The sequence below is a fragment of the Hyaloscypha bicolor genome (assembly GCF_002865645.1).
Source record: "Hyaloscypha bicolor E unplaced genomic scaffold K444scaffold_53, whole genome shotgun sequence".
Lineage (NCBI taxonomy): Eukaryota > Fungi > Ascomycota > Leotiomycetes > Helotiales > Hyaloscyphaceae > Hyaloscypha > Hyaloscypha bicolor.
The window spans coordinates 500,038-571,360 of NW_020194555.1; the positions used below are offsets into that span (position 1 = coordinate 500,038).

Genomic DNA, 71,323 nt, shown 5'->3' on the forward strand with positions numbered 1-71,323 from the left:
AAGTCGATCTCAAATCGCTGAAAGATGCGGTGGCGCCAGTCTAGAGAATGAGAGTAAAGATTCAGGCAGAGAGCAGTGTGAACGGAATCGGGGTGAAATGGAGAGCTTAGCGCTTCCGGCTACTATGGGAATATGTAAAACGATAACCCCCCGGGTGTCGATTGGAGGTGTCGATTACTAGGATTAGGGGTGTCGATTGGGGTCTAGATTAGCCACTAACCCAAAGTAGGGGCGCTCGGATAGAAATACTGAAACTCTAGCCTTTTCTTTAATTTAATTTAATTTTATATAGAATTAATAGAATTTAATAGTTATTTTATTTCCTTATAGCGCTAATTAAGGGCTATTTAAATATAAACTCTTTATAAAATTTGAATTAGTAATAGCTCTTTAAATTAAAGAAATTAAAAATTTCATAATTTATAGCCTAAAAGTAAGCTTAAGAAAGCCTGAAAATTTAGTGAATAAGTCCCTAAAACCAGATATAAGAGCCTTATAAGCCTATAATTTATAGGGCCTTATAGGATTCAAAAACTAGAACTTAATTAATTAATCTATATACTTTCTTAAATCAAAATACTATTTTAAAGAATCTTTTTATTATAGATTAGAAAGCACGCGATTATAATACAAGAGTTATAATATAGTAACTTATACTTATATTAAAAATCTAACTGAAGATTTTTATAGAGCTTGGATAGCTAATTACAAGTTATTAATACCCCTACCCCGATCGATACCCCCAATTAATACCTGGAGGGGGGGGGGGGGGGGTGTCGTTTTACATATTCCCGCTACTATGAGCGGGATTAAGAGAAGCGAAGGGCCGCCTTTATTTTGGTAGGCTGGGGAAGCACCTCTGGCCCAGGACTATTCAGGTTAGTAGTATTGGAGGCACAGTTCGGTATTGGGCCGAATGGTATATTAACTCCTATACTGGATTACTTCAAGGGACCGAGTATATCTTTTAGAGCCTATAGGGCTTCACTGATTAATAAGCGAATTTGGACGATATACTTTCTATCTACTACTAAAAAATTGTTCTATTTTATTATAATTAATATAAAAATTCAAGATTTTTAATATTTGAGGTCTATTTAAAATATAATTATTTATATATTAATTCGACTAATTTTAATACTAATTTTAATAATATTATAATTAGTAAAGTAATCTAATATACTACTTCTACTAGCCTCAATAAAAATAATTTCTTTAAAAATAAAAAGCTATTAAAACAAGAAAGATATAAGAGATTAATAAACCTTTAATAGCTTAATATATAAGTAATTAAGATAAATATATTATAAAGTAATATTTATAAGTATAATTAATTTTCAAGAATTAATTAATATCTCTTTTTAAAGCTATAAGTATTTCCCTATATATTTTTTAATATTTAGCCAAATATATAAAGTTCTTTATTTAATTAAGAAATATAATTTTATATAATTAATATAATTTTAATATAAGTATTATTTAAAATAAGAAATCAGATTTATAATATTTAATATTTATTTATTTATTATTATATATATTTATTATATTAATTTCTTTTTTAGGCTCTTATTTTTAAGAAGCTTTAGAAAACTATAAATAGCTTTATATATATTTGTTGAAACTTTTCTAATTATTTACTTTCTTTTAATAACCTTTTATATATATTTTATTATTATATTAAATAATAAATCTAGAAATATAATTTATTAAATTTATTTATTTAATTTATAAATTACAAAAATAATATAAATATAATATATATTATTAGTTATAAAGTTTATTCGATTTTCTAATTAATTTATAAATTAATTATTATTTTATTTATTAAAAAGCTTAAAGAAATTAAATTAATTTTCTAATTTATTTATAAATTTATTCTTTTTACTTTTTCGGGCTTTTCTAATATAAAGCTAAGTTCGAATTTATAATTATTATTTAAAGAAAAAATATTATAAAAAGGCCTTTTCTTTCTTATTAATTAAATTTCTTTCCCTTAATTATAATATTATATTTAGCTTTTTTTAAGCCTTATTTTTCTTTTTTAAGCCTTATTTTTCTTTTTAGCCTTATTTTTCTTTTTTAAATATTATTTAAAAAAATTTAAAGCTTTTTTTAAGCTTTTTTAAGTTTTCTTTATATCTTTTTTAATATTTTCTTTTATTTCTTTATTTATTAAAATAAATATATTTATTAGTTCTTATAAGATTATTATTTCTTATTTAGTTAATATTTTTATAATATTAATTTGCTTTTATTATTTTTAATATTTCAAGAATATTATTAATTATTTTATATAATAATTATTATTTTAAAAATAGAAAATATAATTTTATAAATTATAATTTCTTTTTTTATTTCTTATTTTAATATTATTTAAGGTTTTTTAAATATATATAATATATTTAAATTTCTTTTTTTAAGCTATATTTATAATTAAGTATTTTTTTAATAATTTATTTAATTAGAAAAAGCTATTTTCTTTTTATATATATATTAAGCTTTATATATTTCTTATATTAATATTATTATTTAAAATATATAAATTTCTTTAATAATTTAAAATATAAATTAAGTAATTCTTACTAGCTTATTATAAATATAAAGTACTTTTAAAAATATAATAAATATTTTTAGTATTAAATAAACTTATTTCTTTTTTATTTATTACTAATTACTAATAGTTTTCTAAACTAATTTATTATTATTTCTCGAAATAGTTCTAATAATACTAATAAAAATAAGAATAATAAAAATAAGAATAAAAAAAGACTAATATAAAAATAAAATATTTATAAAATATAGAGATTAGAATTTTTAATACTTTTTATATAGTTTTTTTAAGAATAAATATATAGCTTTTTTAATAGTTTTCTAATAAAAAAATAATTTTTTTATATTTTTATTTTATTAATAATATTATAATATTACTATTAGTTTACTAGTAATATATAATACTATTATATAGGTATAGAAATACTAGTTATATTAAGTTAGTAAAGATATTATTATTTAGAAATAGAAATTATAGATTATAATATTAATATATAATTCCTAAATTTACTAAACCTAATAGAATCTAGTTTACTAGTCGAGTTACTTATAAAATATAAGGTTATATAACTATATCCCGTATCCCATATCTTATTACCTATATCTCGTATCTCGTATCTCGTAACTATATATATAACTCCTAAAAAAACAGCTATACTAATACTAGAACTTTTCTAAAAAAATATAAAAAATAATATTCTTTTCTAATTATATACAAATTCCCTAATCTGGCCTAGTATTAGATTTCCTAAATATTTTATATATCTATATTACTCTTGAGGTTTTAGTTATATATTAAAGGCTATAGCCTTTTATATATAACTTCTTTTCCTATAATATTCTTCTATTTTATATATCTATTTCCCGCCCTATTTATATTTAATTTATTTCTTTATATTTAATTATATTATATTTATATTAATTAGATAATTAAGAATATTTATTAGCTTTAATTTTATTATAGAATTAGCAGAATTCAATTCTTCTTTAATCTATTTGATTTTTGTAATCTCTTATTATTTATATATCTAATAAAGATATATTATATTAATTATTAGGTATTTCTCTCGAATAGTACCTAATTTAATAAATCCTTTATATAATAACTTTAAATTCATATAAATAACTAGTAATAGTTCTATTTCTAGTATTTTATTAATTATAAATTTAATTAAAGTACTTATATTAAAGCTATAAGCTATACTATAGAATTTTAAAGCTAGAATACTTCTAGTAACTCTCTTATATTTAGTAGAGAACTAATAAATAATATTAGTATATCTAGTTTTATTTATTAGAACTAGAATATATCCGATTTAGGAAAAGAGATCTCTATTATTTATAAACGAAATATTTATAAAAATAATTAAATATAAGAATTTCTTTACCAGTTTTATAAATCTCAGTTCTTTAATAGTATTTTTAATTTACTATTAAATATATTTATTAAATGCCTTTATATTAGTTTCCGAGAGTTTAATAGCTTAAATAGTAATTAATAAATTATATAAAGCTTCTGGTTAATAAACTAATATAATATATATTTCTCTAGTATATTAGATAATATATTAGTCCTTAATAAAGAGATTTTAATAAATAGTACCTCTATTACTTATAATAGTAATATTCTTTATAGAAATAATTTAGAGGTTTTTATACTAGTATTTTTATATAAAAGTAATTCTAGTAGTATTTATATAGATAATACCTCTATTAAATTTGAGATTATAATTAAAAGTAAGGCATTTATATTATTTAGCTAAAAACTTAATTTTTTAAAGTTTTAATTATTTTATTTTTATAAAATTATTAGTTCTAATAAATAAGGTATTATTAGTTTAAAAACTAATAATTTTAAAGAGTTATTTATTATAAAGGAAGCAAGAGTTATAAGTTAACTATTTTACAGAAAGCTTATTAATATAATAAGAATAGTAAGTCTTAAACTAGTAATTCCCAGCTTCTAGTATATTATATAATAGTTTTATAACTTTTAAAATAGAATTATTCTTTAGATTTAGCTTTTTAATAAATTTGCAAAATGAATTAATATAAAAATTATAATTAAATAAGATTATTAATTAGATATAAGCTTATAAGATATTATATAAATATAATTTTATAATATTTATTATTATAATAATAATATTAAGAATAATTTTCTGGCTAATATATTAATATTATATATTTCTTATTATTATTATAAGCTTAAATAACTAGTCTCGATTTCTTAAACTTTCTTTTTATATTCTTATTCTTAATCTTATTAATAAACCGGGAATTAAAAATATATATTTTCTTTAGTATTTAAGATCTAAGAATAACCTCAAATATATTCTTTTCTAAAAGGCTAGTAATTTTAATTTAATAGGAGTCCTTATACAAATTATTATTCTATAGGAATACTATAATATCTGGAGTCTTATAAGGGTATTCTCTATTATATTTTAGTAGAATAACAGAAATAGTAAAAGGAATTATACTTGTATTACTTTTGGTTTTATTATAGAATTCGGAAACAGATTCAGGTTCGAGACTATTAGTAATAACCTCGATATCTCCTATATAAAAGGACTTTATAGAGGTTAAACGGAAAGTAGTATTACTATATAGTAGAGCTAGTATATAATTCTCTCTATTAATAGCTATTAGCTTATATAGTCTATTTTAATTACTAGATTAACTAGTATTTCTTTTATATTATATAAGAATATTCGAATTTAAAAGAAGTTTATAGATATTAGTAATACTAGAACTATTTCGGGTATTTAGGATATTTATAATCTAATATCTAGCTTAAAGCTTCTAAATTTCTACTATTACTTTCTTAAGTATTATTAATTATTATAATATAATTAATAATAAGATATTATATTTAATTATTCGAGATAAAATACTATAAATTAAAAGAGTTAAAATAATATTATTAGGTTTTATAAAATTATTAATAGCCTTAAAAGCTATTTGAAATATAATATTCTTATTAATTCTATTAATTTTAGCTATAATAATAAGATAAGTATATTAAATCGGGCTATAGTAGTATTTTATAATTCTAATAGAATTATAAGCTTTTATAAAAACGATTTTAATCTTAGTTCCTATAATATTTGTAAATTAAGTAAACTTTTTACTAGTAAACTACTTTCTGGTATTAACTATAATCTAATTAGAAGGGCCTAAATAAATATTAATTTAATACTATTTTAGGATATTTCAAATATATAATATACTAATATTTTAAAGCTATTAGCCGGCTTAATATTAAGTACTTTTATTAATAATATAGAAAATATTAATAATAATAGAATAATTAAAACTAATATTATTTTTTAGGTTAAACTTGAATTATTTTAGTAATTATTCGAATTTCTAGTATTATTTATAATACTTTATAAAATACTTAAGGGCTTTTATATTAATATTATAGCCTGCTTATTCTAGTATATTTCGGAGCTTACTAATAAATAAATAACTAAAATAATAATATAGATATTATAATTCGATTTTTATAAGAAAATAGAAATTATAAATAAAGAATTCAGAAATAAAGCTTTATAGTATAATATTCTAAAATAGAAAAAAGTATTTAAAATAGATTTCTAGTTTATCTATATTAGCTAAGCTAAATAGAAATAAAGTTTTTATAAATATAATATAGAATTATACTTGCCTAATTAGTATTCTTATTATTATAGATCTAATAGAGGATATAGATCCGATATTAAACTAGATATTAATTTGATCTTTAATAGTTCTATTAAGTTTAATACTATTATTAGTTTACTATAAAGCTTAGAATTAATTAGAACTAGTAATTAAGAATCTGGAAGCTCTGGTATTAATTATAATTCCGTAAAAGTAATAAGTATTATATTTTAATATATTATTAATTATAAATATCTTCTATTTATTTAATAGATTTCAAGATATAGTTTTCGTCTATTATCTAATATATAAGAGAAAAGGAAATAAAGTTATCTATAAGAGTATTAGTTATAGAAATAATAAGAATAGAAATAATAGAAGTAGCTAGGAAATTCTTAATAGAAATAAAATAGAAATCTAAATAATATTTCTTTCCTTTATCTATTTCTATTAGTAAAGCTTTAAAAGCATTATTCTCTAGTTTGTTTTTATTACTTTTATTACTCTCTTTCTTTTTAATTTCGGTAATATACTATATATAGGTACTATTAAAGCATTTATTAAAGTTATAAGCATTTCGAGATCTAAATTAATAAATATTTTTATTTTTAAATCGAGTTTTTTTAATCTTTTATTTTTTTAGTATATATTTCTATAAGCAGTATTCGGGTTTCTTATATATAAAATACGACTTTAAAATATAATTATTATAATTATAGGACTTGGAATAGTTATTATAGGTTCCAAAATTATAGCTAGATTTATATTAATAATTTCTAGACAAATAATAATTTAAAGAATTTTAAAAATAGTATTATTAATTTATTATTTCTTTTTATAAGTAATAATAGATAATTAGAGCTTATTAATAAGCTAGTCGAGTTTATTAAAAGAGTTCGAAATTATATATTAATATACTAATAAGCCTTAATAAAAGATAATAATTTTATTATATATAGAAATTCAATATTTTATAAGGCAGAAATAAGGCTATATTATAATTTATATAAGTTATTAATTAGTATTTAGGCAAGCTCGAATATTATCTTTTTAGGGTCTTTTATTATTATAATTACTAAGGTAATAGTATTTTATTTATTTAAATTTCAATAATAGAAACCGAGTCCTTTAAAGAAACTATAAATATTTATATAAGCTTTTTTATATATATAACTTGAGAGCTAGTTATTATAAAAGTAGTTTTATACTAGTTCCTTTAATATAATAAGAAAAGCTTTTACTAGTACCTTTTCTAGAAGCTTTATATATTAGTAAATATTAAGGAAAATAGTAAATTTATAATTAAAACTACTATTAATTCTATTATATTTCTATATTTCGAAATATATTTTTATTACTTTTTTAATAAGCTTTCTAATAATAATAATAAATATTAATTAATAGAAGTTCGGGTTCGGTAATAATATTAGTAATAATAAAAATAAAAGTAATAAATAGTCTTAATTTAAAAGAAATAAATAAATAGTTTAATTTCTCGATTAAGAATATTTAGTTCTTTTATATTTAGTTTTATCTAAAATAAAATAAACTAATATAATAGATCCCTAAAGAAAATCGGTTTTAATTAGATTATTATTAATAATATTAGCTTTATTTTATATGCTTTTTGTTTTTTTTAGATAATATTAATAAAGAATTATATAATAGTAAAGTTCTTATAGTTTTATTTAATATAGATACTATTATACCGAAATTAGATTTAAAGATTTTATAAGAATATATAATTAATTAGACTATATATTATAGTATTAAAGTTCTTAAAATTATTCTGGAATAAATCCTATAGATTATTATTACTTTTTTTATATAAAATATACTAATATATTTTAGTAGTTAGATATTCCTAAAAATTATTCTTTATTATAGTTATTAAATTAATACTATTTTCTTATTTCTTAATTAGTTTCTTTCCTTTATTAATATTTATATTAAACCGAATTTAGGTTCTTTTTAATATATATATATAATTTGTAATAGAAGGGGTTTAAAGATAAGATAGTTTATAATAGGTTTATAAAAAGAGTTTAATAGTAAAGATATTTAGATATTTAGATATCTAGTTTAAATATCTAATTTAGATACTAGATATCTAATTCAAATACTAGATATTTAGATATCTAATAAGAGTATTAAAATAAATATTTTGCCCTTAAATATTTCGTTTATAATAAGAAATTTAGAAAATGAAATATTATAATTCCGGAAATATTTAAAGCTTAAAAGGCTCGATTTAATAATAAAATCGAAGTTATAATTAAAGAGCTTTAAGAATATATATAGGATATATATTCCAAAGAGAGAGTTTTATAAATACGGGTATTATATAAATAGAAAAGATAGTTTCCAAAAAAGTAGTTTTAGGGCTAAAAGAAATTAGTTTTAAAAGATAATAGAAATTAAATAAATAGATAGTTAATATTACGGGTACGGTATTTAGGGCTTAGAAAGCAAGGTAAAAGGTCCCTTATAAAGACGATTCAAAGCTAAGGAAGGGAAAACTAGAATATAGGAGGCTGCGAAGAAGTATATGTACCCTATAGTATACTAGTCCTAAAGGGGCTAGCCTTCTAAATATCTCTAGTATATTCCAAGTATATTTCCCTAGTAAGGCGGCCGCATTATATATGCCTAGGAGACATCTAGTATCTAGCGAGGTATCTCAGATACCGGGTATCTGGGAATCGTGATATTATTCCCCCCTTTTATAATAAGCTCGTCCCCGAGCTTCGTACAAGCTATTAATTTATCTAATTTCATACTATATTCCTTCCTAAAGTGAAACTAGTATCTCGGATATAGATATTACATATGAAAGGCCGGTGCCTTTATTATATGACCTAGGAGGATTTATTATTATTTCTGTATAATTCTGGACTAGTATTGTTTTTTATATAGTCTAGCTAGTATTATAGGTTTTATAAAGGTTCTAGTACATTAATATTATTATTATGGAAACTCTATAAAACCAGAGGGCTATTACTTAGTACTAAAGCTAGATATTATACTAGATCTTTATCCTAACTAACCTACTAAATTTTATACTTTAGCCTATTTCTTACTAGCTTAACTATAATAACCCGTTTAATGCCATACTCTTATTTGCTATCCTCTAGTATTAATAGGGGCAGTTCCGGATTTACTTAACCTAATAGAGAATTCTGGGGGTCTTTTTATAGCTTCTTTATATAGAAAACTGGATATATCTTTATGATTTCTGGTAGTTTTAGGAGAAATAAGTAATTATACTATTCTAGAATCTCAAATGGGCCCTTTATTTAGTTCTCTAGCTTTTGGTTCAGATAATCGGATTTCTAGTACTTTATAGTAACCTATACTTTATCTCCTATTTTGAAATTAATTAGACGGTAGTATTTATTAGCTTATATTATATATTATTCCTATATTTACTTTATATAGCCTTAGGCAAGTTACTATAATTCATATAATTAATTTACTAATACTTTAGCTTTATTCCTATTTAGCTTCTCTTTAGGTAAGTTAGCTTTAATAGGAGAGTTCTAGTTCAGAGAGATATAAGGCTTATAGCCCTTTTTAGTTATAAATAGGAACTAGCTAATAGTTTTATACTAAAGAGAGGCTTATTAATAATTAATTATAGTAATTTATTTATTCTAGTTATCCTAGTAATAGTTAATATACGAGTATAATCTCTAATTAAAGTACTAATTAATAATCTCTATTTATCTGTCCGTTTAGGGATAATTAGTTATAAAGAGCTTGAGCTTTATACTAATTCTTATATAGAATTCGCTCTAAAAATCAGATATAAATTAGGGTTTCTAATCTAATATAATTATTTCTGGAATACCTACTTAGTATATTATATAAAGTAAAAATAGAAATACTAGCTACTTGGCTATTATTATGGTTATTATAATATATGGTACTAGTAGGGATTAGACTAGAGCTAGAGAGGTATCTAGTATCTAAATAAGGTATCTATAGTTACCTGATTATTATATGTGACCCCGAGCTTAAGCTAGTATATAGGCCTATATATAGCTTGTAATTATTTAGATCCGAGGCTTTTTCGGGATTCTTTTCTCTCTTTAGCTTTGAATTATTGAAATAGAGATAGTCTAACTATACCTTCCAGGCTCTAGATCTTATATTTATAATATAATTTAAAGCTTACCTATTTCTTAATCCTATAGAGGATTTAAATAATACTTACCTAATTAGTTTTTAATAAGTATAGATATAATATACTATAACTATTCCCGAACCGGTTAACTAATATTAGAATAAAAGAAAGCCCTAGAATAACTAGGCAAGAAAGCCCTAGACTGGCCAGGTAAGCAGATAGGCTAGTAACCTTATTACTAAATAAAGATCTATAAGAAAGCAAGTTCCGGAATAACTAGGCAAGTTAGAAAGAGCTATAGTACGAGATACTACTAGTATATTACTAGAAGATAGACCAGAGCCTCTTATTAAGTCTCCTGAGAAATCCGAGTATCCCGTTAATATTTATAGTAGAAGAGATATTTTCTTCTAGAAAGTAGAGGAAGAAAAGGAACCTGCCTTATTAAAAGTAAAGTTCTAAGAGTTATTTCGGAATTCAGAGGCTTTATATAAAGAGATTATTAAGCTAATTCTAAAGACATATAATATCCTTGCCTATAGCAAGAATTATTATAATTAGCTAAGAGAAACTAAGCAAGCCCTATAAAAGAATAAAGCTATTATTAAAAAGCTTATTATATAGCCTGCCGGAATAACTAGTTTTCTTATTCTAGAAAATAGATACTTAGTTAAATTTCCTAACTTTCTCATTTTTAAAGATATAACCAAGAATAGTATTACCTTTAATAATTAGTTAGTTCAGATTAAGAATAAGCTCTGTAATAACTCTAATACCTATTAGATAAAGAACCTCAAGATTATTTATATATCTGGCTATATAAATAGCTATACTTTTATACTAATCTCTTCTTACCTAAACTAGGATAATTAATATATATACGAGATTATTAGGGAACTATATACCTATCTAGAGAAGCTATATAGTAACCCGAATAAGGAGTATAATATTCGGTAAGTGTTTTATTAAATCCGAATAAACCTAGAATTAGAAAAACTTATAATATTCTATATAAGATATAGGGCCTATAAGTATAAGGTCCTTTAAGAAGGCCTAACTAATAGCCCTGCTATATATTAGAGATATATAAATAATATCTTCTTTAATTATCTTAATATCTTTTATATAGCTTACTTAAATAATATCCTAATTTACTTAAATAATTCCCTAAAATATAAAAACCATATATAAAAGGTCCTTTAGTAATTGCGAGATACTAGCCTCTAGGCAAATATTAAGAAATTAGAGTTTAAGATTACTTATATAAAGTATTTAGGCTTTATTATCTTTACTAGAGATATTAAAATAGACCCAGATAAGATAGTAGTTATTAAGAACTAGTAATTACTAAAAATAATTAAAGGAATATAAGGCTTTCTGGGTTTTTATAACTTTTATTAGTATTTTATTACGGAATATAGCCATATAGTAAAGTTCCTAATAGCTCTAATATATAAAAGAGTTCTATTTAAGTAAACAAATTAGTATTAAGAAAATTTCACTAAGCTAAAGCAAGCTATATTCTTAGTACTAATTCTATATTACTATAACCCGAATTTCCCTATTATAATTAAAACAAATATATTAAATAAAGTTATAGCCGGTATTTTCTTATAATAAGACCCCTAGATAGGACTCTGGTACCCGGTAGTATTTTTCTCTAAGACTATATAGTTAGTAGAGCTAAACTATAATATTTATAATAAAGAAATACTTACTATTATTCTTTCTTTAACTAAATAGCAAGCAAAGCTAGAAGGCTTATAAGAGGTACCTTTTATAATTTACTTAGACTACTAAGCCCTTAAGTATTTTATAACTATAAAGAAGCTCTTAGTAAGACAAGCTTACTAGATAAAGTATTTTTCCTACTACTATTTCAAGCTTATATATTAGGCAAGTAAGTTAAATAAATAAGTAAATGCCCTAAATAGGAAATACGAGAATATAATTACCTAAGATAAGATAATAATAGCCTACCGAACCCAAATTCTCCTCTTATAATAAAAGATTAATAATAATATTATACGGGATCTCTAGTTAGCTCTAATTAAGGCCTTTATAAGCCTGGCTTAGGAAGAAACCTAGTATAATAGTATCTAGCTAGTAAATAAGCTATTAAGTAAGAACCGAGAGTTACCGGAGCTAGAAGAACTACGGGATAAGGCAAGAAATAAGAAGAAAGGTACTTAGATACTATAAGACGGCCTTCTCTTATAATATAGCAAATTATTTATATCTAATAATATAATAATACCCGAGATATCCTTATATATTGCCCTTATTTAGGAGGTATATATATAGCCTCTAATAAGATATCTAGGACGAGCTAAGCTTTAATAGCTTCTTTAGGCCCGCTATTACTAGCTAGGCTAAAATATAGATATTAATTAGTATAGAAATAACTACTATATCTACTAATAATCCTATATTCTTAGAAATAAGAAGCTAGGGCTCTTATATCCGTTACTAGTCCCTAACTGCCTCTAGTAATATATATTAGTGGATTTTAAGAAGTATTCAGAAAGTAGAAATAAGTATAATATAGTAATAATCTTTATTAATTACCTAGGCAAGTATCCTATTATAATTCCTGTCCGAGATATAATAATAGCTAAAGAATTAGTACCCCTATTTCTTACTTATATAGTTTACTAAGTTAGTATCCTAGAGACTATAGTATCTAATTAAGGCCCCTAGTTTATATCGGATTTCTAGAGCGAGTTCTATAAGTATATTAGTATAAAGCTTAAGTTATTAACTACTAACTATCCCTAAACTAATAGCTAGATAGAGATTATTAACTAGTACTTTAATTAATAGCTGTATTCCTATATAAATTACTACTAGGATAATTAGAACAAATAGGTAGTAATAATTAATTACTAGTAAGTAGCTCTGGTTTATAAGACTATAGGCTAATTCCCGTTCCTTATAGAAAAGAGCTATAAACTATAAATATTATTTAACTAGGAAACCTAAGTATAATCGGGTACCCTAAAGGAAAAGCTAAATAGATAGGAAATAAAGGCCCTAGTAATATGGCTTTATAAATTATAATAAAAGATATAGAAGAATATAATATAAGTATAAGAATATTATATTACTTAAGCTAATAAATACTACTAACTAGTAGACTTTGGAATAGGAGACAAGGTATAAATTACTACTAAGTATTAAAAGAATAATTATTTGAGCTACAAGCTAGCTTACTAAATAAAAGAACTATATAAAATCCTGGAATAAGTAGGATATTTCTTTAGGCTTAAGCTTCCGGAATTAATAAGAATATATCCGGTATTTTATATAGAGAAGCTATATAAAGATCCAGGTAACCTCTTTCCCGAATAAGCAAATCCGGAGCCTCTATTATTAGAACTATAAGACAGGGAAACAGAATATAAAGTTTAAGAAATATAAGTAATAAAACTACTTTATAGGAAGCTAAAGTACTAAGTCTAGTAAAAAGAATAGGACCTAAATCCGGAATAGTATTTTGTTTCCTTATTAAGTAATAGTACCCTAGCTTTTTAGAGCTTCTATAATAAGAACCCCGAATAGCTAGGACTATCCCAGAATCTCTTCTATTAGTTAGACTATACCAAGAATAATATACTACCGGAACTATATAATACGAACGGAAATCCTTTAAAGTTATATATAAAAGGCCCTGGCCTTTAATATATAACCTATAACTTGGAAATTTAATAGGGACTTTCGAAGCTCGGGAATAAGCTTATTTTAAGGGAAGAAGTAATATTATAGTTATTATAATATATAGTACTAGTAGGAGTTAGACTAGAGCTAGAAAAATATCTGGTATCTAAGTAAGGTATTTATAATTACTTAATTATTATATATAACCCCGAGCTTAAACTAGTATATGGGCCCGTATATAGCTTATAATTATTTAGATCCGAGGCTTCTTTGGGATTCTCTTCTTTCTTTAGCTTTGAATTATTGAAATAGAGATAGTCTAATTATACTTTCTAGGCCCTAGATCTTATACTCGTAATAGCTATAATTATATCTTATATAGGAATTATAATTAGGTACTTAGATAAGTAATTTACGAATATAGTAATTATATTATAGCCTAATTTATTTTCTAAATAGCTCTTAAAATCTATAATAATATATTACTAGAAGTAATTAGGAACTAGAAGGAAATAAAATAAACTAGGCTTCTTATTTCTAGATATATATAATCTCTTATAAGTATAGTAATTATTATAGTATTAATTAATATTCTTGCCTATAAATAGCTAGTAATATTACTTCTTTAATAGCTATTAGAGCTTTATATATCTAGGATATCCAGAAAGGGATTTATTATATACTTTATAGATTAGGGTAATTTATAAAAATAGTCCGGAGGTTATTTTATTCTCTATAATATAAAGTTTTTTATAATATAAAAGGAGGCTATTTTATAGTATCCAGATATTATTTTTGGCTTAGGCTATTATATATAGTTTTTCTAGATTCGGTAATATATAATTATCCTATAGGATCTTATTTATAAGTTATAAACTACTATACTTGGCAGAAGCCTCTAATAGTATTTCTATAAAAGCCATTATAGTAAAGTCTATTAGTAAAGCTTCTAAGAGAATATTTTTTTCTAGAAAGATTATATCTCTAATAAGAATATTTTCCTTCGGAAAATCTTTAGTATATACTTAGTTTTTAGGGCCAAATTCCGGATTAAGTAAGCTAATTTTATAAAGTATTATTATAAGCTATAAGTTATAAATAATTTCCGGATTAATCTTATTTTTAGGGAGAAGTATTTGAGTTTATAGCTTTTCCTTAATCTGGCCCTAAATATTTATTTTATCTTATTTTTATAATAAAGTATTTACTTACTTATTTAATTTTCTAAAATAATATATAAGCTTAAAGTAATAGCGGAATAAAAGCTTAGCCTATCTAGCTTATTAAGAAGAGAGCTTCTTAGTAATTATAAAGTACTTTAAGGTATAATAATTAGAATAGACCTTAAAGGAAATATTCTAAAGGCCCTCTAGCTTAGCTCTCTATTTTTCTAATACTCGAATTATAATAAGTATTTTCTTATTATATATATTATAATTAAGTTTTATTAGGAGTATAGTTTTGGAAAAATAAGCTACTAGATACTAAAGGCCTGTTTCTGGGTCTTATTAAGAAAGTAGGCTAGTAACTACTTCTTTAAATATTTTTATTTTTATTATTATAGGCAGATCTGAATTATAGTATTATAAAACTAGAATAGAAATTATAGCTTTCTTTAAATAAGTAAAAGCCTTTTAGTATTACTTGGACTACTTAAAAGAAATATTCTTTTTTATAAATAAGGTAAGAGGTCTAGTAATCTATTTGTACTTTTTAATAAAGTATTTATAAAAGTTATAGAAGCCGAGGAAGAATTATATATCCTTAATTATTTTTAGGAATTACTAGTTATATATTATTTTAATTTTATTAGAATCTATTTTAATATTAGATATAAAGATAATAAAGCCTAAGTACTTTATATATATAACTTTAAATTCCAATTTCTTAATATTTACTTAAAGGCTAGTAAGGTATAAGTAGTCTAGTACTTTTCATATATACTATTTATATTTTACTAGGTTTTCTAAATAAATAAGAATATTATTAAGGTATATTATATAAAAGTTATCTAGATACTTAAAGAATATATTATTTATATAGTATTAATATATAGCCGGGCCATTTATAAGGCTTTCCTAGAGGATATTATATTTATATACTCTATAGCAGGTATAAAATATTATTAGCTCCTAAAAGTTCGGGTCTATAGCTATATAATAGAAAGCTTAGTAAATATCTAATTTAATATAGATTTTAGCCTTAGATAATTAATTTAAAGTCTTATTAATAAGAGAAAGGAAATATTAATTCTTCCGGGTAATATTATTTAGGTAGCGGAAATTAATATAGAAGTATAAACCTTTATTTGCTTTCTTTATAAAAAGAACTAGTAAAGTAAAGGGAACCTAACTAGCTTTAATAAAGCCCTTAGCTAGATTATCTTATAAGAAATACTTGATTTTTAGAAGCTCTTAAGTAAATTATTATTAGAGGAATTAATATCTAATATTCTTGGCTTTTTTTAGGCCTTTAATCTAAATCTTATAATTATATAATTTATAAAGAGGAAAGGTATTAGATTTCTTCTTAGAGAAAATAGAAGTATATTTCTTAAATTCCGGGAGTAATATTTTTTATAGCTACTAAAGCTCTATTTTTCCTAGTTATTAATTCTCTAGGCCAGGGATAGCTTCTTTTTTCCGAGCTTTAAGCTCCTTATTAATCTTATAGATAGAGATTTAACTAATAATATTATTTTTTCTCTTAGCTATATAGTTAAATATTATAGAAATAAGAATAGCTAGATCTAATATTTACTCTTTATTAAGAACCTTTTCCTATTTCTTTAGCTTTTATTTAGGTATTATATCTTAATTAGGCTATAGAAACTTCTTTTCTATAGTCTTATATAATTCTCTCTAATTAGTTCAAAAAGAGAAAGACTATTCCAGAATAGAAGGTTCTAGAAATAGCTTATAATAGAATCTTATTAATTAGTATTTTTTTAATATTTCTTATTAGGTTACTTCTCTAGCTATTATTATAAAATACTAATAATATAACCGAATTATATAGATTTAGGCTTATTTTTTTTTAGCTATATAAGCCTATATTTTCTATAGTTAACTAGAATATTAATATATATTACCTATTTCTTACTAAGAATAATATTATAATTTCTAAGGTTTAGGATAATTATAAATATATTAATACTTTATCTATTAATTAGAAATAAGACTTCTATATATTTTTTAATACACTTAGCTAGCTTTTTATTAAAACCGCATATAGTATAGGGTAAAAGAAGAAGTTATAATTCTATTCCTAAGAATTACTCTATAAGCTAAGTAAGCTTTATATTAATAAAAGTATAACTATTAGCTCTAGTATTAATAAGGAAGAAAGACTTAATTCCTAATTTATTTATACTAATAGTATAGGGTATTATAAGAGTATTTCCTTTTATTAGACGAATTAAGTTAATCTCTACTAAATCTATATTATAAGCCCCTAAAATAGAGACTTTCTTTAGGGGTATTTATTTCCCGGTTTTATATTAGAATTAGAGCTCAAATTCTCTAAATACTTTATTTAAATAATATATTCTAGTAAAATAAGAACTAAGCCTAGCTTAATTCTAGAGAGAGCTACCTTGGTTTCCTTACTATATAGAAGCAGATAATATCTGGTATAGTAGCCGAACTCGTTATAGTTATAGTATTTAATAGTTAAGAGATCCTCGGTTTTTATAGGATATTACTTATACTTATAAGGGAATATATACTTAATAAGAGTAATTAATATAGGCTTCTTAGGCTTCTTTTTAGGAATATATTTCTTAGAAATATACGGGAATATAATACTAGAAATAAACTTAGCTAGAATAGCTCTTGCTTTCTTATACTTCTTAGTCTTTTTATATATAGCCTTAATCTACTAATTATTAGTAATATAGTATTAAGTAAAGCAAATAGTATTAATAGATAAATTATTATAATATATATATATACTAATTCCTAAAGCTTTAGTAAGAGCTTCTTATTTAGTTTATACTTAATATCTTAAAGACTAATATTACCTTTTATAAATAATTATAAAAAGAGAATATAAAACTCCTGAAATACTTAACTAAAATATATTTAAAGTTTACTAAAGTTATAGCAAGTATTCTATATCTTATTAGAATTAGAATATAGCTTCTTTAAATAAGAGTAGAACTCTAAAAGCTAATAGTATTAATTTGGACTATCTTTATTTATATAAGAATTAGTTAGGGCAAGAGTATTACTAGTAAGTTTACTAGAAATATAAATAATCTTAAGATTCTCTAAGAAATATAAATTAGTATTTCCTTATAACTTATTCTTAATCTAAACTAGCCAGTTATTAAAGATAATATAATCTCTAGTAAAGAGAATTAAATCTAGAAGCTTAGTAATTCTAGTATCTCTAAAGAAAATATAAGATATAGGGAATCCTAAATAGGAATAAGTAAGAGATAGTTCGGAATTCTTTTAAGAGAAATTTGAAATAATTAGAATAAGTAAAACAGAAGTAATTAGAGCTATTATAAGCCGATTTACTATAGCCATATAGTATTTGACTTTATTCTTGAGCTTAGTATTATAGAGCTTAGTATTCTTGAGAATAGCTTTATTATAACTATAGGTATTTTTATATAAAATAGCTCTTTAGATATTTTCCCGGTAGCTTTTTATAATAATATTAATATTTGAAAATAAGATATTAGGTTCCTTGGCCTATTCATATAACTCTCTAGTAGTAATATAGTTATTAGTCTCTAGAAGCTTTATAATAAAAGCAGAGGATTCTATTTTTATAGACTTATCTATAAATTCTCCAGGAATACTAACGGGATATTCGGTTCGGGAAAGGCTACTAACGGGATAATCTGAACTAGTAGGAGCTTTACCAGAAGCCTTAGCAGAAGTTAATATAGTTCCTGATTACGTAATATCCTGGGAAATTAACCTATTATACTTTTCCTCTACTATATTCTCCCTAGTAATCTTATTACCGGTATATATATAGGGCCTATAAGATTATAGGATAGGGCTTGGGGATAATAGTCAGGTTACTGGCCTATAGATGCCTATTACTCTAGGACTTAATTAAAGAGTAGCCTTTATTCGAGGTTCTTTGATTTTTCGGGTTTTCGGGAGGGTTTCTAATATACTACTAGTATATATTTATAAAAATATAAATACCTAATTTCTCTAAGAATTCTAAAGCTTTTCGCTTTTATTATTCTAGAGTCTATTACTCGAGTTTCTAAGATTCCGTTATCTTGGTAGTACCTATATTTCTAATAATTCTGAATTAGTTTATTTAAAATCCTCTATAGGATTAAAGGAAGTGAGCTTTAAATACTATTACGGGTATGGTATTCAGGGCTTGAAAAGCAAGGTAGAAGGTCCCTTATAAAGATGATTTAAAGCTAAGGAAGGGAAAACTAGAATACAGGAGGCTGCGAGGGAGTATATATACCCTATAATATACTAGTTCTAAAGGGGCTAGCCTTCTAAATATCTCTAGTATATTCCAAACATATTTCCCTAGTAAGGCGGCCGCATTATATATGCCTAGGAGGCATCTGATATCTGGCGAGGTATCTCAGATACCGGGTATCTAGGAATTATAATAGTTAAATAGCTAACTGCTTATTAATTAGTAAAAGCTAAATATCTTTTCTATAGGCTATTAAATACTTTTATAAAGTTAATAAATAATTTCTCTTTTTAATATAAAATAAACTAGATTTATTTTAGGCTATTAAATACTTTTAGGACTAATCTAAAATCTTTTCTAATTTATATATATAAACTAATTAGTATTAGTTTACTAGTAATATATAATACTATTATATAAATATAAAAATACTAATTATATTAAATTAGTAAAGTTATTATTATTTAAAAATAGAAATTATAGATTATAATATTAATATATAATTCCTAAATCTACTAAGCCTAATAGAATCTAATTTACTAGTCGAGTTATTTATAGAATATAAGATTATATAACTATATCTCGTATCTTATATTCTATTACTTATATCCCGTATTTCATATCTTATAACTATATATATAATTCTTAAAAAAAATAGCTATATTAATAATTACTTTTATTTAAGTATTTTTATAATTTTTAAATTATATTTTTTAGATTATTTACTAGTAAATAGCTTTTTGAGAAATAAGATCTTTTTTTTTATAAATTATAATATTAAAAGAAAAATATAAAAAATATTATAAATTTAATATAATAATAATAATTTTAAATAATATATTTATTTATATTTTTTAATAATTTTTAAATTTTTAAAGAAATTGAAATATTTATTTATTAGCTATTATAAATATAAGATTTAGGACTTAAAAGATATAATTAGATTATTTCTATTTTAATAATTTAAAGCTAAAAAAAAGAAAAAAATCTCAAAGAAGCCTTGGATCTAAATAATTACAAGCTATATATAGGCCTATATATTAGCTTAAATAAAGTCGTAATATATAATCTCGACTTATATTTCCCGATTTTAATTTTATATATTTAGCTAGTTCTAGTCTAATTTCTACTAGTACTATATATTATAATAACTATAATATTAGCTTTATATTAAAATAAAACTATTAAATATTATTTATATAAAATATAACTTTATTACTTATATTATAGTTATTATAGTATATATTACTTGTTATAGTTATTATAATATATATTACTAATAGAGGTTAGACTAGAACTAGCTAGGTATTCGAAGTCGGGAAGTATAAGTCGAGGTCACGTATTATAACCCTGCTTAGCTAGTATGTGAGCTCGTATATAGCTTGTAATTATTTAGATCCGAGACTCTTTTAAAATCCTTTTTTCTTTTTTAGCTTTAAATTATCGGAATAGAAATAGTCTAACTATATCTTTTAGGCCCTAGATCTTATACTCGTAATAACTTATTTCAAATTTTATATTAATATATTTTTTATTATAATACTTTTTTTATATATTTATTATTTTAAATTATTACTTTTTTAATATCTTTTATTTTATTTAAATTCTTTAAATTTTTTCTTATATTATTAATATTTCTTTTTCTAAAATATTATTTTTAATATATAATATATAAAATAAAAATATTTTTATTATTAAATATATTAAATTATTTTTATAAACTTTATAAAAGCTAGTTTTATTATCTCATTAATTTATTAATAATTAATATAATATTTTAAATATTATTTTAAAATTTAATTTAGGTTTTTTATTTATTTATTTATTAATTAATTAATAAAATATTATATTTAGCTATTATTAGATTTTTAAACAAAAATAAATTCTTTATTAAAAATTATATTTATAAATATATTAAAATCTTTAATAATATAATATATAAATAACTTTATTAGTTTAAAAGCCAAGATTTTCTTAATAATTAAAATATATTATATTATTTTTATATATTATTTTAATTTTAGCTATTTATATAACTAGAATTTATAATATATATTATTTATAACTAGCTATATTAGTAATAAGTTCAAATAATAATAACTTTAATATTATTTTATTATAAAAATAATATAGTATTTTATTATTATTATTTATAAGGCTCTTTATTTTATATTTTATAACTTATTATAAAATATAAATAATAAAATGTTTTTATTTATATTTATTATAAAATTTGGTTTTCTTAATAATATATTAATAGAATTCTTATATCTTATATAATATTTTAAAATAAAATTAAAAGCAACTAGCTTTTTTATTTATCTTATTTATTAATTATTTAATTTTCTTTTAATAATAAAATATTTCAAGTTATTATAATTTATTTTAATAATAATAATATATTAAATAATATTATTTAATATAAAATAACTAAAAGCTTAAAATTATATACTTTATATTTACTTTTAATTATAATTATTTTCTTTAAATAAAAGATAATAAGATATTATTAGACTTTTATATTCTTATTAATAATCTAAAAAATTATATTTATAATTATAAATTTAAAGATATTTATTTTTAATATTATTATAAATACAACTTTTAGCTTTTTAAAAGCTTTAGTTACTTTTATTATTTAGCTAAAATAATATTATAATATCTTATTAGTTTTTAATAAATTCATTAATTTCTTTATTATTTTAAAGTAATTATAAATAAATCTTTAATAAAAGTTAATAAAGCCTAGATATTATAGTTATTATAATATATAATACTAGTAAGAATTAGATTAGAACTAGCTAGATATATAAAATTAAAGTCGGGAAGTATAAATCGAGGTTATATATTACGACTTTATTTAAGCTAGTATATGAGCCCGTATATAGCTTGTAATTATTTAGATCCGAGATTTCTTTAAGATTCTCTTCTTTTCTTTAGCTTTAAATTATTAAAATAGAAATAGTCTAATTATATTTTTCAGGCCCTAGATCTTATACTTATAATACTAGAAATACTTGAATCTCTTTAATATTTTTTAAGGCTAATTATTTTTAATAGCTATAATTCGGCTAGCTTTTATTTTTATATTATTTAAACTAATTATAAATTTTAAGAACTTTATTTTCTTTATATTAAACTTATATTTTATTAAGTTTATAAAAAGCTAATATTATTATAATTACTCGAATATATATTAAATTATTATTATATATTATTTAAATAAATTATATAAATAATATTTATAAAGCTTATTAATATATAATTAATAAGTAATAATAATATTCGATTTTTAATAATAATTTTATTTGAATTCTAGTAATTAATATATAAATATAAGCTATTTTCTTTTTTTAAAATAAATATAATTAGAGTTTTAGCTAAGCTAATAAAATAATAAAATGTTTTATTTTTTTAATCTAATATTAAAATATTTTTAAAGAATTTCAAGTTTCTTTTTTAATAAAATATATATAAAATTATATAATAATTAAACAATATATTTATAACTTATATAAAAAATACTTGAAAAAAGTTCTAATATTCTTTTTTAAAAAAAATCTTATTTATTATAAGATAAGTAATTAATAAAAAAACATATATCTTATATTTTATTACTTTAATAAACTTTCTAATATTTAGAACTTTAATTTTTTTTTAATTAAATCTAGTATTTTTATATTACTTTTTTAAAGGAAATTAAGAAATTAATTTAATAAAATTATAGAAATTAAAATATTATATTAATATAATTAAAATTAAAATTATATAATATAAAATATATATTAATTTCTTTTTAGTTTTCTAGTATATTTTTAATAATAATCTCAAGAATATAATCTTTATATAAATAGATTTTTTTTAATAAAGCTAAGTAAATTAATTTTAATATTAATAAAACATTTATATTTAAAGCTAGTTTTCTTTTTATATAATTGGCTTTTATACTCGAATTAATTAAAATTTTAACTTTATATTTCTTTTTTCTTATTTTAATAATAACTTTGATTATTATTTATATTTTCAGGCTTTGCTTTTTATAATATAAATAAATATATTTATTTCCCGGTTTTTTTAGTTTTAAGTATTTATATATTTTATAACTAGATTTATTATAATTATAATAAGTTAATTTCTTTTAATTTAATTAAATAAAGTAAATTCTATTTAATTTTCTAAATCTTAATATAAATATTATATTAAATCTTATAATAAAAATATATTTCTTTTTTATTTTCTTTTATTATTATTATTATTATTATTATTATTATTATTATTATTATTATTATTATTATTATTATTATTTAATATTCTTAAATTTAGTAAGTATTATTATTATAATTTTTTAAATTTAAAATAAAAGATTTTTAATTTATAATATTAATATTTAATATTTATTTCTTATATTTTTAAATATTATAATAATAATAAAAAGCTTAAATTGAGCTAAAGGCTATATATTTGGCTAAAAGTACTAATTACAAGCTAAGTCACGTGCAGTAATACCACGTGACTGGTATTACATAATATTAAAACAAGAAGTATAATATATAACCTTTATTATATTTATAATTTAAATTATCTTATTATTTTTATATTATTTTAGCTTTATTTAATAAAAAAAGTTTTAAGTTTTCTTAATATTTTTTTTTATAAATATAATATATATAGAATTATATATAATTATATTATATATAATAAACCTCGAGTATTAATTAGAGAAATTAGTAATTCTTTTATATTATTATTTTATTACTAATTATATTATAGGCTTTAGGTCTATAGTTCTCTAATTATATATATATTATTAGAGCTCTCTATATAATAAAGGCTTTTTTAGATCTTATAAAAGAAATAGAGATTAGTTTTATACTAAATTTAATACTATAGTTTTATAATTCACTAATTTATTCTATTATTTTATTACTTACTAATAAATACCTTATAATAAATTAGTAATTCTCGGGTTTTTAAAGCCTTATAAATTAAAGATATTATTAAGAATATAATAAAATATATATTAAATATTCGAATATTTTTAAAATAATAAATTTAAGCTTTTAGTTTTTATAATATATATAAGGTCGCACGTGACTTAAGGGCATGTAATAAATCTCGGATATTACAAGTATTAATTAGAGAGATTAATAGCCCTTTAATATTATAACTAATTACTATTTATATTATAAGTATTAAGCTTATAAATTACTAATTATATATATATTATTAGGGCCTCCTATTTAGAGAAGGCTTCTCTAGACTTTATAAGAGAAACAGAAATTAGTTTTATACTAAATTTAATATTATAGTTTTATAACTTACTAATTTATTCTATTATCTTATTACCTACTAATAAATATCTTATAATTTCTTTAAATCTTTTCTTTATTATATTTTTATTTTTAATTTAATAATTTAATAATAAATTTTTATTAGCTTCTTTATTTAAGTTATTTTTCTAGCTAGTTTTAATAATATTTAAGTTTTTCTTTCTTTTCTTAATTAAGTAATACTAAAAGTACTTAGTTAGATACTTTTCTAGATATTTAATTAAATAATTTTAATAATAATAAAAGTATTTCTTCTAGTTAATATTACGAGTATAAGATCTAGGGCCTAGAAGACATAGTTAGACTATCTCTATTTCGATAATTCAAAGCTAAAGAGAGAAGAGGATCTTAAAGAAGCCTCGGATCTAAATAATTATAAGCTATATACGGGCCTATATACTAGTTTAAGCTCGGGGTTATATATAACTATTAGGTAACTATAGATATTATATTTAGATACCAGATGCTTTATTAGCTCTAGTCTAACTTCTACTAGTATTATATATTATAATAATTATAATATTACTTCTTTTCTTAAAGTAAGCTTATTTCCGAACTTTGAAAGTTCTTATTAAATTTTCAAGTTATAGGTTATATATTAAAGGCCAGGGCCTTTTATATATAATTTGCAAGAATTTCCGTTTATATTATATAATTCTAATAATATATTATTCTTGGTATAGTCTAATTAATAGAGAAGGTTCTAGAGTAGTCCTAGCTATTCGGGATTCGTATTATAAAAGCTCTAAAGAGTTATAGTACTATTATTTAATAAGAATACAGGATATTATTCCGGATCTGGATCCTATTCTTTTTATTAGACTTAGTACTTGAGCTTCTTCTAAAGTAGCTTTATTACTAGTATTTCTTAAACTTTATATTCCGTTTTCCTGTTTTATAGTTCTAATAGTAAAAGCTCCGGATTTGCTTATCCGGGAAGGGAGTTACCTGGATCTTTATATAGTTTCTCTATATAGAATACCGGATATATTCTTATTAATTCCGGAAGCTTAAGCCTAAAGAAATATCCTACTTATTTTAGGATCTCATATAGTTCTTCTATTTAGTAGGCTAGCTTGTAGCTCGAATAATTATATTTCTAGTACTTAGTAGTAATTTATATCTTATTTCTTACTCTAAAGTTTACTAGTTAGTAGTACTTATTAGCTTAAGTAATATAATATTCTTATACTCGTATTATATTCTCTTATATCTTTTACTATAATTTATAAAGCTATATTACTAGGGCCTTTACTTCTTACCTATTTAGTTCTTTCTTTAGAATATCTAATTATACTTGGGTTTCCTAATTAAATAATATCTACGGTTTATAGTCTTTTTCTATAAGAAATAGAAATTAGCCTATAGTTTTATAAACTAGAGCTATTTACTAGTAGTTAATTATTATTATTTATTTGTCTTAATTATTCTAGTAGTAGTTTATATAGGAATATAGCTATTAGTTAAAGTACTAGTTAATAATCTCTATCTGGCTATTAGTTTAGAGATAATTAGTAATTAATAGCTTAAGCTTTATATTAATATACTTATAGAACTCGCTCTAGAAATCTAATATAAACTAGGGGCCTTAATTAGATATTATAGTCTCTAGGATACTAACTTGGCGAATTATATAAGTAAGAAATAGGAGTACTAATTCTTTAGCTATTACTATATCTCGGACAGGAATTATAATAGAGTACTTGTCTAGGTAATTAATAAAGATTACTATTATATTATACTTATTCCTACTTTTAGGGCACTTCTTGAAATTTACTAATATATACTACTAGAAGTAGTTAGGGACTAGTAATAAGTATAAGAGCCCTGGCTTCTTATTTCTGGAAATATAAGATTATTAGTAAGTATAGTAATTATTCCTATACTAATTAATATCTATATCTTGGCCTGGCTAGTAATAATAGGCCTAAAGAAGCTATTAAAGCTTGGCTTATTCTGGGTATTCTATTAGGGGTTATATATATATCTCCTAAATAAGAGTAATATATAAGGATATCTCGGGTATTATTATATTATTAGATATAAATAGTTTATTATATTATAAAAAGAGGCTATTTTATAATATCTAAGTATCTTTCTTTTTATTTCTTGCCTTATCCCGTAGCTTTTCTAGCTTCGGTAATTTTTAGTTCTTACTTAATAGCTTATTTACTAGCTAGATATTATTATACTAGGTTTCTTTCTAAGCCGGGCTTATATAGGCCTTAATTAGGGCTAACTAAAGATCCCGTATAATATTATTATTAATCTTCTATTATTAAAAGAAGAATTTGGGTTTAGTAAGCTATTATTATTTTATTCTAGGTAGTTATATTCTCGTATTTCTTATTTAGGATATCTGCTTATTTATTTAATTTACTTATCTAATATATAAGCTTAAAATAGTAATAGGAAAAATATTTTACCTAGTAAGCTTATTTTACTAAGAGCTTCTTTATAATTATAAAATACTTGAAAGCTTAATAGTCTAAATAAATTATAAAGGGTATTTCCTATAGGCCTTCTAGCTCTACTTACTATTTAGTTAAGGAAAGAATAATAATAAGTATTTCTTTATTATAAATATTATAGTTTAGCTCTACTAGCTATATAGTCTTGGAAAAGAATATTACTGGATACTAGAGTTCTATCTAGGGGTCTTATTATAAGAAAATACTAGCTATAACTCTATTTAATATATTTGTTTTAATTATAATAGGGAAGTTCGAGTTATAGTAATATAAAATTAGTACTAAGAATATAGCTTACTTTAGCTTAGTAAAACCTTTTTAATATTAATCTATTTACTTAAACGGAACTTCCTTATATATTAGAGTTATTAGAGGCTTTATTATATAGTTATATTTTATAATAAAATACTAATAAAAGTCATAAAAACTCAGGAAGCCTTATATTTCCTTAACTATTTTTAGCAGTTATTAGTCTTTAATAACTACTATCTTATCTAGATCTATTTTAATATTTCTAGTAAAAATAATAAAGCCTAGATATTTTATATAAGTAATTTTAAACTCTAATTTCTTAATATTTATTTAGAAGTTAATATCCTATAGCTACTAAAAAATCTTTTATATATGCTTTTTATATTTTAGGGAATTATCTAAATAAATTAGGATATTATTTAAGTAAGCTATATAAAAAATATTAAGGTAATTAAAAAGAATATTATTTATATATCTCTAATATATAATAGGACTATTAGTTAGGCCTTCTAAAAGAACTTTATATTTATAGGCCCTATATCTTATATAAAATATTATAAGTTTTTCTAATTCTAGATCTATTTGAATTTAATAAAATATTTACTAGATATTTAATTTTATATAAATCTTGGCTTAAGCTAGTTATATAAGAGGCTTATAAATAAGGGAAAGAAAATAATAATTCTTTAGTATTAAGTTATTTAGCTTATAATAATTAATATAGAATTAGAGAGCTTTATTAGTCTTTTTTATAAAAAGAATTAGGAATATAAAAGGAAACTAGCTTGGCTTAATAAAGCCTTATTAGAGATTCTTTTTAAGGAAATACTTAATTTTCTATAGCTTATAAATTAATTATTAATAAAATAGGAAATATCCTAAGCTTTCCGGGTCTTTAGAATTATTAATCTAAATCTTATAATTATATAATTAATATAGGAATAAAATATTTAAGGCTTTTTTTAAGAAAATATTTATAAAATCCTTAAACTTTTTTAGTAAGACTTTTATTAGCTATTATAGCTCTATTTCTTCTGGCTATTACTTGCCTAAAATAAACTTGTTTTCTTATTATAATTCTAGCTTTTTATTAATTTTAAAAAATAATATTATAAAGAAAAGGTTTTCTTTCTTTTATAGATTTATCTAGAAAGCGGCTAGTAAGATACCTATAATATTAATTATAGGCCTTAACTAGATCTTATAGCTTTTCTTTAAATAATATAATTTTAATATTTCTATTTCTGGCTTAAGAAAAACTTTTATATTTCCTAAAACTACTTGTATTTCTTTATAATATTAAGCTTAATTCTTTTATTATATATGGCTTTCTGGGCCCGGCTTAAAAAAAGAATAAGGAAGTTTCCTTTTTATAAGCTAAGGTTTCTAGAACTTATCTATAATTATAGCTTTATTCTTTTTATTTATGTTTTCTTAGTACTAGTTACTTTTTTCAGGTTCTAAGTTTTTATATATAATAGTTAGGACCTTATTCTAATTCTTTTTTCTAGGCTAATTATCTAGCTAAATTAATTTTCTATTCTTATAATTAATTAAGATATTAGTATTTATAAACTATTATTATTCTAAAATTATATTATATTTACCTAGCCTTATAACTAATATAGGTACTAGAATCTTTTATTTATTAATTAAGAATATAAGCTTAATATAGTAAGTAATAGATATAGCTTATTTATTATTAAATTCTCTTATATTATAGGGTAATATTAATTAAATAGGCTTAATATCTAGAAATTATTTAATTATTCTTATATAAGTTTATAAGTGAAATTAATAAAAGTATATTTATTTATTCCGGTATTAATAAAAGAAAAAGTCTTAATACCTAATCTATTATTACTAATTATATAAGGAAATATAAATGCTTTATTTCCTAGTAACTAGCTTAAATTAACTTTTATTATATTTATATAATATAGCCCTAAAAAGAAAACTTCTTTTAGAAATTCTTATTTCCCTATTTTATATTTTTAAATAGCTTACTTATAGTAAGTACTACTAGCTTAGTTATTAAGACTTGCTTTATATATTTTATCTTAGGCTCTAGATAGTTTCTAGATATATAATTAAATCTATTATAATTATAATACTTGAGATCTAAAAATTCGGGCTTTAAAGTAATAGGCTTATCTATTACTAGCGTTTTAGGAACAAGCTTTATATAAGAGGCGCCTCTTGAGCTTAGCTTATTTATATTTTTATTAGCTTTTTTAAATATCTAGTTTTTCTTTTTATAATAAGTTTAGATTTACTAGTTATTTATAATATAATATTATATAAACTCTATAATATAAATAGCCGGGTTATTATAGTATATAGCTATAGTCTTTTAAAGCTTCTAAATAAGCTTATTATTTAAGTTATTCTTAAGGTCTTATAAGTTAATATTTTTATTTATTATATATCTTAGAAATAAGATATAGAATTCCTAAAAAGTTTAGTTCTTTTTTATAAATAGCTTCTTAAAAACTTATTAAATATTATATTTCTTATTCGGGTTATTATATAGCTTCTTTAAATAAATATATAGTTCTCTAATAGTCTTATATATATATTAATTATCCTAGTTTAGGTAAGAAGAGATTAGTATAAGAATATAATTACTTATATAGCTAGAGATATAAATAATCTTAAAGTTCTTTATCTAATAAGTATTAGAGTTATTATAGAGCTTATTCTTAATCTAAACTAACTAATTATTAAAGGTAATACTATTCTTAGTTATATCTTTAAAAATAAGAGAATTAAGAAGTTTAATTAAGTATTTATTTTCTAAAATAAAGGAACTAGTTATTTCTATAAGCTATATAATAAGCTTCTTAATAATAGCTTAATTTTTTTATAGAACTTATTTAGTTTCTCTTAGCTAATTATAATAATTCTTATTATAGGTAAGAATATTATATATCTTTAGAATTAGTTTAATAATCTCCTTATATAAAGCTTCTGGATTCCGGAATAATTCTTAAAAGTTTGCCTTTAATAGGGCAGGTTCTTTTTCTTTTTTGGCTTTTTAAAAAAAAGTATTTTTCTTATTATAAATATTAATAGGATATTTAGATCTTTTAGAAGACTTAATAAGAGGCTCTGGTCTATTTTCTAGTAATATACTAGTAGTATCTTATACTATAGCTTCTTTTAACTTATCTAGTTATTCCGGGACTTGCTTTTTTATAGATCTTTATTTAGTAATAAGGTTACTAGCCTATTTACTTATCTGGCTAGTCTAGGGCTTTCTTGCCTAGTTATTCTAGGGCTTTCTTTTATTCTAATATTAGTTAACTAGTATAGAAATAGCTATAATATATTATATTTATACTTATTAAAAACTAATTAGATAGGTATTATTTAAATCCTTTATAGAATTAAGAAATGAGAAAGCTTTAAATTATATTATAAATATAAGATCTAGGGCCTAGAAGATATAATTAAACTATTTCTATTTTAATAATTTAAAGCTAAAAAGAAAAGAGGATCTCGAAAAAGCCTCGGATTTAAATAATTATAAGCTATATACGGGCCTATATACTAGTTTAAGCTCGGGGTTATATATAATTATTAAATAACTATAGATATTATACTCAGATACCAGATATCTTACTAGCTCTAGTTTAATTCCTACTAGTACTATATATTATAATAATCGTAATAGTTAATATTTTAATTATTAGTAATTTTATTTATTAATAGCTTAATTATCTCGTAATAAATTGCTTTTTAAAGATTAAATTAATTAGAATATAAGATATATAATAGTAAGATAATATATAAATAATTAAGGCAAGTATATTATAAAATAATATTTATAAATATAATTAATTTATAAAAATTAATTTTAATAAAAAACTAATTAATACTTTTAATTAAAGCTATAAGTATCTTCTTATATATTTTCTAGTACTTGCCCAAGCATATAAAGCCCTTTATTTAATTAAAAAATATAATTCCGTATAATTCATATAATTTTAATATAAGTATTACCTAAAATAGGAAATCAGATTTATAATATCTAATATTTACTTATATATTATTACATATACTTATTATACTTAATTCCGGTAATAATATTAATCTTTTAAGTATTATATATATTATATAAAAGTCTGTTTTTGGGAGGGGTTTATAGCTTTGTTTTTTGGTTGCAATTCGATTTTATATTAGCTATCCTAAAAAGAGCCTAGTTTGCGTGATTTGATGCCTGAGGATTGGCGCCGCATCTATTTTTGGCGCTAGAGCAGTCGCTTCCGGTAGAATCGCGCAATTACGCTCGGTCCCCTGGAGTAACCTAGTCTAGGAGTTAAGGTCGGCCCCAACAGGGCTGGCTTTCGCTTGCGTAACAAGAAACCTCAGTACGCCCGACTGTAGTGAGGTTCGGTAACGTTTGCCACGTCATACATCGGTAGGTAGGGCTACATGACTGTCTTGGCCGATGATGAGCATCCAAGGGGTTGGTGCCCCCGTAAGGTTACACCACTTTCGTGCCAGTGTCTGCTTGCCACGCACATCGCACACCCAGCCACTCGCGGCCTTGCTTCTTCTCCCCGAGTTTCATCTGGGACCGCTGGGAGCGAATCAACGACTGGAAAGACGGGTCGTGGTGCTGCCAAGGAGCTCTCTCTCTTCACCTCACCGGAATGAATGGCGCGCAGAGATGGAAGATGGTCGCCAGACACACCATGCGGAGGCGGCTGTAGCCGCAGACGGATGTGTCTTGCCGGTCCCACGACTTATATAGGACCCGCACTAGCAGTGCTCTGTACTCGGTGGTTTGCACTACCAAACATCCGCATGCTGGGAATGTACCTGAAGTGGGGCTTCCGGTATCGCATGGAGTATTCACGCCAGCCCCTGCTTCAGAATATGGACGATGGATCTCAAGTCCCGTCCGTCCTCTAATGGTCGTTCTTTTCTGTCTTCCACGCGGAGTTGGCTCCCTGGTGGAGGCGAAAGCCCCTCCCCGGAGGACAAGCTCGGTCCGTTGGGACTGAATACCTTGTCCGCCCCAGCAGACGGCTTCGCAAACGCCGATCTGATTTTCGTCCACGGTCTTGGGGGAGGATCACGAAAGACATGGACCAAATCAGGTGACCCGTCACTCTACTGGCCGAAGGAGTGGCTGCCGGACGACGAAGCTTTGCAAGATGTCAGAATCCATAGTTTCGGCTACGACTCGGATTGGGGCAAAAAGAGCATTCTGAGCATTCACGACTTCGCAAATGGCCTGCTCAATTCGATTCTCGATTGCCCATTCATCCCTCGTGACACAAAGGCACGTTCTTTTTCCTTTCGTATGATCAATTCCAGTATCGCATTTTCCTACAGTAACTTCCGCTTCCAGGTGCTCGAGCCCAAGAAGATCCCGATTTTCAAGAACTGATGTCCTAGACTCAGTGCGAGAGTCATGGCATTTCTGTCGTTTACAGTGGCTTATATCTTAGAGATCAACTACTCATTCTTAATTAGGCTCCTCTTGTGTTGGTCGGTCACAGTATGGGCGGTCTTGTTATAAAACGAGCATATCTCTTGGCGGCAGCAAAGCAGGGCTATGCGTCGCTAGCATCCCGAATTCAGGGCATACTCTTCCTGGCTACACCCCATCGAGGATCCGATTGTGCTCAGGTTCTTTCAAAACTTCTCAGCTTGACGGGCGGACAGCGGCCTTTTGTCACCGATCTCAATCGCAATTCCGAAGCTCTCCAGTCCATTAACGAAGAGTTTCCTGACTGTTGCCACAAGCTTCTGCTGTATTCGTTCTATGAGACAATTCCTACAAATTTCGCTATCAGAAAGAGCTTTGTTGTGGAGAGAGATCTGGCAACAATGGGATACGCAAACGAACGCAGAGCATACCTGAATGCGGACCATCGCGGCATTTGCAAGTACATTTCTCGAAGCGACCCCAACTACCTCATATTCAAGAACGCACTTGTTTCAGTCTTGGCTATCTTGCGAGACCGCTTTACATCATCTAGACGAGAGGTTAGCAAAGACCGACGGCGGCAGCTCGCTATTTTGTTAGGAGTATCCGAAGCACCTGAGGATGATTTCATGAGTGCGGATAGTCACCGTATGGATGGGTCTCTCGAGTGGTTGATCCGCAAGGAAAATTTTCAAGAATGGGTTCACTATGCCAACTCGCCGATTTATTCTATCACGGCAAAACCGGCAACAGGCAAAACTATCTTGAGTGGAAAAGTTATCGCACACCTCAGAAAACTCGAAAAACGATGCAGTTTCTACTTCTTCCGGTATGACACAAAAGAGAAGGCGACCGTCACCTCGTTTCTACTGTCTATAGCGTGGCAGATGGCTGACTCTAACGAGAGGATTCTGAACACTTGTCTCCAAATTCTTGAGAGAGACGGCCATTTAAAGAACGACTACCGTACTATCTGGCGCAAATTATTTCTTGACGGTATTTTCAAGACCCCCTGCGAACACGTTCACTATTGGGTGATTGATGCTTTGGACGAATGCAAGAACGAGGTAGAAGTCATTGCTTTGCTTATGAAGGCGGCCGAGGTATCTTCCGTACACATCTTTGTAACTTCTCGGAATCAATTCGAATCTCGTCAAAAATTAGGCGAGTCCAAAGTCAGAGTGCTCTCTGAAGGCATTCTTGAGCAAGATAGCAAGTCCGACATCACGATGTATCTCCATGCAAATATGGATGCTCTCCCTTCCGTTGATGGAGATGGCCGGCAATCTATTGTCCGCCAGATCCTCGAGAAGTCGAGGGGATGCTTCCTGTGGGTGAGCATAGTTGTTCAGGAGCTCCGGAATGTACACACGTCTACGGACAAACAAAGAATTCTGGACGAGGTTCCTACAGACATGAATGAGTTGTATGCTCGGATTTTGGACATCATGTCAAAAGCCTCTTACGGGAAAGAGCTTGCGAAAGCCATTCTTACATGGACAGTGTGCTCTACCCGCCCATTAAAAGTTCAGGAGCTTCACGAGGCTCTTCAACTGGACCTCAAGGTATCAATCGACGGCCTCGAAAATTCAATACGGTCCTGTTGTGGGCAACTAGTCGACATAGATGCAAACGGCCAGGTACAAATGACTCATCTGTCTGCTCGACAATTTCTTCTCAATGCCGGCACAAATTCGGAGTTTTCAATCAACGAGAGAGACGGCCATCGTCGCCTATTGTTGACTGGTTTACGATACCTCAATAGTAACCCAATGAAAGGCCCAAAGCGCAGGAGATCCAGTGCTAATAGCATATCTGGAGAAGAGTCTGCTTTCGTCAGTTACGCCTCCAATTCCTTGTGTGAACATATATCACATGCAACGTCGACTGATCGAGACGTTTTACTCAGTTTGGCGGGATTTTTCAGATCTCCCAGCGTCCTGCACTGGATTGAGTACATTGCGAAGCATTCTGACCAACAACGCTTGGTTGAAGCTGGCAAAGCTCTTGGCACATTTCTTCAAGACAGTCCCGACCAGACATCATCAACATCTGCAGACGTAGCATTGCTAAGCTCCTGGGCGACTGATTTGGTACGACTAGTGATGCAGTTCGGTAAAAATCTCGAAGCATATCCAGGATCCATATACCATCTCATCCCGCCATTTTGCCCATCAGCGACTGCTCTGCGTAAGCAATTCGGCTCATTAGCTCGTAGTATTACCGTTCGCGGACTACGGGCCGAGACATGGGATGATTGCCTGGCTACAGTCGTTGACATGCTTGAACAATACTCGAGCCTCGCATGTTCCAAGACGCAATTCTCAGTTGGATGTTTTAGTGGTAAAATATTCCTCTTTAAACAAACGACTTGTCAAAATATTGCTACTCTTGAACATGGTGAGCCTGTAAGAATCTTGGTATTTGGCGAGGTAAAGAACATACTCGTTTCGGCAGGCTCAAAATCTATTTGCGTATGGGACCTTGAGTCCAAATCCCGACTGCATGTGTTCGAAGCACCTCAGCAATGTATGGAGCTGTCGCTTGACGATGAAGACAGACTTCTCCTGGGAGCTTTGAAGGACCATCGCTTGAAATTTTGGGATCTCAACACTGGAGGCCCTCCAGAGGCGGTTGATTGGACCCGAGGCCTAGAAGCCATGACAATTCGACTTTATCGACGCCCAACTGCCGCCGCGTTTGGCATCGACTGCGGGCTCTTGGCGGTCATATATAAAGGTCAGGACATCTTGTTATGGCGCATTGCTTCTGATGAGCTTTTAGCTCTCTATAGTCGGGAGTCTGGCATAATAGCTGAAAGCTTGGGAAGACCGTATGGCTCATCTGGAGTACGGTGCCTGATTTTTGGTAACGCGTCCAATGCACACCTCCTTGCATGTGCGTACACAGATGGAGAACTAGTGCTCTTTGATACCTCCACTGGTGAGGTCAAAAAACGGATTGTGGCATTTGCTCACGTTCTCGCCTGTTCGGCCGATGGCTGTATGTTAGCTACGGCTGACCCAGCTGGAACGATTCAACTTTTCAACTTGGAGACTTTGCAACTAATTTATCGAATTAGTTCTGTTGAACCTGGAATCCAGAATCTTGCCTTCAGCCAAGACGGCCTGCGTCTGCTTGACATCAGAGGGTCGCGGTGCCGGGTTTGGGACTTGACTGATCTGGTCACGGAGGATTCGCAGCAAGAATTTAGAGGTGTTGCGGGTGATGCCAAAAGCCCACAAGGAACCTCTTCAACACTTTCTGAAAACGCGATCTTGATCACATCAATCGCATGTGACGACACTGGCGAAGCGTTCTTTGTCGGCAAAGAAGACGGCTCTGTTCACGTCTACGCTATTGATTCGGGCCTGCCTATTGGAGAGCTTTTCTGCCATGCCCACGGGGTTTCAATTGATTTCCTTCACTTTGAATACCAAAGCCAGACAATCATCAGCGTTGATGCATCAAGTAGGACCATGATCCATAGATTGATACGTCAAAGTCATTCTATGTCAGCGAATCAGGTCCTGTTTGACTATCGAACGCATGTGGCGGTGGGTCAAGTCGTCTGCCAACCTGGACTACAACGCATTCTTATCTGTTCGGCCAAGTCTGATATGCTTTGGTCTATATCATCGGATGACAATACCCTCCTGGCAACCACTTATTACGAAGACCGTGAGCCATACCGGTGGACAAACCATCCACATAACCGTGATCAGCTTATTGTCATAACGCATCACAAGGCCCATATCCATGACTGGCAGACATTACAGAGAATTACAGGAGAGAGTGGAATTGAATTAGAAGGGAAAATCATACCCGAACTTTCAATTCAATCAATCACGCCTTGCTTTGACGGCACAGTTCTCGCCACCATGTTCAGGGAGTCCAATCAACCAAATTCAAAATCGAAGCTCGTGCTCTGGAGCACATCTGATTTCACTGCCTTGTCGACTTCCGCAGTTCCGGTTCCAAGTTACCATGCTTTATCCGATGACGCTGAAGTCCTCATCGGAAATACTTGCGCTATATCTGGACAGTCGCAGCGCTTAGTCTTCCTGCATGGTAGCCAATGGGTCTGCGCTGCCGACAAGGAGACCGCCAAAACGAACCGTTTCGTGCGGTACTTTTTCTTCCCCGCAGATTGGCTGAGCACGAGGAATGACCTGGATTTGAGCATGAAAGTAACCAGGAATGGAGACCTGTTGCTCGTCAAGGATGACGAGGTCGCGGTCGTGAGGAGAGGACTACTTACGCCGGAGTTCGTGGAAGGTGGCGGAGGTAGTCTAGCGCCATCGACAAGGGTACTGGGGCTTGCGCGTAGAGCACCCACGAGTTGATTCTGATATCGCTAGCGATACCATGTTTTACGGTCTGATTCAAGCAAGCTTTGGTTCTCATGGGAGGGGCTCAAAAAATAGAAACAACAAGATCGGGGTTGGGGATTCTTATTGGATTTCGGGAGCATAGCCTTGTTTTTTGGTCTCACGATTCTGGATACTGATGTTTATTTTCTCTCACATATGGCATTCTTGCCTGTATTTTTATTCTCTCATTGCTCGGAGTTACTAGACAGAGCACCTCTTGCCGAGGTCCTAAAAGATCAAATTAGCAATGTATTAATCCGCGGGACTTGTTCAACTGCAAATGGCTACTGCTTTGTTTTTGTTTCACTGTACCACTATTCCAGTCTTGTAGAGGAGATTTGAGTGAGTGTGTCCTCGTCTGAAAAGTTAATAGTCATCCACGGACTGTACCCTCCGAGTTGTGCAAGGTACCTCGTCCCTAGATCAGGACATTCTCAACCATTATCCCACTCTCAGTATCTTAAGTGAATTATTTTACGAAGACTTAAAACAGTTTAAAGCATATTAAGAAATCTATCTAATCAATTGCGCCTTATAGCTAGTTCTACTCTTAGTGCTTCGCTTTTAACCTAGCTACTTTGGTGGATGCTACTATTATTAAAAGAATAAGCGGTGTGTTTAGGACGCCCGCGCGCACGGTTTACCTGAGCTACAGAGTTAGAAGCATTATACGCTTTTTAGTCCTCTTGTTTGCAATTTTGATTCTTTAATCTATAGCAGTGCCTACTTAATAATGTGCTCGGTAGCACGTGCAAAATATATCTACCTAAATATAGCACAGTGACTCTCTATATAGTGCTATGAAACTAGTTGTTGAATGCCTTAAAGCAAGAGTCCTGAACATCAGACTCCTCCCAGCCGACACAGCGCCAGCAACGAAGCAGGCGATCAGGGTCGTAGCGGTTCTTGATCGCGAGGAGCGAGGCATAGTTTTCCTTGCCCCACCACGCCTCCTGCCAGCCGGGTGTGAAAGGGTTGGCTTCGTTCATGTAGGCGCCGCCGCCAGGAGTGATTGCCTCAAGTTGAGCAGTCTTGTTGTTGAGCCCCTCAACAGCTACCAGACGCTGTTCGAGTGTACTGTTCCAGGCCCAAGTAGAGCCTATACCCAGCTCCCAGAGCGAGGAGTAGAAAGCAGGTGTAGTGGAAGTGGTGTTGTCGCCGTCTGGTTTATATACTGTTGGCATGGTGACGGGCACATACGGGCTGTTGCCAGCCGCAATAATGCCCTCCAGGAAGCCCATTAGAGCTTTGCGACCGTCTTCACTGTCAAGGACAGAGCGAGGAATCAGTCGGCTACCGGGGAGGCGGGTGTTCCCAACGGTTGCGGCGTTGGTGACGACATATTCCTCGTAGAAGCCGTAGAACGAGTCGAAGTGCTTGAAGACAACACTGCCGCCATGGCTGGTAGCGTAATCAGAAGCCTTCTTCATAGACTTTTTAGCCGCGTCCATCGATAGAATTGGGTTGACATAGATGAGGGAGCTTCCGGTGATGTGACCACCCCAGCCAGCGTCAGCCCACGGTGCTGCCTCCTCGAGCATTATGGCCATCCACTCAAGCAGGGTCGTTGAGTTGGAGGTGAAGGCGATGTTGGCCGTGACCATCGGGATGCGAGGCTCAACAAGATGGGTCGACTTCATGACGACGCCGAACGTGCCGCCGCCGCCGCCACGGAGAGCCCAGAAGAGGTCCTGGTTCTGGCAGGCGTTGGCGATGAGGTCTTGGCCGTTGGGAGTTACGACGTGGAACTCGAGGACACGGTCGACTCCGAGACCATACACGGGCGATAAGACGGAGTGACCGGCAGTCTGGACCCAGCCTCCAGAAATTCCGACAGTCTCGGAGTAGGCACAAAGGATCGTCACGTTGTTCTCGTCAGCAAAGCCGTATGCCTGGTCGCAGTTGACACCAGCTCCGGTGGTGATGGCCAAGTACTTGTCACCCTCACCTGCGGAACAGCCCTCGGGGACGAAGGCATGGTGGTATTCGAGCTTCTGCAGGTGGCGAGTCCGCAGTGCCAGCGCGCCCTTCTGGCTGCTGTGGGACAGATAGTCATGGCCGCTGTTCTTGACGACGACGGGAGTCCCAGAGGACCGAGAGAAGCTGAAAGCGGCTTGGATGTCGCATACATCCATGACCTCGAGGTAGTGCGAAGGGATGTCGCCCTGTCTGCAGTCCTTGCCAACGTATGCCAAGGGATCCGCAGGGTTGGTATTGTCGAGGACGCACTGGTTGGTGGGGTCAGAAGAACACATCGAATCCTGATAGTTCATATAGGCGCCAGGGTACTCCGTGAGGAACGTCGGCGACGCATAGTTATCCTGGACGGCCTGGCAAGCAGCCGCGTCAGGCTCGACAGCCCGTCCTTCATAGCTGGAGAAGCACGGTAGTGAGAACGGCGCGTTGACATGAATGCGACCGTTAACGCTGTTGTTGAGGGCATCGAGCGACTTGATACTGTTGGCGTCGCCACAATCTGCCGCGTGGCTGGCGATCGGAGAAAGCGCAGCCAATAGGAGAAGCGCCATGCAATTGCGGCCAGCCATCCGGAACATTACAGCTGAAGAAGCCATATGCTCTCGTGTCTGAGATGGTGTGGGGGGAATGAACGTGCGAAAATCAGTCCCAGGAGCAAGAGGCATCGCTCGGTTTTTGTTTGCATTGATTCCCCCCTCCCGGGGTGCCGGGATTTGCTATTGACGGCGTCTGCGCGCCCCTGGGAAAATGTCCAGTTTACGAATAGCGACTCCTGGTGCGCTCGCGAATTCTGTGGGAATGTCTCCGACCCGTTGGCGAGGTAATTATTGCGATGGGAGCAATTTTGGAGGTGCAAACCGATATTATTAATGATTGGCAAGGCCTAAATAACTAAGATATAGGCAGAGTGAAGTGAAAAACGAGAGAGAGGAGAGTGTAAAGCCTCGTTCTTATGCCCATTAGATCTAGCAGTGTAGGTGTTCAAAATCACTATTCTCCGTATATTACAAATCAGGTAAGGTGTGCATTACGAATCAGCTAATTAATCAAATGACGAACTATATTAGTGGGCATTAATAAGCTCCGCAAGTAACGCACAACAAATAAGAATAAAAATAACTAAAACCTAGTACTTAAAGGAATAATAGGCTACTCATGCTAGTATACTACTAACTCAATAGTATAAACATCAAAATTATAATTATTTATATTATATAATAGTAATGTCAGGCGTAATTATAATATTCAAGTTATTAATTACGTATTGGATAACATGTTACAAAAAATTATATATGCTTTAAGCATAAATCAAGTAAATAACGACCTTGTTGCGATAGATCCACGGCCGGTTACATAACAAGTTAGTTCTTCGACAGCCTTCTCCATCGTCTCCTCTCTCAAATATGCAGCACATTCAAGTCTTACCCCTATTTTGTTTAACTGGCGGCCTTCTTGTGCCCGCCGTTGCTGCAGCACGTGGATCAAAAGCGAAAGAGGGAGCGATTGCAGGTGATCCAAACTACGCGTTTCGATCCGGGGTAAGCTACTTGTAGCTTATGTGGTGTTAAAGGTCAGGCTGAATATCTCTCCGGATTGTTACGTTGACTCGGAAGGAGGGTTGAGGATCGGTCGTGGTGAGGCTATGATTAATAGCATAGAACATTCCTTTTCTGTTGCAATGTTTTGGAGGTTGACGACTTGATTTCTCAGCTCACGCGGGGTAAGCACTCTATATATACATCCAGTATATAAACTACCGTGTACCAGCGTACACCTAGTTCCAACATTTTCGAAGCCATGCGGGGATCAGGTGAGTCAATTCCCCTTCGGCAGGCTTGTGGTGTTTGGGGCTCGTCCTGTATCTAGTTTTCGGGGACATTCATAAAGCGAACACGTTGTATTGTACATGGAGCTTTGTTCATTCGCAGGTTGCATGTAATGACACACGCGACAACCCTAACTTACGTATAACAGAGAATATGCCTTACACGGATTATATTAAAGGGGGTTAAGCTTTACGAGAATCTTGAGTCAATAGCAAAAGCTATTTTGAACTTTGTCTAGGCCCCTCTTCCTCCACTAGTGAATGTCATTTTATGTCATGCTACGTCTCTCTGCCTTGTTTTCCTTTAAACCGCCGCTTATTTACATAATGGCAGGATCAGTTGTAGAATGTTCGATTTCGAAAGCTCAACGGCTGGGTTATATAGACAGTGGTAAGATTCTTGAATATATTCAATTCATTTCCGTACAGGTGTCTTGATTTACCCAAGGCGTTAGACAAATTGACCGGAGACAGGCCTGACCTGAGAGTTATTATCATATTCGATAGCGCAGGACAGGAGGCATGGCCCTTCTTTAGCCTCACCCAGTGTGTTAAAAAAATAATTAAGGTAATTAATTATATTTAATTAAATCAAGTAAATAATTAATTACAATTTGTTTATTAACTTTCTAAAAAAAAAAAAATTATTAGAAAAATTATAATTACATATAGTTAATTATTTCTAATTATCACGTGAAATCCATATAAAAGTTATATAAGTAATAAATTCTCTTCTTTTTCTTTAAATAATATATGACTAAAGCATAAAGAGAGTAAATATTAATTGATTTCCAAAGAAGAAAGAAGGAGAACAAGGTAATATATATGTGAATTATTTGCTCTGGATATTATATAACCGTACTCACGTAACTAGAGAAGTCAAAACCCCTATTATAGTACTTATTTACAAAGATAAGTAAAGCGAGTAAAGGCGGGATACTAGCTATTAAGCCTATAATAATAATAAGGCTATTATGGTTATTATAATATATGGTACTAGTAGGGGTTAGACTAGAGCTAGAAAGGCATCTGGTATCTGAGCGAGGCATCTATAGTTACCTAATTATTACATGTAACCCCGAGCTTAAGCTAGTATGTGGGCCCGTATATAGCTTGTAATTATTTAGATCCGAGGCTTCTTTGAGATCCTCTTCTCTCTTTAGCTTTAAATTATTAAAATAGAGATAGTCTAACCATACCTTCCAGGCCCTAGATCTTATACTCGTAATATAATTCAAAGCTCTTCTATTTCTTAATTCTATAGAGGATTTAAATAATACCTACCCGATCGGTTTTTAATAAGTATAGATATAATATACCATAGCTACTCCTATACTAGTTAACTAATATTAGAATAAAAGAAAGCCCTAGAATAACTAGATAAGAAAGCCCTGGACTAGCCAGGTAAGCGGATAGGCTAGTAATCTTATTACTAAATAAAGACCTATAAGAAAGCAAGTTCCAGAATAACTAGGCAAGTTAGAAGAAGCTATAATATAAGATACTACTAGTATATTACTAGAAAATAGACCAGAGCCTCTTATTAAGTCTCTTAAAAAGTCTAAATATTTTATTAATACTAATAGTAAGAGAGATACTTTCTTTTAGAGAGCTAAGAAAGAAGAAGAACCTGCTCTATTAAAAGCGGACTTCCAAGAGTTATTCTAAAGCCCAGAGGCTTTATATAAGGAAATTATTAAGCTAATTCTAAAGATATATAATATTCTTGCCTATAGCAAGAATTATTATAATTAGCTAAGAGAAACCAAATAAGTCCTATAAAAGAATAAAGCTATTATTAAAAAGCTTATTATATAGCCTATAGAAATAACCGGTTTTCCTGCTCTAGAAAGTAAATATTTAATTAAATTCCCTAATTCTCTTATCTTTAAAGATATAACTAAGAATAGTATTACTTTTAATAATTAGTTAGTTTAGATTAAGAATAAGCTTTATAGTAACTCTAATACTTACTAGATAAAGAACCTTAAGATTATTTATATTTCCGGCTATATAAATAGCTATATCCTTATATTAATTTTCTTTTACCTAAACTAAAATAATTAATATATATATATAAGATTATTAGAGAACTATATACTTACTTAGAAAAGCTATATAGTAACCTAAATAAGGAATATAATACTTAGTAAGCTTTTAAAAAGCTATTTATAAAAAAGAATTAGATCTTTTAGGAATTCTATATTTTATTTCTAAAATATATAATAAACAGAAATATTAACTCATAAAACCTTAAGAATAACCTAAATAATAAGCTTACCTAGAAGCTCTAAAAGGCTATAGCTATATACTATAATAACCCGGCTATTTATATTATAGAGTTTATATAATATTATATTATAAATAACTAGTAGATCCGAGCTTATTATAAAAAGAAAGACTAGGTATTTAAGAAAGCTAATAAAGATATAAATAAGCCAAGTTTAGGAAGTACTTCTTATATAAAGCCCGCTTCCAAAACTCTAGTAATAAATAAGCCTATTACCCTAAAGCCCGAATTCTTAGATCTCAAATACTATAATTATAATAGATTTAGTTATATATCTAGAAGCTATCTAGAGCCTAAGACTAAATATATAAAATAAGTCTTAGTAACTAAGCTAGTAGTACTTACTATAAATAAGCTATCTAAAGATATAAAATAGGGAAATAAGAACTTCTAAAAAAAGTTTTCTTTTTAGGGCTATATTATATAAATATAATAAAAGTTAATTTAAGCTAGCTATTAGGAAATAAAGTATTTATACTTTCTTATATAATTAATAATAATAAATTAGATATTAAGACTTCTTTTTTTATTAATACCGGAGTAAATAGATATATTTTTATTAATTTCAAATTTATAAGAATAATTAAATAATTTCTAGATATTAAGCCTATTTAATTAGTATTATCCTATAATATAAAAAAGTTTAATAATAAATAGGCCGTGCCTATTACTTACTATATTAAGCTTATATTCTTAATTAATAGATAGAAAGTCCTAGTACCTATACTAGTTATAGGACTAGGAAAATATAATATGATTTTGGAATAATAGTAATTTATAAGTACTAGTATCCTAATTAATTATAAGAATAAAAGATTAATCTGGCTAGATAATTAGCCTAGAAAGAAGAATTAGAATAAGGTCCTAACTATTATATATAAGAACTTGGAATCTGGGAAAAGTAACTAGTATTAAGAAAATATAAATAAAAGAAATAAAGCTATAATTATAGATAAGTTCTAGAGACCTTAGTTTATAAAGAGAAAATCCTCTTATTCTCTTTCTAATCCTGGCTTAGAAAGCCATATATAGTAAAAGAATTAAGCTTAATACTATAGAGAAATATAGATAGCCTTAAGAAATATAAAAGTTTCTCCTAAGCTAGAAATAGGGATATTAAAATCATACTATTTAAAGAAAAGCTATAAGAGCTAGTTAAGGCCTATAATTAATATTATAGGTATCTCGCCGGCCGCTTTCTAGATAAACCTATAAAAAAAGGAAAACCTTTTCTTTATAATATTATTTTTCGAGATTAATAAAAAGCTAGAATTATAGTAAGAGAATAAGTTTATTCCGGGCAAATAATAGCTAGGAGAAATAGAGCTATAATAGCTAGTAAGAGTTTTATTAGAGAAGTTTAAGGAATTTATAAATATTTTCTTAAAAGAAGTATTAAATATCTTATTTCTATATTAATTATATAACTATAAGATTTAGATAAATAATCCCAAAGGCCCAGAAAGCCTAGGGTATTTCCTGCTTTATTAATAATTAACTTACAAGCTATAAGAAATCAAGTATTTCTTTAAAAAGAACCTTTAATAGGGCTTTATTAAGCCAAGCTAGTTTCTTTTCATATTCCTGATTTTTTTTATAAAGAAGGCTAATAGAGCTCTCTAATTCTATATTAATTATTATAAGCTAAATAACTTAATATAAAAGAATTATTATTCTCTTTTCCTTATTTATAAGATCCTTATATAACTAGCTTAAGCCAAGGTCTATATAAAGCTAGATATTTAATAAGTATTTTATTAGATCCAAATAAACCCAGAATTAGAAGAACTTATAATATTCCGTATGAAATATAGGGCCTATAAATATAAAGTCTTTTAGGAAGGCCTAACTAATAGCCCTATTATATATTAGAAATATATAAATAATATCCTCTTTAATTACCTTAATATCTTTTATATAGCTTATTTAGATAATATCTTAATTTATTTAAATAATTCCCTAAAATATAAAGACTATATATAAAAGATTCTTTAGTAATTACAAGATACTAGCCTCTAAATAAATATTAAGAAATTAGAGTTTAAGATTACTTATATGAAATATCTAGGCTTTATTATTTTTACTAGAGGTATTAAAATAGACCTAAATAAGATAGTAGTTATTAAGAACTAGTAATTACTAAAGATAATTAAAGAAATATAAGGCTTTCTGGGTTTTTATAACTTTTATTAGTACTTTATTATAAAATATAGCCATATAATAAAGCCCCTAATAGCTCTAATATATAAGAGAGTTCTATTTAAGTAAATAAACTAGTATTAAAAAGGTTTTACTAAGCTAAAGCAAGCTATATTCTCGGTACTAATTCTATATTACTATAATCCGAACCTTCCTATTATAATTAAAACAAATATATTAAATAAAGTTATAGCTAGTATTTTCTTATAGTAAGACCCCTGGATAGAACTCTAATACCCGGTAATATTCTTTTCTAAGACTATATAATTAATAGAACTAAACTATAATATTTATAATAAAAAAATACTTATTATTATTTTTTCCTTAACTAAATAGTAAGCGGAACTAGAAGGCCTATAGAAAGTACTCTTTATAATTTACTTAGATTACTAAGCTCTCGAGTACTTTATAACTATAAAGAAGCTCTTAGTAAAATAAGCTTATTAGGTAAAATATCTTTCCCGCTATTATTTTAAGCTTATATATTAGGCAGGTAAGTTAAATAAATAAGCAAATACCCTAAATAGGAAATATAAGAATATAGCTATTTAGAATAAGGTAATAGTAGCCTATTAGACCCAAATCCTCCTCTTATAATAAAAGATTAATAATAATATTATACGGGATCTCTAGTTAGCCCTAATTAAGGCCTTAGTAAGCCTAGCTCAGGAAGAAACCTAGTATAATAATATCTAGCTAGTAAATAAGCTATTAAGTAAGAACCGAGAATTACTAAAGCTAGAAGAGCTATAAGATAAGGCAAGAAATAAGAAAAAAAACACTTAAATACTATAAGATAGCCTTCTTTTATAATATAGCAAACTATTTATATCTAATAATATAATAATATTCGAGATATCCTTATATATTACTCTTATTTAGGAGATATATATATAGCCTCTAATAGGATATCTAGAATAAGCCAAGCTTTAATAGCTTCTTTAAGCCTATTATTACTAGCTAGGCCAAGATATAAATATTAATTAGTATAGAAATAACTATTATATTTACTAATAATCTTATATTTCTAGAAATAAAAAGCCAGGGCTCTTATATTTATTACTAGTTCCTAACTACTTCTAGTAATATATATTAGTAGATTTTAAGAAATACCTAAAAAGTAGAAATAAGTATAATATAGTAGTAATTTTTATTAATTACCTAGACAAGCGCCCTATTATAATTCCTATCCGAGATATAGTAATAGCTAAAGAATTAGTACTTCTATTTCTTACTTATATAGTTTACTAAGTTAGTATTCCGGAAACTATAGTATCTAATTAAGGCCCCTAGTTTATATTAGATTTCTAAAGCAAGTTCTATAAATATATTAGTATAAAGCTCAAGTTATTAACTACTAATTATTCCTAAACTAATAGCTAGATAGAGATTATTAACTAGTACTTTAACTAATAATTATATCCCTATATAAATTATTACTAGGATAATTAGGACAAATAAGTAATAATAATTAACTACTAGTAAGTAGCTCTAGTTTATAAGACTATAGGCCAATTCCTGTTTCTTATAGAAAAAGGCTATAAACCGCAAATATTATTTAATTAAGAAACTCAAGTATAATTAGATACCCTAAAAAAAGAGTTAAATAAATAGGAAGCAAAGGCTCTAGTAATATGGCTTTATGAATTATAGTAAAAGATATAAAAGAATATAATACAAATATAAGAATATTATACTATTTAAGCTAATAAGTACTACTAACTAGTAAACTTTAGAATAAGAGATAAGATATGAATTATTACTAAGTACTAGAAGAATAATTATCTGAGCTATAAGCTAGCTTACTAAATAAAAGAACTATATAAAATTCTAGAATAAATAAAATATTTCTTTAGGCTCAAGCTTCCGAAATTAATAAGAATATATCTGGTATTTTATATAAAGAAGCTATATAAAAATCTAGGTAATTCTTTTCCTGGATAAGTAAATCCGGAGCCTCTACTATTAGAACTATAAAACAGGGAAACGAAATACGAAGTTCAAGAGATATAAGTAATAAAACTACTTTATAAGAAGCTAAAGTACTAAGTTTAGTAAAAAGAATAGGACCCAGATCCGGAGTAATATCCTGCTTTCTTATTAAGTAATAGCGTCCTAGCTCTTTAGAGTTTCTATAATAAGAACCCCGAATAGCCAGGACCGCCCCAGAATCTCTCCTATTAGTTAGACTATACTAAGAATAATATACTACCGGAACTGCATAATACGGACAGAAATCCTTTAAAGTCACGTGCAAAAGGCCCTGGCCTTTAACATGTGACCTGCGACTTAGAAATTTAATAGGGACTCTTTCGAAGCTCGGGGATAAGCTTATTTCGAGGGAGGGAGTAATATTACGGTTATTATAATATACGGTACTAATAGGGGTTAGACTAGAGCTAGAGAGGCATCTGGCATCTGAGCGAGGCATCTGTAATTACCTGATCATTACACGTGATCCCGGGCTTAAGCTAGCACGTGGGCCCGTGTATAGCTCGCGATTATTTAGATCCGAGGCTCCTTCGAGATCCTCTTCTCTCTTTAGCTTTGAATTATCGAAATAGAGACAGTCTAACCACGCCTTCCAGGCCCTAGATCTTGTGCTCGTAATAAAGGCAATATCTAAATTAGGGTAAATACGCTTTACTTTTGCGCTATAATGCTTATATTATCTTTATAGTCACGTGTAATAACACGTGACCCAGTAAGTAATTATAATTTGATTACTACGATTCTGACCTAATTTAATTTCATTACCGGCTAATAATTATAATTAATTAAATTATTTGACTCACTGGCCTCACCTAAGGCGGCCTACGATAAATACTCCAGCCCACTGGCTCCAGTGAAGGAGGTCCTCATAACTTATCTGTGCGGCCGATGTGGTTAGAAGGTCAAGTCGTGAAGCCGGTGCCGTTCAAATCCGGTATCCGCACAACAGCTAGCAAGTTGCGGACGGCTTGCCAAAACAAATCCAGTCTCTCTTTGGACATTGTTGCTGAGAGGCCCCTAGGTTTGGAACAGCATGCAGGAAAGGCGTAAGAATCGCATACGTGAGGCGGGGAAACGAATAAAGGTGGTCGGTGAACGATATATCTAAATGATCTCCCAAGTCGCGCCAACGGAGGAAAAGCTGGCAGAGTGTAAAGAGCAAGGATACCGCTCTCTGGGGAGAACATACAGCGTGTCATGGGTGTAATCCAGGCAGAGCGTTCGGAATATCGCACAGAAGTCCCCAAGTTCACTCCTGAAGAGCATTTGGTTAGTCCGAATGGCAACCACAGCGTGGCGTTATTCTCAGACTTGATCATATTTGCCCTGATCTTCACAAGCGGGGTCATCGGCTTAACGCTTACGGAGACACAATCATGAACCATCGGATTCTGCCACCATTGCTAGAGATGGAGAGGCAAAGTGCGACGGACCAGGAGATGATTGCGATAAAGGCAGTTGGATGTCGGGTTTTGATAAAGGTTGAGAAGGCAACGAGGGTTGTGAAGTGTTACGAATATGGACGAGATTCTAGCTGCACTTGCTCAAAACTACAACTTTAATCTGGCGGGATGAGCAAATCTTCGTCCGTAAACCTCCTCCGCCCTTGAGCGTGATTTGCAGGCTGTTTCAATGCCTTCCGGCTCTGCGTCCGAAACGGGCCGGACGACTGACCTGGGCATGGTTTGTAGTCAAACCCCGTCTGCGACCTCGATCACTGGTTGTGGTGCCAATACATCAACCAGTAAATTGACTGTGGAATAATAATCCATTCATCTAGACTTCTATAAGTTCCGTACCACCTCAAAGTTCTCTTTATCGCGTAACTAGGCCTGAGCACCTTCCGCAGTTCCAAGCGGCTTCCTCCCATACACGACATGGCTGCTGAGCGTTAGCACGAGAATGCCTCCGAAGCAACAAACCTACATCTTCCAATACGCATGAATCGAGGTGTCATGCAAACTCGCTCTCGCCTTTGCTTGCGACACTTGTACCTCTTCTAAACTCCATCCAAGGAACTGTGTAAAGGGGACAATCGACCAAGCCTCGAGACAATCCAGCATATTTTCCCGAGACCAAAGGCCAATCTCCTTCATCTTTCGGTCTTTAGGCCAAGTGTTTAGGGGCCATTTAAACACTTCATGATGAATTTCCTCGAATCCCGCAGCCTTCAACATCTCCGCATGATGCTCTGCCGTCTGAACACCTCTCCCGATGGCATCAAATGCCTTAGCGACCGTACGGTACCACTGATCAATCCCTGTCTGGGTAATATCTTGGTCGTCACTTGCAAGTATGCCAATGTCTTGAAGCTCGATCCACCCACCGGGACTGATTCCCCTGCCAGTTTTGTCACTAAAAAGAAACTTTTCAAAAATAGCGGAATCACATACTCGTATGCAGTCTCTACAAACTTGGGCCAGCTGGCAAATGACCCTACCATTTGACGGGCATGGACGAAGTCAAATTTCTCAGGAAATGCCCATGGTTCTTCTGCGTCATCAATGAGAAATTCGACGTTAGGAGGGACCCTGCAAAATATGTGAGTTGTTTACTTGGACACTCAGGCTGATCATAGTACCATGTGGCCTGAATGGGACTCAGATCTGTTCCCGTGACCTACGCATAATAAACAAAGGCACAATCCAGCATTGAGCAAAGAGAATACCTTTACATTTGGATGTGCATCAGCTACACTCTGTTAACAAAGCACGCTAACACCAGAGCTGAATCGATTCACCAAAATCCGTAGCCCATATACCAGTTCCAGTTCCAATATCCAGACAATTGTGGATATTTTCGCTGATTGGGGCAAGGTGTAATTTTCCACCCAATGTCAGCATGAACAGATGGTTCTGCAAATCTGGAATTCTTGTCAGAGAAAGAGGTACAAAATGAAAAGAAGCCTACCAAGTCGATTTTGTTCTTGCTGTATTTTCACATCAATCCTAGGGGGCAAAATTTCCGGGGTAAACGCACCTCATCGTTTGGCACATTATATTCTAGACGGGGCTCAGAATCGTCTAAAAGGTGGCACAGAGTACTCACTTCCTTCTTTGAACGAGTGGTATGTCCTCCCATATGCCTTTCTGTAATGCCGAATGCTCGATGCAAGTGAATCGGTCCAATTTTCACTATGGTGGCAATGATCAACCAACGCATCACGTGGTTTTAGAACTAGAAATAATCGCCATACCCTGTTTCACTTGCAAAGCCAGAATCTCCGTCATCCTACATATTTTCAGCTCAACTCAGAACACACAGCACAACTAACTTACAAGCACATCGGGACCATCTAAATCAGAATCTAGAATATCATCCGCATTGTCGGCCTCATGTGCGGCAGGCGCCCCCTCTGGATTGGGACCGACACCTGTGTCCCCAGGAATATTGTCTTGGTTGGCAGCCTCAGACATTTTCTCTTCCGTTTCTGGTACCCAATTCGCGATCTGCCCGAGTCGTTCGATTGTTGTGGATATTTTTGATGAGTGAGCGTAATGACACTGGGCGGATCAATTACTTTATCACTTTCCGCCTCTCCCACCCCCTAGCGTTCGCGGGCAAAGGCTCCCCAAGAGGTCAATCGCAGGCCCTGTCTCAAAATTCCATATTTCCGAGCTTTCGTGGTGCCCATTGGATCGGCTCCCGGCCGCTTCGCGGTGCCAAGCCATGTGTCTCACTGTCTGCCAAATCCACGTTCTGCGGGTTGCCCCGCCGGGGCCAGACTTCAACTTTCGGCATGGTGCGACTAGGGTATTGCATGAATTATCCCCCGCTTTGATTATATTACGTAATGGGACTTGTTTATGGATAGAAGCAGAGGAGATATATATGCCACGTGTAGTTTAAGAGACACACTGAATTGCTCTGGGGGAGTTGTATAGCCTGAATTCGGGGGCCTACAAGCCGTCCCTTCCTTTCTGGAGGGCCACAGTGGCTAAATCGATGGATAATTCCTGGTCTTTTTGCTCTGTATACATCTCACTCTCAAAGCCAGAGCGATTTCAAACTTTTCCCGCACTCGCTGAATTCGGCTAGACGCGGTCACATGATTTTGATAAAATCAGATTACATACATTCTCTGGGTGCGACATATAGCATTCCGCGCATTCGGTTCTGCAGCAGGGGCCATTCTGTATCACTTCAGGTGCTTATCTTCGGGTAACTTTTATTGGATCTTGGATAACGCGGGGATCCACCCCCACCATAGCCAGACACTCGGTGACCACTCATTCTTTTTACCCAAGAAACCGTACCGAACTGGCCAGCGGGAGGGCCCTGGGCCCTGGCCCTGGTGGTCCCAGGTGGAGCTTTCCATATTACCTGGGTTCCAGGTCGAACCCCTCAATCCTCTTTCCTTCTCTTTCAACACACCTCTAATCAAAATGTCTACCTCTACGTCCATCGTCGCGATACTGTACCAGGCGAGATGGTACATTGCTAGCGCTCTATTTGCTTCATACCTTGCCCAAAGCTTTCGAGTCTACCGTCGCCTGGCACATGTCAAAGGACCATGGCTTGCGCAATTCTCTGAAGCTTGGCTTCTCGGAGCCATATACCGACAGCGAGCCCATCACGAGTTCTATGCCGTCAATAAGAAATATGGCAAGTAGCGATAGACGGTGAACTCCAGAACTATTGGCTGATGCCATCAATTTAGGGAATCTCGCCAGAATCGGACCTAATACCCTGCTTACCTGCGATGTAGACCACGTCGGTCGCATGAGCGCCCCCCGTTCCCCTTATGTGAGATCAGATTGGTACCTTGGATTTCGATTAGCACCCGGAATTGATAATGTCTTTTCAATGCGGGATGAAAAAGCCCATACAAAGCGTCGAGCGCAAATGAATCTCGGAGTGAGCCCTCGAATATACACACTCTTCACTGAAACTGACTGAGAGCTTGTAGTATACCGGTAAAGAGAACATAAACTTCGAGCCTCAAATTGATATACACGTCTTGAATTTCATTAATTTGATTCGAAGGAAGTATATCTCGACTTATCCGGAGATGAAAGTCATGGACCTTGCTCAAAAAGCCCAATATTTCACAATCGATGTGATTACAGATCTTGCGACTGGGGCTCCATTTGGAGACTTGGCTACCGATTCGGATCAGCATGACTATCTCAGGACAACAATGGAGGCGCAACCTGCATTTGTTATGATTGGAAGCGTTCCTTCAGTGAACAAATTTATTCAGATTCCATTTATTGGCAAGAGGCTATTTCCAACTGCCGAGGATGAGATTGGAATGGGAAAGATGATCGGGTTTGCCAATGCTCTGCGCTTGAGAATTATTTCTTTCTAACTCTGAGCAGGATTGCCCAGGAAAAGGTTGCAGAGCGTTTCGACCCCGTGAGCAAGCTCAAAATCGAGAAACCAGATATTTTGCAGTCGTTCATAAATCACGATTTGACCAAGGAAGAAGCAGTTTCAGAAAGCCTGCTCTTAATGTAATGAAGCCCGTTTATATGGTCGCCCTAACTAATTGCATATAGCCTCGGCGGGTCTGATACAACTGCCTCCGCGATCCGGGCAACGATGTTATGTATCTTGACATCACCCCAGGCATATCACAGTCTTCAGGCGGAGATTGATGGAGCTGTTCTTAGTAGCCCAGTTGTCCGTGATGACGAAGCACGAAAACTTGTATATCTCCAAGCAGTGATTCTTGAAGGCCTTCGGATGCACCCACCAACTGGGGGTCTCCTGTCCAAGGTGACTCCTCCAGAAGGGGATACAATTGATGGCATTTTTGTTCCTGGGGGGGTTAATATCGCCACTAACACCTGGGCTCTTATGCGGAGTCAAAATGTGTTCGGGCCAGATGTTGACTGCTTCCGCCCAGAGCGATGGCTCAATGTGAGTGAAGCAAAATATGCGGAAATGGCTAGGGTTGTAGACATGACCTTCGGGAGTGGGAGATTTAAATGTCTCGGGAGGACCATTGCATGGATGGAGTTGAACAAGATCTTTGTAGAGGTAAGATGGGTTTTATTCTATCTATCTTTCGAATTGTTAACTGGTATAGTTTCTACGAAACTTTGATTGGGCTGTGGTTGATCCAACAAATCCTTGGAAGAGTGCAAATCTGGGGATTATTGTGCACAGAGAATTTTATGTTCAGGTAACAAAACGAGGAGCGGGGAAATGAGTCAATAAATATTAGACGAATAGCACACTATAATCGGAATCTGGTCCACACTATGTATTGGCTAGTATAAATAAATAAACTATATTTGAACACTATTTATTAAGGTCTACCCAGCATCTTTCCTTTTAGGAGTAAACGAAGTGAGGATTTAACCAAACGCGGGTAACACAACCGCCCAACTCGTCGAGCGTCATCGTACAACAAACAGCACCCCCTACCTGTATTACTACATAGATACAACTTGAAAACTATCGCCTCCTCCCCAAAGTTCTCCACCCCGTCAACCAGACATCAACCCACAAAACCGCGTAGACTCGTATTATCGTATAAACTGGCGTTCGAGGATAAGTCGTTTGAATCGGATAACTCTGATCGCCGACCTGTTGGAAGCGGTATGTCAAACCGTCTTTGCTTATCTACTTGCCGCCAAGCATACGGCCAGAATAGAATTTTCCATGAACTGATGAATATCATAGTGAAAATAACACTACTTCTGCATCAGCATTGCTGCCACCAAGGTAGAGGCTCTAAGCTTTACAAGCTGATTGTAGCCAAAATTAGGTGAGGCACCAGTTTCGACAACCAGAATCGTAGTTGTGCGCTGTTGAAAATAGCAACGTGAGCAATACATGCAAAAGCCTTGCTCAAGTTCCACTCGATATAACCTGGAACGGAGATAGCCGGAACCCAGAACGCGTAGCAAAAGGTGTCCATAAGCGCTACTGCTCCATAACTCCAGCCATAATTGCGCGGTACAAGCAGATAGTGATCCTGGACGAAGTCTCGAATCTCGATCTATCATTGAAATCCTTTATTTCTTGAACCAAAAGTTCCAAAACCAACCATTTTGGAGGAGCCTTCGACGGCGCCATCCCCAAGCTTCTCTTATCTGGGAGACACTCTGGAAGACATATACCAAATTGACTTAGGCCGACCATGCCAGCAAATTATACATATTAAATCAGTGTGCCCCTGCCAACCCCTGCAAACGCCCCTGTTCTTCTCGCGTAGCATCCCCAAACCAGGATTGTCCGCCCAAAGGGGTAAAACCGGAGGCCAACTCTAATTAGGATACATATAAGCACCCTTTCAGGGTAGCCCTAGAAGGGTGGTTATGCAATTGAGATTTTTATTCCCTTCTAGCCCACTTCCCCCACGCTTAGAAGGCTAAATTTTATTATTTTATTATAAGTAGGGCTTTGTTTTTCGGCTATTCTTTAGCCCCCGGTACGCGCACAAAAGGCGGGCAAGAAGCACGTCCTTCCCTCGCCCCTTATAATCGCTTAAGAAGTATATCCTCAAGGCACGTACGACTTAGCTTACTCGGCACGTGAATGCAGCTCCGCTCGCAGTCATGCCCCTTCCGCCTTCGGCGCGTGACTGCGTGCCCCTAGCCTATTAAGGTCCCAGTATTAGTAGAGATAAGCTTTAGAACTCCCAGAATTAGTATGATGGCTAGTTGGCAACTAAAGAATGAGAATCACTCCGAGCTCCAGCGTTAACAATGTCTGTAAGTCTGTCAATTCTCGCAGTCAAGGAAACGGGCCGCTCGCAAACCGCAGCAAACTCCACACTTCCTGGCGCAATTCCTAAGATGTCCCGAGGGGCCTGGATGCCGATTTGGGTGACAGTTGTGACGACCACCACAACTCGAGCGAAGTAATGAGCTATCGCATTATCCACCATGGCGTGCTTCTTTGTAGGGTTGTTGTGCTCAACTTCTGTCATTGTATGATTACTAAATTATGTGAGGCTCTGGGTGGATCTTTTCGGAATTATAAAGGGTTGAAGCTGTGACAGATTGATGCTGTGCTAATGAATTTCTTTTGTTACTATTGCTGCCCAACGCCACAATGCACTGCTCCCTCTTTTTCCCCAGACATAATCAACCTCACCGAAACATCTTGACTCTTCTCTTCAAAATAAAGCTACATTCTCTCAGCAAACTCAAGAAGCCACAATCTTGAAAGTCGAACCGTCCTGAATCTGCCAGGGCGGCTTCTCACTCCTTGCTCGGATCGCGCCCTCTTTATACAGATCTTTGCATTTGCGAAAAGAAATCCGACTACTCAAACTAGATCCCTCGCAGTCTCCGTCTTCCCCAATTATTGCCTCTCTTTCTGTGGCTTCACTTTTTTCCTACGACCTATATTACGAGGCTCTCTCGTACGTGTAGGGGCTGCGCGACATCCAGGAGCCCACCATTTACTTATTTGGCCATGACACAACCGTCAGGAGAAATCTCTCTGCTGCTCTGTATGCACTGAGAGACAAGAAAGAAGCCAGAATTCTATGGATTGACGCCCCATGTATCAACCAGAATGACGACGAGGAGAAGGTTTCTCAAGTTATGCTTATGGAAAAGATATACGATAGCTATGTGTCATGCTGTATCTCGCACAATGATACCGCAAATGAATATTTGGAAGACGTTAACAAGTTTTTCCGTGCAGTTTCGACAATTGAAAGAAACAAGAAAATAGACTCACAGAAATCAGAGATTCTTACGTGTCTTCATTTTTATCGCAACTGCTAGGCGTCGCAAGCACACGATAAAATATTCGGTCTGCACAGCTTAGTGAACCTAAATGGTCGAAGTCTCATTAAGCCCGATTACAAAAGGAGTGTAGAAGATGCATATACCAATCTATGTATGGAACACATCAACCAGATTGGATCTTTTGAAGCTCTAAAGTACGTTCTATGGTCGGCCAAGAATTCGCAATTTGAGGCCACACTACCCTCATGGGTTCCTGACTGGACACTGGACACGCCTGAGCCGAGATGACAGAAAGGGCGTCTGGATCGGTGCTGCTTGTATAACGCCTGTTGGAACCAATCCAGTCAGCCCGAATTCGTCAAAATGTCTGGGAGCTATGTCCTGAGAGTGTGTGGAGTATGCTGTGGTGTTGTGACAAATGTTGGAAGCGAGAGACACGCAGAAGTGGGCCGCGGAAGCAAGGGAAATAAGGGAAGCAAGGGAAGTAAGGAAAAGCCCAGAGCATCCCAAAGGATTGGGCTGGCCTCGCAAAAGCTAGCTGCTTCGTAGAAAGAGAGAAAACAAGAGCTGCCTTCTGGAGCACCATTCTCATGGATACAATAGGAGAAAGTGCAGACCGCAAAGTGACCTCCCTTCGGAGAGCCTCCGAAGCCGATTTCAAGGAATACGAAGGTTTATTAACGCATATTACCAATGGCACTGGTTGGCCGGTGGATACTGATAAGATTTACGTAGCTCTGAAAACTGCCACGCTTCTGCGAAGGTTCTTCATTACTAAAGATGGCCGTTCTGGAATTGGACCTGCTAGAATGGAGGTGGGAGATGAGGTATACGCCTTAAAATGGAGCTGTTGTCCACCTGTTTTAAGATCAGTGGGCCAAATTAGCAGATACAAGCTAATTGGGGATTGCTTCTTGTTAGGATTTATGGACGGTGAGGCTATGGTAGAATTTGATTCTCGGCCTAAAGTGGTCTATATCGAGTAGGCAATTAGGTATTTAGGACGGACATCTTCGTTCTTGAAATATGAGCAGAGATGTGAGCTTCTGGCGCTTTGAAGGGGAGACTTGTGCGAACGTCAGGAATGCCTGTGCGCACCCGCGGCCATACGAGTAGGGCCCACTTCTAATTTTCGCATCTTATGCGAATGCTGAGGCGCTGAACGAAGCATTTATTGAGATGGACGTCGGGTTGGGAAACGCAAAGTTTGAGAGGTTGAAGATCATTGTTAGCGGTGCATGGTCCTCAGGACTCGCAGGGAAGTACGACATTAAATCTAGTGGCCAATCAAAGCCAGCGGGGGATGATCCAAGAGCTCAACAAAATGCAAAATGTGATAAAAGACATGTCGGATCATAAATTCGTTGAATATTGCTATTTCCCTGCCCCAAACTAGTAATATGAATATGCGAAATACTCCTTTTTATAACAAATAAAAGCTGGTGTTCGAATACTAACAAATACTAGTATTCAAGGGTTGCGAAACGGGCTTTAGCTGCGATCGCCCCCTTTTCTTCTTCCAGTCTAGCTTGATTCGCTTCTTTGCTGACAACTTCTCACCGAGCCGTGGCCCCTCCTCGGCAATGTTAACTTTACGCACCGATGGACAATTGGTTAGATGGAGCTCTTTTGGGGTGTTGTTCCGCAACGCATTGGATCACTGGCTTCCTTCATAAGGGGCCGTTTTCAGATAGCATATATTCTGCAGAAATTGAGGTGATGATTTATGCCCAATGTGCTGTCACACGTGACCTGTTCTATCAGCTCGCCATTACGCTCTCCATCCACGGGTACACGGATGCATTGGCCATGGGATATCCCATATGCAGGGCTTTATCGAAGAACCTGTTCCAGTCAACATCGGTATGTTCCCGTGAATAAAACGTCTCTCACCTTGCTTCCTTGGGTGTTCCATGATCAAACAGCAGTATCGAGTCTTCAATTGGCATCAAGCCGTCGTGGGTCCCCTGCACCTCGTGAGTCCAGCTGACGTTGTCCAGAGCGGTAATACTCACGTTGATCAACAGAAGTCTTGTCGACGGCTTCTCGAGGATTCCTAATTTTAGCAACGAGAACTTCTTCTGCACTCCGTTCTTATAGGCCTCGACATTCGTATATCCATGCTTCAAAGCCATCGCCGGACTCAATCTAAAAATCCACACTTAACTTGAATCCGGAGAAAAACTGAAGGGCAACTCACAAGAAAGGATATTCGTGACCGTCCGCCTTTTCAATCCACTCCTTGTCAAAAAACTCGTGCACCCCCGCACCCTGCGCAATCACTCCCTTTAATCGCTCTTTATGCGTATGCGCGATCCTCACAGCATGATACCCACCGGAACTCAGCCCCCATACCAAAACCTTCCCCATATCAAACCTCCTATCTTTCTCCATCCAGCCCAAAACGCTATCCCACAACCTCTCGCTGCTTTCCGGATCCTTAGGATCTGCAGGGCAATCTGCTGTACCAGGAATCTCAACGATGACTGCCGCCCATCCACGATTAATGAACTCTTCGCTCCGTTGCGTGTTATCCGGTCGATATCCATCAAGACCTGTCATTAGCAGCACGGCAGGGACCTTCCCTTTCCTTTCTTGCTTCGGGAATCTCGCATACGCCGGGATCTCGGAACGGTCTTCACCCGATTTATGCGTATGGGGAATCATAACCTCAGTTACAGGCTGCTCCCAAGTCTTGGCGGCCTTGAGATACACGGCTTTTTGGAGAGTCCATGCTTCCCATTTCGTGTCATCGTTCACGGTTGGGAATGCGGAAATGTACGGGAATCGAGCAATGCGGTAGAGGCAAGCGGCGCGGAGGTAGAGGTCACTAGCTTGTTTTGGGTTGGAGGTGAGGATTTCGTCGCCCTTGGACGTGAGAGATGCAGCGATGGGGAAGAATGCTTTGGTGTATTCTGCGCTGGTCCCGTCGTTGATATTCCTCTGCCTTTCGTGTCAGTTGCTTTTTCTCACGCATGCGAGAGAGTCACTCACCTTGATCAGATCCTGGAACACAGGCTCAAAATCCTCGAATTTTCCATCGTGGAATGGATATACCGAGATCGAGCACTATCGCAACACCGTCAGATTCTCCATTCTCAGTGCTCTTCCACTTTTAGTAACTGACCGGAAATTTCCACTTCGACTCCCAAAGCTGCTTAATGCCCTGATGATGCACCATCTTCTTCTCATACGCTTCCTTTCCTATCCTCCAGCTTCTCACTTCTTTTTTCTGCTCCGCCTCACCACCACCGTCCTCTACAAACTTCGTCTTCCCCAATCCCAGTCCCAAACCTCTCCATAGTCCTTGCATCTTTTAATATTTTCAATTGATTCTTCACTGTACCACACGAAAAATATTCAAAACCACAACTTTGGAGCTCACAAATTTAGGCGGCTTCAGCGACCACCAGTGCGGGGTCTACTCTCTTTATGAGAGCCCCATCTTGAGACGTCATCCTAGCTCCAGCTTAACGAACACCGACGGGCCAGGTGCTCGTATCATGGCAAGGACTTGGAGGTCTCCGGATTGTATGTGCGTGTTTGCACTCGGTCTTGCGATGCGAAGGGATGTCTCGGACTTCCCCAACTTGGACGGAACCAGTTAGCTCCTGCTTCTTTGGCTCCGGGCTCCGATGCGCAGATCCGCCAAGGGTTTGAAGGGCTTCATTCATCTTTCATCTTTGATGAGTAAAGATCTTGTGCAACAGAGAGCCCAAGGGAAGCGCGTGGGTTTGCTCAAGTGAGGCCGGGATGCCAATTAGCTCCGAGATGCGTCCGACCTCGGGAACAATGTGCAACGACCTCTTGCATAATTTTGAAACTGTTACTGGCATTCAGCTTCACTTAACGTTCTAAAATGGATAACGAAATACAGTCGCTAGAGTCATCAACTTCAGCATTGAATACTTCGCGAATTTCTAGCTGCATTTCTCCTTGCACAAACGCTTGCTGTCAGCGGGATGGTCCGAGTAGAGCACCCTCTTGCTCGTTTTGATCACTTGCAACTCCAGTTTTTCGGGTACTATATTCAAACTCTCTGCAGCACTGGATCGTGTCCAATATCGGTCTCAGGCTACTTGCATAGCGGTAAGAATTTTTCCAGATTGCTATCAAGCAATATGCACTACAGTCGGTCCGATCCAAAAGCAACAAAACTGTCGCTCTTTTACGCCCATAATAACTTTTTAACTATAACCCCAATTAATTTATACTAAGTATTGTGATTATAGAATAGAGCCAGGCGAAAAATACCTATTAATCAGATTTTAATACGATTTGTGGTTTATTAATAATTGAGGCTTAAAGTATACGAACCCTTTTTACTTTTTGATTTTTTCTTATATAAAACGCGAATATATTTGCTTGCTAAGATTATATAAGCCCGTACTTTAAGGGAATATTATAGTATCTTACTAGCCTTATTATTAATATAATATTAATATTTAAGCCTTATAAGCTTGAAAACCTCTTTCTAAATATTAAATATAGCTTTTCCTAATACTATATATTATATATATAATAGAGCTCTAATATATAAAATTCAAGCTAATTTTAGCGAAACTAATTTTATAAACTTTACTTATTATTTAGCTACTTTTTCTTTTTTGCTTTTATATATTATTTTATTTATTTATTACCTTTTTAAATATTATTCTATAGCATTTTTACTTTTTTTTATATTTATTTAGTAAAATATATAATTATAAAACTTTTATATCATTTTAATTAAATAAGCTTTAAATGCCTTTATTACCTTAGCTTTAATATTTGAAAAACTAGTTTTCTTTATTTAATAATATCGAGTTTTACTATATTTCTAATATATTTTAATTAAATTAGTTTTATAATAAAATTTTAATAAAAATATAGCCTTATATTTTCGCTTTATAATAAACTCTTTAATTTGAGACTTTTTATTATATTAAATATAATTATATTTTAATATATTTAGATAAAAAAAAAAGAGAAATATAATATAAATAGCCAGAGTTAAAAATAGTATATATAGTTACGTAAGCCATATATACGTAACTAGCCTATAGTTATTATATAATACTTTTCTTTAAAGAAGTTTTAATAATTTAATAATATATAATAATTATATAATTATAATCTAGCTATTTAATTATAATTAGATATATTTATTTATAATAAATACTATATAGTCTTTTAGTTTAGCTAGCTATAATATAAGCCTAATTCTTATATATTATAAAAGTATTTATTATTTTAATCTATTAAATAATTAGAATATATATATATTTCTACTAATAAAATTAGTTTAGAGCCTTTTTTTAATTTTTTCTAGTTTTAAAAATAGCTTTAGAAATATTAAAAACCTTTTATAGAACTAAAAAGAATCTTTTAATTAATTATATATAATTGAAATTTGTAAAATTATAATTTTTAGAAAAAAGTTTAGAACTTAAAATATAAATAGTTTATTTTATTTAAAGTATTTCTCTAGTATTCCGGAATATTATTTAATAAAAAAGAAATAATTATTATATATAATAATTATATAACTATAATTAGATATATTTATTTATAATAAATATTATGGTTTTTTAATTTAGCTAATTATAATATAAGTCTAATTTTTATATATTATAATAAACTAAATAATATATTTATTTAATAATAAATATTAGTTTACTAGAAATATATAATACTATTATATAAATATAAAAATACTAGTTATATTAAATTAGTAAAGTAATTAATATTTAGAAATAAGAATTATAATATTATAATATTAATATATAATTTCTAAATCTATTAAGCCTAATAGAAATTAGTTATTAGTTAAATTATTTATAGAATATAAAGTTATATAATTATATCTTGTATTTTATATTCTATTATTTATATCTTATTATTTATATTTCGTTTTTCGAATCTTGTAATTATATATATAACTTTTAAAGAAATAGCTATATTAATATTAGAATCTTTTAAAAAAAATATAAAAAATAGTATTTCTTTCTAATTATATATTAATTACCTAATCCGGTCAAATATTAGATACTCAGATATCTAGATATTTAGATATTTAATTTCCTAATTCGGCCTAGTATTAGATATTTAAATATTTAGATATCTAGATACTTTTATTAAAGAAATCTTTATATATATTCTCTTATTTTATATATTTATTTTATATTTTATTTATATTGAATTTATTTCTTTATATTTAATTATATAATATTTATATTAATAAAGTATTTAAGAATATTTAATAGTTTTAATTTTATTATAGAATTAATAAAATTCGATTTTTTTTTAAATTTATTTAACTTTTATAATTTCTTTTTATTTATATATTTAGTAAAAATATATTATATTAATTATTAGATATTCCTTTTAAATAATATCTAATTTAATAAAATATTTATATAATAATTTCGAATTTATATAAATAACTAATAATAGTTCTATTTCTAGTATTTTATTAATTATAAATTTAACTAAAATACTTATATTAAAATTATAAGCTATATTATAAAGTTCTAAAACCAAAATAGTTTTAGTAATTCTTTTATATTTAATAGAAAACTAGTAAATAATATTAGTATATCTAGTTCTATTTACTAAAACTAAAATATATCTAATTTAGAAAAAGAAATTTCTATTATTTATAAATATAGTATTTGTAAAAATAATTAAATATAAGAACTTTTTTACTAGTTTTATAAATCTTAATCTTCTAATAATATTCTTAATTTACTATTAAATATATTTATTAAATACTTTTATATTAGTTTCCGAGAATTTAATAATTTAAATAGTAATTAATAGATTATATAAAGCTTCTAGTTAATAAACTAATATAATATATATATTAATTCTTAAAAAAAAGATTTTAATAAATAATATCTTTATTATTTATAATAATAATAATATTTATAGAAATAGTTTAAAGATTTTTATATTAATATTCTTATATAAAAGTAATTCTAGTAATATTTATATAAATAATATCTCTATTAAACTTAAAATTATAATTAAAAATAAAGTATTTATATTTTTTTAGCTAAAAACTTAGCTTTTTAATACTTTATTTATTTTGTTTTCATAAAATTATTAGTTTAAAGGCTAATAATTCTAAAAAGTTATTTATTATAAAAAAAGTAAAAGTTATAAATTAATTATTTTATAGAAAACTTATTAATATAATAAAAATAATAAGTTTTAAACTAATAATTCCTGGTTTCTAATATATTATATAATAGTTTTATAATTTTTAAAACCGAATTATTATTTAGATTTAGCTATTTAATAAGTTTATAAAATATTATATAAATATAATTTTATAGTATTTATTATTATAATAATAATAATATTAAAAATAGTTCTCTAGCTAATATATTAAATAATAAATAATTATATTAATATTATATATTTCTTATTATTATTATAAGTTTAGATAACTAGTTTCGATTTTTTAAATTCTTTTTTTATTTTTTAAATTCTTTTTTTATTTTTTAAATTCTTTTTTTATTTTTTAAATTCTTTTTTTATTTTTTTTTATTCTTAATTTTATTAATAAACCGGGAATTAAAAAAAATTAGTATTTGAAATTTAGAAATAATTTTAAATATATTCTTTTTTAAAAGACTAATAATTTTAATTTAATAGGAATTCTTATATAGATTATTATTCTATAAAAATACTATAATATCCGGAATCTTATAAGAGTATTCTTTATTATATTTTAGTAAAATAGCAGGAATAATAAAAGAAATTATATCTGTATTATTTTAAGTTTTATTATAAAATTCGGAAATAAATTCAGGTTTAAAGCTATTAATAATAATCTTAATATTTCTTATATAAAAGGGCTTTATAAAAGTTAAATAAAAGATAATATTATTATTATTATTAGTTTACTAGTAATATATAACACTATTATATAAGTTATAGAATACTATTTATATATAGTTAGTAAAGTTATTATTATCTAGAAATAGTAATTATAGTATTATAGTATTAATATATAATCCCTAAATCTGCTAAGCCTAAAGGAATCTAGTTTACTAGTCGAGTTACTAATGGGATACAAGGTTATATAACTATATCCCGTATCCTATATCCCATTACCTATATCCTATTACCTATATCCCGTATCTCGTATCTCGTAACTATATACGTAATTCCTAAAGAAATAGCTATACTAATACTAGAAACTCTCTAAAAATACAAAAAATAGTATTTCTCTCTAATTATATATAAATTCCCTAATCCGGCCTAGTACTAGATTTCCCAAATACTCTATATATCTATATTACTTCCGAGGTTTTAGTTATATACTAAAGGCTATAGCCTTTTATATATAACTTCCCTTTCTATAATATCCTCCTATCCTATATATCTATTTCTTGCCCTATCCATACTCGACCTATTCCTCTATATCTAATTATATAGTATTTATATTAATTAGATACTTGAGGGCATTTATTGGCTTCGATTTCATTATAGAATCGGCAGGATTTAATTCTCCCTTAATCCATTTAACTTCTATAATCTCTTATTATTTATATACCTAGCAGAGGCATATTATATTAATTATTAGACACTTTTCTCAAATAGTTCCCAATTTAATAAGGCATTCGTATAACGACTTCGAATCCGTATAGATTACTAGTAATAGTTCTATTTCTAGTACTTTATTAATTATAGATTTAACTAAAGCGCCTATATTAAAGCTATAAGCCATACTATAGAGTTCCAAAACTAGAATACTTCTAGTAATTCTCTTATATTTAGTAAAGAACTAGTAAATAATATTAGTATATCCAGTTCCGTTTACTAGAACTAGAATGTATCTGATTTGGGAGAAGAGATCTCTATTATTTGCGAATAAAGCATCCGTAAAAATAATTAAATATAAGGACTTCTTTGCTAGCTTTATAAATCTTAGTTCTCTAGTAGTATTCTCAATTTACTATTAAATATACTTATTAAATGCCTTTATATTAGTTTCCGAGGGTTTAATAGCTTAAGCAGTAATTAATAGGTTATATAAAGCTTCTGGTTAATAGACTAATATAATATATACTTCTCTAGTATATTAGGTAATATATTAGTCCTTAATAGAGAGATCTTAATAAATAGTGCCCCTACTACTTATAGTAATAGTATTTTTTATAGAAACGATTCGGAGGTTTTTATACTAGTATTCCTATATAAGAGTAATTCTAGTAATATTCATATAAATAATACCTTTATTAAACTTGAGATTATAATTAATAGTAAGGTATTTATACTTCTTGGCCAAAAACTTAGTCTCTTAAAGCTTTAGTTACTTTATCTTTATAAAATTATTATTTCTAATAAACAGGGTATTATTAGTTTAAAGGCTAATAATTCCGAAGAATTACTTACTATAGAGGAGGCAAGAGTTATAAGTTAACTATTCCATAGAAAGCTCGTTAATATAGTAGGAATAGTAAGTCTTAAACTAGTAGTTTCTAGCTTCCGGTATATTATATAATAGTTTTATAACCTTTAGAACCGAATTATTATTTAGATTTAGCTCTCTAGTAAGCTTATAAAGTAAGTTAATATAAAAATTACGGTTAAGTAAGGTTATTAATTAGATATAAGCTTATAAGATATTATATAAATATAGCTCTATAGTATCTATTATTATAGTAGTAATACTAAGAATAATTCTCTGGCTAATATATTAAATAGTAGGCAATTATATTAATACTATATATTTTTTACTATTATTATAAGCCTGGATAACTAGTCTTAACTTCTTAAACTCTCTCTCTATATTCTTATTCTTAATCTTATTAATAAACCGGGAGTTAAAGATATATATTTTCTTTAGTACCTGAGATCTGGAAATAATCTCAAATATATCCTTTTCTAGGAGGCTAGTAACTTTAACTTAATAGGAGTTCTTATATAGGTTATTATCTTATAGAAATACTATAATATCCGGGTTCTTATAAGAATATCCTCTATTATACTTTAATAAAATAGCGGGAATAGTAAGAGAAATTATACCTATATTACCTTTAGCCTTACTATAGAGTTCGGAAACAGGTTTAGGTTTGGGGCCATTAGTAATAATCTTAATATCCCCTATATAAAAGGGCTTTACGGAAATTGAGTAAAAGGTAGTATTACCGTATAGTAGAGCTAGTATATAGTTCTCTCTATTAACGGCTACTAGCTTATATGGCCTATCCTAACTATTAGATTAACCGGTATTTCCTTTATATTATATGAGAATATCCGAATTTAAGGGAAGTTTATAAATATTAGTAGTACTAGAACCATTTCGGGTATTTAGGATATTTGTAATCTGGTATCTAGCTTAAAGCTTCTGAATTTCTATTATTACCTTCTTAAATACCGCTAATTACTATAATATAGTTAGTAATAGGGTATTATATTTGGTTATTCGGGGTAAAGTACTATAAACCAAGAGGATTAGGATAATACTATTAGGTCTAGTGAAATTATTAATGGCCTTAAAAGCCATTTAAAGTATAATATCCTTATTAATTCTATTAATTTCGGCTATAATAATAAGATAAGTATATTAAATCGGGCTATAATAGTATTCTATAATTCCGACGGAACTATAAGCTTCTATAGGAACGATTTTGACCTTAGTTCCTATAGTATTCGCAAGCTAAGTAAACTTCTTACTAGTAAACTGCTTTCCGGTATCTGCTATAATCTAATCGGGAAGGCCTAAATAGGTATTAATTTAATATTATTTTAGGATATCCCAAGTATATAATATACTAATATTTTAAAGCTATTAGCCGGCTTAATATCTAGTACCTTTATTAATAATATAGAATATAGACTTACCGGAAATATAGAAAATATTAATAATAATAGAGTAATTAAAGCTAATATTATTTCTTAGGTTAAACTTAAATTATTCTGGTAATTATCCGAATTTCTGGTATTATTTATAGTATTTTATAAGGTACTTAAGGGCTTCTATATTAATATTATAGCCTACTTATTCTAGTATATTTCGAAGCTTACTAATAGATAGATAACTAAAACGGTAATATAGATATTATAATTCGACCTTTATAAGAAAGCAGGGATTATAAGTAAAGAATTCGGAAATAAAGCTTTATAGAATAGTATTCTAAAGTAGGAAAGAGTATCTAAAACATTATATTATAGGTATAAAGCGTCTATTAGAAGTAATAAGATAATTAGTAAGATTATTAAAGTAAACTTCTAGCTTGTCTATATTAGCTAAGCTAAATAGAAATAAAGTCTTTATAGGTATAATATGGAATTATACTTGCCTAATTAGTATTCTTACTATTACAAATCTAATAAAAGATATAGATCCAATATTAAACTAGATATTAACTTGACCTTTAGTAATTTCGTTAAGTTAGATACTACTATTAGTCTGCTATAAAGCTTGGAATTAGTTAGAACTAGTAATTGAGAATCTAGAGGCTCTAGTATTAATTATAACTCCGTAAAAGTAATAAATATTATATCTTAATATATTATTAATTATAAATATCTAGGTGTCTTTTATCTATTTAATAGGCTCTAAGGTATGGTTTTCGCCTATTATCTAATATATAAGGAAGAGAGAAGTAAGGTTATTTATAAGGGTATTAGTTATAGAAATAGTAGAAGTAGGGGCTATAGGAGCGGCTAGGAAGCTCTTAATAGAAGTAAAATAAGAATTAGAGTAATATTTCTTTCCTTTATCCGTTTTTACTAGTAAGGCTTTAAAAGTATTACCTACTAGTTCGTCTTTACTATTCTTATTATCCTCTTCTTCTTTGAATTTAGTAATATATTATATATAAGTACTACTAAAGCATTTATTAAAGTTATAGGTATTTCGGGATCTAAATTAGTAAATGTTTCTATTCTTGAATCAAGCTTTCTTAGCCTCTTATTTCTCTGGTATATACTTCTATAAGCGGTATTCGGGTCTCTTATATATAAAATATAACTTCGGAGTATAATTATTATAGTTACGGGGCTTAAAGTAATTATTACGGGTTCCGAAGTTATAGCTAGGTCCGTATTAATAATTTCCAGATAAGTAATAATTTAGAGAATTTTAAGAATAGTATTATTAATTAGTAAAGAGGATCTCGGTATTAATCTATTATTTCTTCTTATAAGTAGTAATAAATAATTAGAGCTTATTAATAAGTTAGCCGAGATTAGGAAAAGAATCCGAGACTATATATTAGTATACTAATATATCTTAATAGGAGGTAATAATCTTATTATATAGGAATTCGGTATTTTATAGGGCAGGTACTAGTCTATATTATAATTTATATAGGTCGTTAATTAGTAACTAGACGAGCTCAAATATTATCTTTTTAGGATATTAAGCCATTATAGTTACTATTATAGTAGTATTTTACTTGTCTAAGTTTTAATATTAGAAACCAGGGCCTTTAAAGAAGCTATAAATATTTATATAGACCTCTTTATATATATATTAAGAGAGCTAGTTATTATAAAAGTAATCTTATACTAGTTCTTTTAATATAGTAGGAAAAGCTCTTACTAATGCCTCTTATAGAAGCTCTATATATTAGTAGATATTAAGGAAGATAGTAAGTTTTTAGTTAAAACTACTATTAGTTCTATTATACTTCTATACTTTAGTATATATCTTTACTACTTCTCTAATTAGCTTTATAATAAGAGAGCTAGCTAAAGGGCTATTTAAAGATAGTAGAGGTAGTAAAAGTAGTAGAAATCCGTTACTACTAGCTCTCTATAGTCCGGTACTAGTAGGAGCGATTATAGGTAGTAAAGGGATATAAGTAATAATCGGTTTAGTTTATTAATTTCTTATAATACTATTATTAAAGGATATATATAATAAGGTAATAGGGCCCGTATTAAGGTCTAGTCTAGTAGTAATAATATTAGCTATAGTCCAGGTATATTACTCTTCTTCCTAAATAGTATTAACTAAGGACTATATAATAGCAAGTCCCTTATTATTTTATTTAATATAAATACCGCCATATTATAAAGTAGCTTGTAATTTATATAGTATATATTAATCTAGATAATTAAGTACTTTGAGATCAAAATTACTAAAATCCTCCTTAAATAATTCCCAGAGATTATTATTAGTTAACTTCTCTATCTTATACTAGAATAGTCTAGTATTGAGATAATCTAGGACTTCCTTATTACTATAAGTAATCAGGTTAATACCGCCTTTCTACTTTTTTACCTATATATATCTATCCTATAGTTCCGCTATACCGAACCCCTAGGGTCAAGCCCTTCTTAATATATGTGTGATTCGTAGTAAGAGAGATTAGAAGATAAGGTAGTTCATAGTAAGTTCGTAGAAAGGGTTCGGTAATAAAGGTATCTAGATACCTGGTTCAGATACCAGATGCCTAGTTCAGATACCAGATGCCCCAGATACCTAGGGGTATTATGGGTATTAAAGTAAATATTTCGCCCTTAAATATTTTATCTATAATAAGAAATTTAGGAAGTAAAATATTACGATTCCGGGAGGGTCTGAAGCTCAAAGAACTCGATTTAATAGTAAAATTAAAGTAGTAGTTAAAGAGCTTTAAGGGCGTATATAGAATATATATTCCGGAAAGAGTATTCCGTAAATATAGGTATTATATAAGTAGAAAAGATAGATTCCAAGAAAGTGGTCTTGGGACCAAAAGAAGTTAGTTTTAAAGGATAGTAGATAGTTAAGTAGATAGATAGCCAAATGGCTAATTACTTATTAATTAGCAAGAACTAGAGTCTTCTTCCTTAGGCTACCGGATACTTTATAGAATTAACGAGTAATTCCCCCCTTTAATAGAGTAGTTATTAGTCCTTAGCAAGAGCTAGCTATTTTCTTCCTTAGGCTACCGGATACTTTATAGAGTTAATAGGTAATTCCCCCTTTCGATATAGACTAGTTCAATTTTACTATAGGCTACCGGATATTTCTTTAGCTCAAAAGATTCTATTCTCTAATCTATATATATAAACTAATTAGTATCGGTTTACTAGTAATATATAGTACTATTATATAAGTTATAGAATACTATTTGTATATAGTTAGTAAAGTTATTATTATCTAGAAGTAGGGATTATAGTATTATAGTATTAATATATAATCCCTAAATCTGCTAAGCCTAAAGGGGTCTAGTCTACTGGTCGAGTCACTAATAGGATGCGAGGTCACATGACTATATCCCGTATCCCATATCTCATTGCCCATATCCCATTACCCATATCCCATTGCCTATATCCCGTATCCCGTATCCCGTAACTATATACGTAACTCCTAAAGGAATAGCTATACTAATAATTATATAATAAAGCTAGTATATAGTTCTTTCTATTAATAGTTACTAGCTTATATAATATATTTTAATTATTAGATTAACTAGTATTTTCTTTATATTAAATAAAAATATTCGAATTTAAAAATAATTTAATAAATATTAGTAATATTAGAACTATTTCGGATATTTAAAGTATTTATAACTTAATATCTAGCTTAAAGCTTCTAAATTTCTATTATTATCTTTTTAAATACTATTAATTATTATAATATAATTAGTAATAAAATATTATATTTAGTTATTTAAAATGAAATACTATAAATTAAAATAATTAAAATAATACTATTAAATTCTATAAAGTTATTAATAGCCTTAAAAGCTATTTAAAATATAATATTTTTATTAATTCTATTAATTTTAGCTATAATAATAAAATAGATATATTAAATTAGGCTATAATAATATTTTATAATTTTAATAAAGTTATAAGCTTTTATAAAAATAATCTTAATTTTGGTTTCTATAATATTTATAAATTAAATAAACTTTTTATTAGTAAATTATTTTCTAATATCTATTATAATCTAATTAGAAAAACCTAAATAGTTATTAATTTAATATTATTTAAATATATTTCAGGTATATATTATATTAATATTCTAGAACTATTAGCCGATTTAATATTAAATGCCTTTATTAATAATATAAAATATAAGCTTATTAAAAATATAGAAACTAATTAGTATTAATAAAATAATTAAAACCAATATTATTTCTTAAATTAAATTTAAATTATCTAAATAATTAACTATATTTCT

The 71,323-nt window shown here is 30.0% G+C and overlaps 8 protein-coding genes across 8 annotated transcripts in view; 4 read left to right on the top strand and 4 right to left on the bottom strand.

The window, feature by feature from the left end:
- Window positions 1-87, bottom strand: part of K444DRAFT_610362 (uncharacterized protein) — a 1,887-nt gene extending 1,800 nt beyond the window's left edge. Inside the window, exon 1 of the mRNA XM_024879727.1 lies at window positions 1-87. This exon is cut by the window's left edge and continues 127 nt beyond it. The gene's annotated coding sequence lies outside the window, so the exon portion shown is untranslated.
- Window positions 88-32,247: 32,160 nt separating this feature from the next.
- Window positions 32,248-37,711, top strand: K444DRAFT_610363 (uncharacterized protein). The gene is made up of 2 exons (XM_024879728.1): window positions 32,248-32,739; window positions 32,934-37,711. Exons 1-2 carry the CDS (start codon window positions 32,338-32,340, stop codon window positions 37,233-37,235), a joined length of 4,704 nt encoding a protein of 1,567 aa, XP_024739165.1. The 5' UTR covers window positions 32,248-32,337; the 3' UTR covers window positions 37,236-37,711.
- A 149-nt stretch (window positions 37,712-37,860) lies between these two features.
- On the bottom strand, window positions 37,861-40,160 carry K444DRAFT_610364 (isoamyl alcohol oxidase). Its single transcript, XM_024879729.1, has one exon. It carries the CDS (start codon window positions 39,806-39,808, stop codon window positions 38,069-38,071), a length of 1,740 nt encoding a protein of 579 aa, XP_024739166.1. The 5' UTR covers window positions 39,809-40,160; the 3' UTR covers window positions 37,861-38,068.
- An 8,881-nt stretch (window positions 40,161-49,041) lies between these two features.
- On the bottom strand, window positions 49,042-51,017 carry K444DRAFT_585350 (S-adenosyl-L-methionine-dependent methyltransferase). The gene is made up of 11 exons (XM_024877912.1): window positions 50,824-51,017; window positions 50,742-50,776; window positions 50,594-50,679; window positions 50,525-50,547; window positions 50,456-50,474; window positions 50,286-50,408; window positions 50,214-50,236; window positions 50,127-50,164; window positions 49,939-50,076; window positions 49,472-49,885; window positions 49,042-49,426 (listed from the first exon to the last, which is right to left on the bottom strand). Exons 1-11 carry the CDS (start codon window positions 50,959-50,961, stop codon window positions 49,372-49,374), a joined length of 1,092 nt encoding a protein of 363 aa, XP_024739167.1. The 5' UTR covers window positions 50,962-51,017; the 3' UTR covers window positions 49,042-49,371.
- Window positions 51,018-51,914: 897 nt separating this feature from the next.
- Window positions 51,915-53,793, top strand: K444DRAFT_557251 (cytochrome P450). Its single transcript, XM_024876774.1, has 6 exons — window positions 51,915-52,150; window positions 52,206-52,402; window positions 52,455-52,816; window positions 52,867-53,001; window positions 53,047-53,530; window positions 53,580-53,793. Exons 1-6 carry the CDS (start codon window positions 51,931-51,933, stop codon window positions 53,700-53,702), a joined length of 1,521 nt encoding a protein of 506 aa, XP_024739168.1. The 5' UTR covers window positions 51,915-51,930; the 3' UTR covers window positions 53,703-53,793.
- Window positions 53,794-55,905: 2,112 nt separating this feature from the next.
- Window positions 55,906-56,076, top strand: K444DRAFT_480632 (uncharacterized protein; the record flags this gene model as incomplete). Its single annotated transcript, XM_024872991.1, has 1 exon — window positions 55,906-56,076. A coding segment is annotated over one exon (171 nt), but the record flags the coding sequence as incomplete, so codon positions are not given.
- A 716-nt stretch (window positions 56,077-56,792) lies between these two features.
- On the top strand, window positions 56,793-57,188 carry K444DRAFT_585359 (uncharacterized protein; the record flags this gene model as incomplete). The annotated part of the gene is made up of 1 exon (XM_024877913.1): window positions 56,793-57,188. One exon carries the CDS (start codon window positions 56,793-56,795, stop codon window positions 57,186-57,188), a length of 396 nt encoding a protein of 131 aa, XP_024739170.1.
- A 361-nt stretch (window positions 57,189-57,549) lies between these two features.
- K444DRAFT_610368 (alpha/beta-hydrolase) lies at window positions 57,550-59,914 on the bottom strand. The gene is made up of 6 exons (XM_024879730.1): window positions 59,330-59,914; window positions 59,197-59,271; window positions 58,403-59,145; window positions 58,218-58,350; window positions 58,096-58,169; window positions 57,550-58,047 (listed from the first exon to the last, which is right to left on the bottom strand). Exons 1-6 carry the CDS (start codon window positions 59,513-59,515, stop codon window positions 57,963-57,965), a joined length of 1,296 nt encoding a protein of 431 aa, XP_024739171.1. The 5' UTR covers window positions 59,516-59,914; the 3' UTR covers window positions 57,550-57,962.
- Window positions 59,915-71,323: the final 11,409 nt, after the last annotated feature.

What these genes read in the sequence shown, in the direction of transcription:
- K444DRAFT_585350 (XM_024877912.1), bottom strand. Translation starts at nt 50,961, where the DNA reads ATGTCTGAGGCTGCCAACCAAGACAATATTCCTGGGGACACAGGTGTC. An exon ending in TAGATGGTCCCGATGTGCTT is followed by an intron (nt 50,777 to 50,823) that starts GTAAGTTAGTTG and finishes GAAAATATGTAG; the next exon opens with GATGACGGAGATTCTGGCTT. An exon ending in GGCTTTGCAAGTGAAACAGG is followed by an intron (nt 50,680 to 50,741) that starts GTATGGCGATTA and finishes TTGCCACCATAG; the next exon opens with TGAAAATTGGACCGATTCAC.
- K444DRAFT_610364 (XM_024879729.1), bottom strand. Translation starts at nt 39,808, where the DNA reads ATGGCTGGCCGCAATTGCATGGCGCTTCTCCTATTGGCTGCGCTTTCT.
- K444DRAFT_557251 (XM_024876774.1), top strand. Translation starts at nt 51,931, where the DNA reads ATGTCTACCTCTACGTCCATCGTCGCGATACTGTACCAGGCGAGATGG. An exon ending in TGCCGTCAATAAGAAATATG is followed by an intron (nt 52,151 to 52,205) that starts GCAAGTAGCGAT and finishes CCATCAATTTAG; the next exon opens with GGAATCTCGCCAGAATCGGA. An exon ending in TGAACAAGATCTTTGTAGAG is followed by an intron (nt 53,531 to 53,579) that starts GTAAGATGGGTT and finishes TAACTGGTATAG; the next exon opens with TTTCTACGAAACTTTGATTG.
- K444DRAFT_610368 (XM_024879730.1), bottom strand. Translation starts at nt 59,515, where the DNA reads ATGCAAGGACTATGGAGAGGTTTGGGACTGGGATTGGGGAAGACGAAG. An exon ending in AGTCGAAGTGGAAATTTCCG is followed by an intron (nt 59,272 to 59,329) that starts GTCAGTTACTAA and finishes GTGTTGCGATAG; the next exon opens with TGCTCGATCTCGGTATATCC. An exon ending in GGAACACCCAAGGAAGCAAG is followed by an intron (nt 58,048 to 58,095) that starts GTGAGAGACGTT and finishes TGACTGGAACAG; the next exon opens with GTTCTTCGATAAAGCCCTGC.
- K444DRAFT_610363 (XM_024879728.1), top strand. Translation starts at nt 32,338, where the DNA reads ATGGATCTCAAGTCCCGTCCGTCCTCTAATGGTCGTTCTTTTCTGTCT. An exon ending in TCATCCCTCGTGACACAAAG is followed by an intron (nt 32,740 to 32,933) that starts GCACGTTCTTTT and finishes ATTCTTAATTAG; the next exon opens with GCTCCTCTTGTGTTGGTCGG.